The 71,202-nt window shown below is 49.1% G+C and overlaps 4 protein-coding genes across 15 annotated transcripts in view; 2 read left to right on the forward strand and 2 right to left on the reverse strand.

Annotated features, from left to right (window-relative positions):
* The first annotated feature begins 1,668 nt into the window (after positions 1-1,668).
* LOC125957204 (uncharacterized) lies at positions 1,669-5,851 on the forward strand. The gene is made up of 5 exons (XM_049689732.1): positions 1,669-1,891; positions 2,562-2,746; positions 2,821-4,143; positions 4,221-4,480; positions 4,551-5,851. Exons 2-5 carry the CDS (start codon positions 2,570-2,572, stop codon positions 5,698-5,700), a joined length of 2,910 nt encoding a protein of 969 aa, XP_049545689.1. The 5' UTR covers positions 1,669-1,891; positions 2,562-2,569; the 3' UTR covers positions 5,701-5,851.
* A 579-nt stretch (positions 5,852-6,430) lies between these two features.
* Positions 6,431-8,617, reverse strand: LOC125957232 (G-protein coupled receptor Mth2-like). Of its 2 annotated transcripts, XM_049689789.1 has the most exons (5): positions 8,041-8,617; positions 7,534-7,968; positions 7,296-7,470; positions 7,025-7,225; positions 6,431-6,948 (listed from the first exon to the last, which is right to left on the reverse strand). In XM_049689789.1, the coding sequence occupies exons 1-5, from the start codon at positions 8,126-8,128 to the stop codon at positions 6,915-6,917; spliced, it is 933 nt and encodes a 310-aa protein (XP_049545746.1). In that variant the 5' UTR covers positions 8,129-8,617; the 3' UTR covers positions 6,431-6,914. The 2 variants fall into 2 exon arrangements, with proteins under 2 accessions (XP_049545746.1, XP_049545747.1); XM_049689790.1 differs by lacking the exon at positions 8,041-8,617 and having other exon boundaries at positions 7,296-7,391; positions 7,534-7,642.
* A 4,108-nt stretch (positions 8,618-12,725) lies between these two features.
* On the reverse strand, positions 12,726-50,148 carry LOC125957212 (protein windpipe). Of its 8 annotated transcripts, none has more exons than XM_049689753.1 (3): positions 50,019-50,148; positions 27,422-28,889; positions 12,726-15,832 (listed from the first exon to the last, which is right to left on the reverse strand). In XM_049689753.1, exon 3 carries the CDS (start codon positions 15,793-15,795, stop codon positions 13,729-13,731), a length of 2,067 nt encoding a protein of 688 aa, XP_049545710.1. In that variant the 5' UTR covers positions 15,796-15,832; positions 27,422-28,889; positions 50,019-50,148; the 3' UTR covers positions 12,726-13,728. The 8 variants fall into 8 exon arrangements, with proteins under 8 accessions (XP_049545710.1, XP_049545707.1, XP_049545711.1 ...); XM_049689750.1 differs by having other exon boundaries at positions 27,422-28,901; XM_049689754.1 differs by lacking the exon at positions 50,019-50,148 and adding an exon at positions 31,239-31,325 and having other exon boundaries at positions 27,422-28,901.
* A 10,086-nt stretch (positions 50,149-60,234) lies between these two features.
* The window catches only part of LOC125957197 (uncharacterized), a 23,562-nt gene continuing 12,594 nt past the window's right edge, over positions 60,235-71,202 (forward strand). For 3 of the 4 annotated variants that reach the window (XM_049689726.1, XM_049689725.1, XM_049689727.1), the window contains exon 1: positions 60,414-60,625. The gene's annotated coding sequence lies outside the window, so the exon portion shown is untranslated. Of the gene's footprint in view, positions 60,258-60,413; positions 60,626-71,202 lie in introns of those variants that run through there. The other variant, XM_049689723.1, reaches the window with a different exon arrangement.

Raw genomic sequence — 71,202 nt, forward strand, 5'->3', positions numbered from 1 at the left:
GCGTGCTTAACTCATAAACGATTTGATGCTCAAGAGGAAGCGAGGGGGCGACGAAGGTCTATCGAAAGGCCGGGGCAAGGAACCGCAAAATTATCCATCGAAATTAGGACGACTATGGCGACCATTCCTCGGTTCGTTGCATGAACCGGCGGACGCCGATTTTCGGCTCATTAAAATCAATGAGAAAATACGTAAGCTCACTTAATTATCATCCGGCTCATTTGGTCGGGACGTTCCCCGGCGGTGGAGGGGGAAAACGGGGACTGCGGTTATAGTTTTCCACGTGGAAAAATCCCTCCTCACGCGTTACGGGTCCGGGAATAGGGGTTTTGCCCAATTCGGGAAGGAGGTTTTGTGATGAGGAGGAGGAGCTTCACGCTCATAGATGTCAAGGGATTTGTATCCCATGATTGAACCGTTCTGTGAGTGCGGTGCGCGTGTGTGTGTCGACCGACGCTAATAAATTTATGAGACGGGAATTTGTCAGATTCCGGACGATTTATGACCCTTTGCCTTAAGCCAAACGTGCCAAACCATGTCTTGGAATCCGTCGGAGTCGCCCATCTAATACCTGTTTAATGGCATATCACTGCAGCCCTCGCAAGAGGTCACTTTGCAATTTTGATGACGTTTGGACGTTTGTTACGTTTTGTTTTGCTACTAGCTTTTTGAAAGCGAAAGCGAAAGCGAAAAGCGTGAAAGTGAAAAGCGAAACAAAAATCTTTGAACTAGCTATGAAAACTCGATTTGAATGGAGGGAAACCCGTAAAATTCTTGAAGTCTTAAAACTCTATTCCATATTTAAAAGTTACTGAAGGACTCTTACGATGGATCTGGTAAAAAAAACGACTGGAAAAGTGTAACAAATGGAAGGTTCCATGTAAAAAACTAAGTCGAACCGTTTTCATCGATTCAGATATCTCTTAGCATCCTTATAGGTACCTCTTAGGTATCTTGATATCGCTACTAAAAAATAAAAAAAAACTCACGACACAATTAATAGCAAAATAAAAACGAAAATAGCCAAATAGGACTTCAGAACACAGCTTGTTGACTGAGTTCAAACCATGCATTTTAGTAATATGGGAAAGCAGCGTGAAGGTTGTCGTTGATTCACTTATCGAAGAGAAATTTAAGAAATTGCAACACTAAGGTATAAAAACCAGCTGAAATGAAGGTGATGTGCAACAAAAGGCATGAAGTGACCTGCAATACTTTGCAAAAACGTTGGGGTGGTGTTAAAGTAAAAACATAAAAATTCATATAAAAAACTGGCGGCTAATTTGTATCAATATTTTTCCTTAAAAGCAATAAAAAAAACCTTCAAAATGACACCTTTCTAATCTTTTAACGTCATTTCTTAGCGGAGGTATGATTTTTTCTATTCCTAGCCCTCGTTTCTACATCGAAATAGAATTCTGCCACAAAATTCCACGCGGATTTCGATTCCATAATACCGATATGCTGCTCCCCTTCCCGACTATGCGAATCTAGTGCAGAGCTTGAAGAGCTTTTTCGAAAATGGATAACCGAAACCGATGAGAAGTTGAGCAGTAGAACAGTGTCGTTATCTTATCACCTGCTGATAGTGTGGTACCTGTATGTTCCGGAGCTGTTGGCGCTTCGGACCACGAACCAATGGGCACGCCATTCGACTGCGTGCTGTGCTACCGCCATGGTACTACGGTCATCGTGTTAAAGAGGCCGATTGGATAGCGATAGTCTGGTGTTTTAATGGACAATCCTTTCCTCAAAACTGTTGTGCTCTACTGTGACAAGTGTGGTTCGTGCGTCTCCAAACCCCGTGTGTGTTTGGTGGGAAACTTCTGTTCATTGTTGAACACCTTCAATAGCGGAACCGTGGTGGGGGCAAGCCAGACCCCAACAATCAGTGAGTAATCGTTTCAAAAGTTGCTCGAAGATGAGTTCCAGTTCCAATGTTTGGTGTACTCGTAAGCAGAGTTGAAAGTTTTGCGTAACAACATAGTGTTGAGGGAATGTCTCGAAGTTGGATACCACAGTCCGATTCTATCGAACTCTTCGGTGGCCGATATGCAGAAGAAAAAGTCTTGGGCTGGCTCGCTCTGGTACCGAACGGGCTGCACGCAACCTGCCGCTACCACTAGATAATCGCTATCTTATCTCTGCTCTAGTACCATCGCCGGTGGTACTAGAGCCCTCCCTGCTGGCTTCTAAAGCACCGTGTGTTGGTGTGAGTGAATGAGCGCGTGTGTGTGTGTGTGTGCCGAGCGATGTTTTGACAGGGGAGAAGTAGGCATTGGTAATCGTACTGTACCCGGATCGAACACGCCGGATGACTCACGAGGCACGAGGGTTTTCTGGACTCTTGGCGAGCCACTCCTTTACAGTTCGGGGTGCCATTTGTGTGCTATTTTGCCACCTGATTTCTAGTTCGCTGCTACACGTTTTGACACATTTTGTAAATAGTTTTAATGTCGATTGTCATGCGAAGGTCAATTGAGTAATATTGGCGCAATATCTTTAGTTGACACTCCTCAAGTCACTCTTCTTCTCTCTCTCCTATCGTCCATAAACAACAGCGTGAAAAATGGCATCGAATAACTGGTTTGCGATAGGGGTAGTAGCATTGCTCGTGCTGGCCCACCTTGCCGTCGGGCAAGAGGTATGTCCCGAGCCGTGCAGCTGCGAATGCGAGGAAATAATGTCCTGCGTCGACTGTTCCGGTCGCGGTCTAACGCAGCTGCCCGTCTTTGCCGATCAAAACGTAAGTTTGCTTCTAAAGACATTCCCCTGTTAGCCGTTCTAATTTATGATTAACGCTCCACGTTTGCTTTTCAGATCCAAATACTTGACCTCTCCGACAATCACTTCAGCGAAATTCCGCGCGAATTGGCTCAGTTCCCGCTGCTTCACTACCTGGACATGTCGGCCAACAATATCAGCCAGTTGGCCGAGGATGCACTGGCCGGAATGAATTCCCTCTCCATTCTAATCCTTTCCAACAACTACATCTCCAACTGGGCGGATATACATCCGAACCAGTTACTACTGCATGCCACCAACCTTAGAGAGCTTCGTTTAGCGAGAAACCAATTCACGAGCTTCTCCAGCAACGACGGTAGTCTGGTGCTGGCGAGCACCTCGCTCCGTTACCTCGACCTCAGCAGCTGCCGAATAACGAAGGTATCCGGGGCCGAAGTGATCGGCGGATTGACCAACCTGGAGCAGCTCAAACTAAGCGACAATCCGATCGTCTCCATCTCCAGCATGGTCTCACGGAGTCTGAAGAAGCTCGAGCTAAACAACTGCAAACTGGCCGCCCTCCAATCGACCGTCTTCACCGGACTCGACGCACTGAAGGAGGTGAATCTGGCACACAATTATCGCCTTTCGCTCGGTTCGCTGGAGGAGCAAACGAACGTCCGATCGGGCAGCCTACGAAAGATCAATCTATCCCACTGCAACATGAACTCGCTCGATCTGCAAGGCTTCCCGCAGCTACTGACGGCTGTCGTAAGCGCGAACATGATCCAGCAGCTGGGCCGCGACTCCTTCACCGGCACCCCACTGCTGGAGCATCTCGATCTATCGTTCAACTCGATCCACAACATCCATAAGGAGGCATTCCTACCGTTGCACCACCTAAAGACGCTCGATCTGTCCTTCAACATGATCTCGCGCATCGACGGCAAGCTGTTCAAATCGAACGATCTGCTAACGGACGTCAACCTGAGTCGGAACTTTATCGGTCGACTTAGCCGCATCTCGGCCGAATCGCTCGCCTACCTCAACGTAAGCTGGTGCGAGATCATGACCATCGATCCGGATGCGCTCGCTTCGATGGCCCGGCTCGGTGAGCTCGATCTATCGCACAATCTCCTATCCGACATTCCCGACGCACTGTCGTCCGATTCGCTGCAAACGCTCGATCTCAGCATGTGCCGCCTGTCGACGATCCGGAATGGTACGTTCACGGGCTTCCCCGAGCTGGCGCGCCTAAATCTGGCCGGTAACCGCTTTACGACACCGTTTCGGGTTGACTTTTTCCGCGATAATCCGTACCTGCGCGAGATCCGACTCGGTGACAATCCGTGGCGGTGCGATTGCCGGAGCGATGACTTCTTTCAGTTCTTCCAGTTCCTGACCGATCCACCGGGACGCGTAAGTCGATGACGTCGATTGCTTTTTGGTTTGAATGGAGTAATGATTTTTGGGTTTTTTTTCTTCGCCGATAACAGATTGGCGATCGGAAGAGCCTGCTGTGCAACACACCGGAAGACTTTTTCGGCTCGAGCTGGGAAGCTTCGTGCCGTTCCGTTTGGTATCCGTACGAGACGATGGGTAATGCGGAGCGTATCTGGACCTGGCTCATGGTTGGCATACTGTCCTTCTTCGGAATCTTCTGTCTCATCTCGTCGGTTAAGAAGTTTGTCTCCGCACGCCAGAAGCTGGCCGCCGAACGGGAACGTGCCGAGAATCTGCAGGAGTTGCGTGAAATGTAAGAACCGACGACATTGTTTTGATTAATAGGATAAGAATTAATTTGACTCTCTTCTTTTGCTCCTTAGTGCCCGTGAGAACCGAGTTCGGCTGATGAACGATGCACCTCAGAATGCACCGGATGCACGAGAATCGCGGCCACCGTGTTACGAGGATGCAATTCTGCTACCGAAACTGGATGCGGCTTCATTCGCTTCACTTGACGAGCTAATGCTTCGTGGAAAGCGCAGAAAACGACGACGTAATCGACGTGCCTCCGGGGCTGATCTAAAGGACGATGAAGATGAGGATGACGTGCAGGAGCGTCTTCAGTTACGCCAACGTCAAAGGACGCGCAGTGAGGACGTACTATCGAGACGGTTCGAAGACACTACACCGAGATCGACCGCCAGTCCCGTGGTTTCGATCTACGAACGACCTACCTCAACGCGTGTCGTCACTCTTCCTCAAAATACAGCTGCTGCTCCTTCTTCTGCTGACGATTCTGCGGCGATACCTTCGACGAGTTCCGGAAGACAACCGGAATCTACTGGAGAGCTACACTACGTTTCGATCGATTTGCTGAGTCTCGATCATGGTTCGATGACAGGATCCTCCACCACGACCGGTGGTGGTGGTGGTGGTGCACCGTCATCGGGCCCAGTATCGCGTACCAGCAGCACACGACGGAACGAAACGGAACCGGGCTACACCGGCATTAGTCACAGTCCGTATGCCAAACGGAAGGTGAAACCATTGCAGCACATTAACCGCAATGGGAGTATCGATGAGATTACGGATTTTACCGACCGTCAGACGAGTCCGTACGCCAAACGGCGCAATCCGTTGATGTCCAGCTTCCGGCGTCCGGGAGGAGGAAAGGATCAAACGGAGAAACTGCCTCCAATTCCGACCGAAGCACCTCCACCACTACCGAGCAGTTCGAGGCCTGCGTCGGCCATTCAACTTGTGGAAAACTATTTCCAGCCACCGGATCAGATGATGCGGCTCGAGGATGAGCTGGATGATTATGCTGTGATCCCGCTGGCCGAAGGACGGCGGTTGGTGAGTCCGGACGAGTACGGTCCGGCGGAACCGCAACCATCGACTTCTGGTCGATCGCGACCGCCCGTGAACCTGGCGATCGATGACTTTCCGCCCAATTCGAGTGACTCCAGTGATGCCACCAGTGGGGTTAGCATCGAAATCATACCGGCGAGGGATCACCAGACGCGATGAGACACGTGACCATTAATCTATGCGCTCTATCTAGTTAGTTTCATGTAGTGGCAGCTCGATGGCGATGAGTCATTCGGTACACATTCGTTAGTACAAGAATTAATAAAAATAATTAATTATTATCGTAAAGTAAGGTAGTGATGATGAGTTTTACCGTTGATCGAGTCGGTTTTGTATGCTTCTTCTTAGGTCTAAAGCATTATATTATGGGGTTTACGAGATTCGATATTTTTTCGCTTTCAGCCCGAGCCCATCCGCAGTTCCTAATCGTTGAGATCTTTGAAATGGCAGTGGAATCGGTATCAGTTTCAGGCTTTGTCGCAACTAATCACTAACATCACTAACAGCTTGTGGAAAGACTTCATATAGAATGACCCGAAAGTGATTTTACGCGTGATGCAAAACAGTAAAAACAAAAAACAAATGCTGTATATGAAAATTGTATCATAAATGCAATATTATTATTGCTAAACATTTTAACAATCGTAAGCTGAGCTTCGGAACCCATGTAGTGCACGCCAGCAGCCAGTCACTGAAGGACCTCAACGCTCTTTTGGTAATTATGCGTAGAAAATATTTAAAACACTATTCGCAAATTTGCTTTTAATTACAATAGCTTTTTAAAAAAAATCCAATTATCAAATCATATGAAGAACAATAAAAGGATTTTCGTTATAAACGCCCATATTGAAGCCATTTAAGCAGTAACATAAAATAATTTGAGAAGATTTAGAAGAAGAAGAACGTTTGGCAGTAAATAATAGGTGCGGCTTTATCTACATGACAACTACATGACTTCATGGTCGTTAATACATTACTCTTCTATGAAGTTCCTAATTATATGTAATTCATACGTAATACAGTTCAATTTTGAATTTATAATTGCACGTTAAATTAATGAACCTAAATAACCTATAGAAGAACATGAGATACATGAGATGGACATTACAACGGTATTTTCTCGAATTGGAAGCCGTAAAATAATCGAGTGAAGAACTTTATCCAACTCAACATAAATCTGCGGCACTGGAACGAAACAGTATTCTTGCAAGGATTAATTGGGATTGCTGAATTGTAGTCGATTTAACAAATTTGTGGTTCAATATTAGAATCGTTTTTAAGTTATCCTCGAGTTTATCCGCGTCCTTCGAGTCCTTGCGATTTTTCGTCATCACTATGGTATTGATTGGTTTAAGATGCGTCGATTGGGTTGATTACGAAATGATTTCGCCTTTTGAGCAGCCAAATCTGTATCGGTAAATAATGGCGAGGTTACCATTGTGGGACATTCATCGATGCAACATTCACTATCACACATACATACCGCTGAAGTAACAGTTTCTTTACTCTTGGCTTCCAGATGAAAAGTAAAAAGAACAGTATGCTCAAAAGAAAGTACAAAGTTTCCAGAACGTCTTTAACCCAATGCAGAAAGAAAGATTGCGAATCAGTCACCAGCCAGTGAATAATTTCTAAGGAACATGTTGACCCCATGATGGTAAACAATCGCAAGTACAGACCGAATCTAACGATCACGTTAATAGAAAAGGATTTTTATTATCACCTTCATTTATGCTTTTTTCGCAAAGACAAACCTATTGCGATCGTGGTGAGCTTTCGTGTGGCGCCTCGAATTGCCTCTCATCATAATGACGTTTGCCTGTTCTGTTTTATGGAGGCATATGACGGTACTAGCGAAAAAGAACATATTCGCAATGATAAGAAGCATTAAGGGAAAGTAAAAGTACAGGAAGCTGGTCAGCTTTTGCTCTGTAAACGATAAACACTATATTGATTGAACAATTTTTTTTTCTATACCATAGCAATACTTACGCTTGAGAAAACATGATTCCTCACCAACATTGGGTCGTAGGTTCTTATCGCTTATAAGCGTTGTATGGTCGAAAAGGAGAATTAAAGATACGAACATCAGGGGTATGCCCCAAGCGTACAGACAGTAGTACAAAAACTTTTGTCGCTCAGTCATCCATCCGCGACTTCCAGTGAACGTCCAGTAGATGTCGAAGGACATGACATTGAGCCAAAAGAAGCTGGCCATCAACGTAAAGTATATTGTATAACCAGTAACCTGACACATAACGGATTGATGTTCGTAGACTTTCATTCGCTTCAAGGCAAGCAGTAGACAGGATACCGAGAGTGATGCCACGTAGCACATTAGTGACATGCCTGGTACGTTATGTAGCTCTGGTAGAATGGCGTACACCGCAAACGTGGCCACAAGAAATGGTAAAGACACTAGGAGGCCTTCGAGGTGAGCAGAATAAAATCAATTTTTAATTTTTACAATTTTTAAGCAAATCTTTCAATTGGGTTTACCTAAAATATATAATTTTTGCAGCAAACCGCTTGAGGTAGGTTGCATGTGACATGCGTCGAATTCCCCCGTCTTGTCATTAGGTACCATGCAGAATCGGTGATAATTTTGCGTAAATGTACCATTCACTTTAAGCTCTCCTTTCTGGAATTTTAATGTTCCGAAAATGAAATTAATGCAGAGAATTATTTTAATTCTATAAACCACGTAGGTACCGATGTTATGTTCACATCATAATGCGGAATCAGCGACCATTCTTCGGTACAGTTACGTTTTCCCAAAATCAAGTAGTACCGACGATCTGCAGCCAGGTCTACTCTACGACAGTTTTCACCACTAGCATCGGATACATTCACAAAGAGCTTTTTTGACTCATCATTTGCCCATCCTTCTGCATCGCATACGTATATGCATTGACGGACAAGACATACGCATCCTCGGAGTATATTTCCGTCATGAAAATACTGCGATGAGTTGTACCACAATCCTCTATGTTTAACGCGTCCAGCTTCGTCCACTTTACCGTTGGTGATGTCCACTGATTCTGGCTTGGGGCATAAGTCTACGTTCGTAGCTTTCACGCTCACACACAGCATCACCACACACCATTGCAACAGAGGCACTCTTGATTGTAATGTTCTCACCATTTTGAAAGTGATCAAGTTAAACATTTGGTTTATGAAGAGCGCAACCATGAAGACCAGTTTATGAAGAGCACATTACAATGTATCGAAGCTGAAGCACTTTACAGAATAACTTTTTCGACGACTGTTCAAGCCTAGGATCAAGTTCAAAGTGATCATTGCGCGACGTTCCTTTTTCTGAATTGCGTCAAACGATCGTTTCTTCGAATCCTCGATTATGTCGTTGTACCATTCCACGCAGTTTTCTTGCAAAAGTACTTGTTTGAACGACTGAATATCAATTCCAGTATCAGCGTTTTGCCACCATTCTTAGTACAAACTCAAGGATATCAATGCACTGCCAATTGAAGGAAAGTGAATCATTCGAATAGCGGCTTGGCATTGCATGCGCCCTACTCTACGCAGTGTGCATCGCCAGGAAACTGTATGTTTCATCACTTATCATAAATTAACAGATATTTAGTTCGTTCAGAAATAACATTTTAGAGTCTTGGTCGATCGACGTTTATGGTCGATCTTCTGGATCCTTTGGCGATTGATCCCGTGATTCCAGCACCACCAGCTTAAGAGCGCTCTTCATTAAATCATTTAGACGGCTTGTTGAAAATGAGAGACGAGGAAATTTTGGGAGACAAAAGATTCAACAATGATACTGAGGAAGAAACTTCATTTGCGCAATTGGCTGCAAACACGATCAGCATATTTCTACGAGGAATGCATTAAAAAGTTGCCAATCCGCGGAGAAAATGTATTTCGGAATCAGGAGATTATGTAGAAAAAATAACTTTTATGCGTTTAACCTAAAATCAAATTTGCTAAAAACAATGTTTCTTTTATATTTCATTCACCCTCGTATTATCAGTGCCAAGAAACTCGCCATATCTCGACTACACGAGAAAAAAAAACCTTTCCTACATATTGGCAATCCCTTCCTAGATCCTGTGATATTTTCTGACATCTCTTGTCGTGAAATCACAGGTCCGTATCGTAATCTTAAAGATAAGAGATCCTGTTCTGTTATTGGCATAAAAACGATTCAAGTCCTTATTAGTGTCCGGCGGGATAGTATTGATCGCCCGATCGACTTTATCTCGAATTTGGGTTGTTCCTGGGTCATTTTTAGGGGATCTTGTTGCAGCTCCTGAATCTCGGACTCCCGAGTGTGCAGTTCCAGCGTACAGCTATAAATTTAACAGAATAATTTGAAATCCAACTACCTAATAAAAGAAATTTGATTTTTGGAGAATAATTTGAAATCCAACTACCTAATAAAAGAAATGATTGGTTTTGTCGTATAAGAATCGTGAAAGAACATTGAATCACATGTCGAGACGAGGCAATGGACTAGCAACGGAGAGTCGTCTAATGGGGTTTTTGTTTCATTTAAGTTAATAAGTAATCCCAAGGGTTATACGCACCAAAAAGGCTTATTTTTGACGAGTTTTAGTGCAGAAACCATTCTACTTATTTTTTTCAAGTTAATGTCATATTAAACTACAACTTTTCAAGAATATTTGGTTCAATTTTGGGGAAGATTTGTTCAAAACTACGTTCATGGCATCCAATCTAGTTCAGTAAGTTCAATCCGTGTTCGTTAACGGTCGTTTCAAATTCAAAAAGCCGAAGACGCCCTGAACGCCGCGTATAAACGGTTCCAGGAGTCGCAAGATGCAAGAACGAAAACCGCATCCGCCGACTCCTTAAACCGTAATGATAAACGACGAAGAAATGCAGTTCATGCGTTGCACGGATAGATGGCGCTGATAAATTGCAGCATCATAGGCGGTTATGGGCTGTTCGAGCAGTTTTTCAGGCAGCTGTGCTCGAAAGTTTGAACGCGCGATCTGAATCACCGTTGCACGGAAATTTGTTTGTCGTCCTTAGGGATTTCCGTTTTTTTCTCGTTTTTTGCGGCATAAGTGAATGCAAAATGCAAAAAGAAAGCAATAACAATGCGGCGGTACGTTATCGGGGAGGCCTCTTCCGGTAAAATGAGCCACTGCGACCGGAGTTTAGCGACAACACGTTGTCGCCGGTGCATCGCCTTTTCTGCTTTTGGCCTTTTCTGATCCACAATTATCTGACCATGCCCGAGGACCTGCAGTAATGCACCTGCAGTTGAAGCAAAATTCTTTTGCTCCGAGTGGCCAAATCTACTACTAGGGAAACATGAGAGCATCCACAAAGCGGCCCACCGCTGGATAGCCCTCTGATCCCCCTGATCATAGAGAAGCCGATGGACGAGGAAAGCACAATGGGACAGAGAGTCAAGAGTCGCATAAAAGTGTACGGAAGTAGGGGCGTGGGGAAGTGCACGTTGTAAACAATTTCATGCACGCTTCGTAAATTCCACGATAAAAAGTATGAAAAAAGTAAAATAAAATTATTTTTTGTAACTCCCAACGTGGGTCTCGCTGAAAAAGTAACCCTGCCGGCCTAACAAAACCGTGCAACGCGTGAAAAACTGCAGCAAGATTCGCGATAAGGCCAGGCAGGAACAACGAAAAAAGATTCTAAGGAATCCTTTTGCAACGCTGTGGGAACCAATCAGCCGACTTGCAATCATCGATAGGTCCGACGGATTGAAGTTCGGAAGGACTGTCGCTCATGTCCAGATCGGCCCATCAGTTGATCGGATGCTGGGATGGCTATTCTTGAGATGCTGGTCAGAGGTTTTTATAGTTCGTCTTTGCGTTGAATTGTTTGTTAATCTAACTTAGATATACTCACGAAAGAACCAAGTTTAGGCTCTTTAAGTCAGGACAGATTTGTGCTAGACACTTGATTAGAAGGCCGTATGGAGTTGATTTGTGTGCATCAAGCGAGACTACCGCATCTCTTTGCGGGAGGAATCACCGTGGAGTACGAAATGATCATGGAACAAAAAAGCAGAAAACAAAAAGCCCAGGAATGGATTGCCAATACGAAAGGATTGTCTTGTTTCTGTGGTTTGTCTTGCGACAAACTTCTTGGCATGTACTTAAAATGCATTCATAACATCCAGCCGCACTCAATTATGCAATTAATTAGGTGCTGGTAATAGTCCGGATGCACTGTTGCGAAAACAAACTAATTAAAAATGTTAGAAAAATGTTTTATTAGGTTCCTCATTAACCGCGAAAAGGTACATTAAAAAAAGGATAGCCTTTCGCCAAATAAGACAATAATGTTCTGCATTTCATTATTAATACATACAATTAATTTGGATCGTTTGAAATACTGAGAGAGCTTCATATACTTTGTACCTTTTTATATTTCTACTTCCTTTTATTTTTCTTCTACCTACCTGGTTTATTTTTCTTCTACCTGGATCTCTCTACATGTAAATCGTTTTTTAAGCATGATTTTTATAACCAACAGCAAATACTTACTAAAAATACTTTTCAGCTTTACGTAAGCCTTCAATTCTAATCGTAATTCAGTGAAGGATCGCCGGAGAAAAAGAAATTAATGTTCTTTCGTTGTTGGCCAACGTTTGACGCACGATTTTTCTTTATTTAATTCTTTATTTAGTTAATCACTATTTTTCAATTAAAAAAGAAGAGAATCACGGCTACTAGAAAACCCCAAAAAACAGAAATGCTACAGAAATGTGTCACCCAAAATAAAAACAAAAAACTCACACTCAACGCTGGGCCAGTTATGCTTTTACTTCATTTTATTGTTCGCTCGAGAAAGAGAAAAGAAAAAAACAATTTTCCACAATAATCATTTTTTGTTCGATCGATTTTCCTTCCAACTTCCGCTTTTTGTTTGTTTTCCCTCCCCGTTTTCCCCCTCGTGCGAACTCGCGCTAGTGTTGTTGCTACATACAATTTAAATACAGCTAAATTATTCATAACTCTAAATTATATATAAAATTTAAATACACTTCACCTACACGGATGTGGTACAACAACAACGCGGCGCCTCCCTCTCTCTCTCCACTAGCCCCATCCTCGGACTGACTGACTCTGCGGGGGGTCTGATCGGATCGGAGTAAAACAGTAAAAACAGGTTATATTGGTAATAAGTATAAGAATCGCGCACCCCCATCGGATGTATTATCTACCCGGACAATGTGTTTTTCAAAAGGCGGATCCACATTGTCACCGATATGTGTGGTGGTGGTGGTAGTCGATAGCGAGATAGTTTAAAACTGCTTCCGGTCACCAACTCCATCGCAGCGCTTCTATCCCGGGGTGATGATGATAATAATATTATGATGATGATGCCACCGCCAAACCAAAAGCATAGCACCGCGACAATTAATGCGACTCGATTTCGATTACAATTAATTTGGGTTTCAATAGTTCTATCTAAAGGCGCTTATTGCCTCTGATGACTCACCGGTCTGGTCATGCTCTCATTTCTCAACCAGCACACAACATTGGCAATACATTACATTTAACTATCGTTCCTTACACGCTAACTCCTATGATGAACGACTGGTGATATGGAAGATAGGACTACTTCCCTGCTAGACGGTGCTTCTTCTCTCTACCCAATCCCATGCTTGCTGCTTGTTCCGTTGCACGATTTCCTGACTCCCCTACCTTCCCATTGCTCGATCGTTGTGTAACCTTTTTTCGCATTTTCGTTTATTGCCTCGATACGATCCCGATACCGCTCCCACTGCCTGACATGACTATTTACAATTTCATCGCCGCGAAGTTGCGATAGAACAACGGCGCGGGGAAGGCAGCAGACGAACGAGGCTCGATCGACGCTATTGCTAGTTTCTTCTTCTTCGTCGCTCGCGGTTCATCTTCCTTGAAGGACACACAACACAACAACATGATAGCAAACCTCTCTGGGTCTGATACTAGGCACAAAAAATTGCAGCGGCGGAACGGCGGAAGACCACGACGTTGTGACGATCTGCTCTGCGCTACTTCCCTCGCGAGTTCCTCAAAGTCGTCCTTCCTTTTTGTGCTTCATAAGCCTCGTCGCAACCGGAGAGCGAGAAGGAGAATGGAAGGGATGGCCATTACGATAGGATTGATAGGACTCTCTCTCGCTCTCTCGCTCTCTCTCTCTCTCTCTCTCTCTCTGGCGGTGGAGAGCTTAGAACTTTTGGTCATCGTTGGTCGTCATGATGATGTCACCGGCCCGGGAACGACTCCGGGTCACCAGGATCGGAGTCTTTGGTTTGGGCGTCTCGGTAAGCTTGATCTTGACGCGGCCCGTCTCGGGCGAGTACACCGGACTGTACCGGTCCGATTTGGGTGAGGTAGGCACATAGATCGGACTGTAACGCTTCGAGCGGGGTGACTCCGGACCCGCCGGTTCCGCCGCTAGCAGACGTCCCCCGTCATCCGGAGTGTCCGCCGATGGCACTTGCTGGTGGTGAGGATGATGGTTGTTTGCTGATGGCTGATGAACTCCGGCCACCGGTGCCGCCGTTCCGTTCGGTACCGCACCGTTCCCGTTTGGCAGTGCCGTACTGTTGTTGTTTTCACCGATCGGAGGTTGCTGATGCTGCTGTTGTTGCTGTTCCGGTTTAAACGATTCCAGAGGCCGCTCGAGTGATGCACGCTGAGGTTTAACCGGCGTAAAGCCCTTCTTCTGACCATCCTGACCACCAAACACCTTATCGTAATCCGGCGTCACGGGACTCATCAGTGGTGTCGCTTCGGGTGCACCATTCCGCCCATTCCGTTCACCCGGCGGTACCTTCTCCAGTAGGTTCTTGTTAATTTCCTTCATCTCACGACCCTTGTTAGCCTCCTCGACGTCGTACTTGCCACGACGGTTACGCTGCGAGTCCGGTTTACGCTTACAGATCACCGTAATGACCAACGACACCACAATGATGCCCAGTACGGCCAACAGGATGTACGTGTTCGTGTTGTCCTCGTTCTGTGCATCCGCCAGGTTCTGTTCGGCCACCGTCGATGGTGGTAACAGAGGTTTCTCCTCGTCCTTACTACCTCCTTCATCGGGCCGAACATCACCATCATGACTGATCCTTCGCGGTTTCTCACCGGCCACCACCGTCGTCGCTACCTCCGGTTCCGGTGTCGTATGCTGGAAGATACCCAACCCCGAAATGCTGAGCGGGATGTCGACCGGTAAACCTTCGCCACTTCCACCATCATCATCCTCCGGTGGATCTTCCGTCACGTCAAACAGTCGCGTCAGTGGCGTCGAGGGTGAAGACTGGTCACCATCCTCCACCTCAGACCCGCTACCTTCTACCGTCGCTTCATCGATCAGATTAGCGCGCACCTCCTTACTGATGGCATCCTCACCGGGTCCAGCTGGTCCTCCAGTGTCATCACCGGAACCCTCGAAATCGATCGCAACGTCCGCGGCCGGATGTTCGATCCGTCGTTTCACCCGCTCGCCACCGACCGGCAGGAACTCCCGGCCAAGATCATCCTCTTCCGCTTCGTCGCCCATCGGTAGCACCGCCTGATCGCCCAGCATCAGATCGTTCTCATCCCCATCCCCATCCTCATCCTCATGCTGCTGATGACCGGCACCACGGTTACGCTCTTCCACCACCGATGGATGGCAAACGTCAGACTGGCGTACCTGCAGCCACGGTCGTCCCTTAAATTCCTGCGGTGCACTACACTTGATGTGTTCGTCGGACCAAACGTGGCGCGACGTAAGCCAATTGCGCACGTGAAGCGTTTCGCAGGTACAGTTGATCGGATTGCTGGCCAGTTCGATGTAACGCAATCGCTTCAACTTCATCATCGACAGCGGTAGGTAGGTGATGGCATTGTGCGTCAGATTCAGGGACTCGACGAAGACCGGGATACGGGCAAGCTTCGCCGAACTGAGACGATTGTGGCTGAGGTTCAGCGTGCGGATCCGTCTGCTCAGATGGTTCACCTCCGCTAGCTGATTGCCGGATAGGTCCAGCTCGGTGATGTTACGCACGTTCTCTAGTAGGGCCGGGACTTTCGTAAGGTTAAGCCCGGACAGATCGAGCCGACCGATCGGTTGCGTTTTGTCGAGTGATCGTAAGCCGGTCACGGTCGTACACCGGATCGTCGCATTGACGGCACTACAATGGCATCCTGGAGGGCAGCTGGCGGTTACCGAACTGACGGTGAGTGTCACGGCAAGGAGCAGGAGTACTAGCAACCAACACCGGTTCCACACTCGGTTCGTAGACATCTTTGTTTTCCGTGGAGTTCAATTCGTCGTCGGCCAACTAAAAAGACACAAAAGAGGTTCCTATATTAGTACTTTGTTGGTGGTTTTTTCATCGATCACATCGATTCTACGAAGACTGGAGTCGTTGCTGGTGTGCCCTAGGGTGCCCTACGAGTGATAAGAACTGGCACGGTTTCCGGTCCGGGGTCCGGGACCAAAGCACAACGCGCATGAGTTCCTCGAAACCGCAACCGCAACAGCTGCTTATCGATGATAAGGAAAAGTTTGTCCACATGATAACGGAACTCTTACATCACGCTTGTACCAAAAACCGGAGGAATTTCCTCAGTTTGACGATTCTTCTGGACCCTCTTTTCTCGATTTTCCAGAGCACTCCTTCTCTTGGATCACTAATGACCATTCCGGGTCCACTAATGACCATTCTCCTAAAACAGAACATCCTCCCAAGGTCACGATCGAGCCGAGAATTTCCACCAGAAACAGTAAATAAAGTGTTTATTTGGATTGATTGCACAACGCACCGAGAAGTACCACCACGCGCCACACACTTCAAATACTCGATGTGCCAGAGGATGATTTATCGAAACCCCTTTAATGGCTTCCCACTCCCCGGAAGTAGGTGCCGACCGGCCTTCCAGGCAAGTACCCCTCTCCTGCTATTCCCAGTAGTCGAAGAGACAAGGCCACCACCTCAAGTGAACCGTTGCAGACGATCCGGTACGATGCGGTGTTCCACTTTGGTTTGATGGCACACCGCCGTTCCTAGACCTCCTCCTAGCGTCCCTTTCCCTGTGCACATTGCTGCTGCAGCTTTCATTTTCAATGCCAACAACTAACGGCGCACTCGACGGACAAAAAGAGAGAGAGAGAGAAAGTATCCGAATCGTGAACCAGAACAAGACACATGAAGGTAAGGGTGGGAGGGGGAGTGCTTCACCTGCCCCTCCCCCTCCCTTGCTTCGGTTTGCGCAATTCATTGACTGACAATTTATTTTTATCGCGGCCAAAAAACACCGAATGCGGTCGGTCCGCGGTCCGTAGTTCGATTTTCGTCGGTGTTTCGACTCTTCATGAGTGTGAGGCTATGGCGCCTGCCACGTTAGATAAGCGCGTCGATGGTGTCCCAAGTCCGTCGTCGCCGTCGCCGTCGCCGGCGATAACACACACCACACTCAGGGACATTCAGGGGCCAACCACACCTCGAAATGCACCGCGCACCAATCGATGCCACACGGAGGTTTTTGGTGCGCACACACAGAGAAGAGAACCAGAACGGTGCAACCACCACCGGCTAAGAATAGAGTGTAGCAGCAGCAGCAGTGGCAGAAGCAGCAGAAGCGGCAGGCACTGGCTGCTAGGCCCCAGGAAAGGTCACTGTCGCCACGGTATGCGCCGTGATTTGGCGTTGGTGAAAGTGAAGAAGGAGCCAAAAACCGAAGGAAAATCCGTCGGGCGGGCGGCCAAAAACCCGACACGGAAGCTGATGAGCAGCAGGAGAGGAGCAAGAGGTTCTCCCGTGAAACGTGACACCTCGGAGCCCCCGGTGGGGGTTTTCAAGGACACAACCACGTGACACAATGGCGCCGCCGCCGTCGTCGTCGCCATCGCCGGTGACAGCGCGATCGATCGATGATGGACAGAGACCGGAGTGACGAGACCGAAAGATTGCAGTTTTGTCAGCAACATGCCAGCAGCAACTGCAAGTCGGCGCCGTTGACCGATGAGTTGGTCATCGAACAGGAATGTCCCCGGTCAAACGATCTCGCGGTCGCAGATCGCGAACATTCGCTTCGCTCGATAATGGCCGCACTTCTTATCAAGGCGCACCGTTTATGCTTCAGTTCAGGGGCGGCGGCGCACAGTACCGGACGGACCTGATCCATTTGCTCTAAATGTCCTACCCCGCCCCCCTCCCTGGTCGCTGCCTGGTTGATTGCTTTCCGCTGGAGCGCGCCTACGCGCGGGGCGCGGACAATAAGTGAAGTCGAAGTCGAAGTGCTCCATCCAAGATGATGCGCCATCATCATCCTGCCTGCCGATGGTCAAGCGAGATTCGTTCCTCCCGCATCGTTCTAGCTTTCAAGCAGTCGTCACGCGCTACTTATGCTGCTGCTGCTGCTGCTGCTGGTGGTGCCGGGGCTGGGCTCTGCTTACGATTATTACCATACATAACGATCATCCACTATTTGCGCCAATCAAAACAACAATCAGCGAGTGCGCGCGATTGCGTCGTCGGTGTGTCGTCGTCGCCGCCAGACAAACATCATCGTGATGATGATCATCATCGTCAGCAGCAGTTCCAGTTCTGTGTCGTCCTCATCTCACGTGTGTGCACGGCCAGCGCACACGCCAGCCAGAATGCAGTGACCGTGACCCTTTGCACCGTTGTCGTAACAACAATTTCATTAGCGACAGAGTGGACCCCCGGAGTGTGTAGTGTTTGATGTGTAGTTACATATCGAGGTAGCTGTAAAACGTGAAATCAGAAAGGATGCAACTGGTTCAGACAGTTGTGGCCAGCATAAGTAAAAGTCTACTTGCAGTTTGTTTTGGATTTTCATCAGTAAATTCAAATTTAATCAATAAAATCATAACCGATTATGAAGCAGTCGTTTTATGCAAAAAAACAACTATTCTAAACATACCACTAAAACCACAAGTAGTATTTACGTTTCCGTCGCATTCCAGTTTTGATTTTTTGGGTAATTTTAGATAGTCATATCATTATGAATAATGTTACTATCATCGAAAATTCCTTTTTGATTGCATTGAACTTGATTGATCCTTATCCACAACAGATCTGAAATTTGGTAAACAGTATGCCAAAATGTCGAAAAATTGTGGCTGAGGGTAAAGTACATAAATTAATAAGAAAGTTTCATTGTAAGTGTGCTTTTACTTTTGTCAAACTAGTGATCAACCATTTCTTACTTAAACAATTATCAGAAATTTTATAACAAGCCAATCGTGCTGAACGTTAACGAAAATGAAAGAGGAATTTTAAACCCCTGAAAAAAAAACGCAACACTTGCTCTTTACGATCGAAAATGTCCAATTTACAAATGAATATCTAAAAGAAACAGATGTATTGCTATTATTACAGCCGTATTCCTACCAGACTTGTGCCGGTCACTGTATGCACTGTGATCAGCCTGCTGGACGCATAACGCGATCGTAATGATGCGAAACGATGGTTAATGGCGCGACGCGTGTAGACGATCAACGATCGATTGCACAGCAGCTGGCACCGACTTCGAATGGAGTTTAAACTCCATCCAGTTTTGTTACCCTGGGCCTGCGAAGGACCACTGGACAATCATTCATTTCGATGCGAGGTTAAAGGACATTCCATGACCGTTCCAGGATCGCAGTTGACCAAACCTGGCAGGAACGTAAACACGGAAGTCGTAAACGGGTTGACAAACGACACGCTTGACGGAATGGAAGACCTCTCCGCTGACCATAAATGGTTCTCTTGGGGTCCCCAAAAGAGGATCGAATCCGATCTGTCCAATCTGTCCACCTCACGGTAGGACAGTATTGTTCCATACAGGAGATCGATCATGAGGATCGGTCGGTGTCGGTGTTGGTTGCGTTGGTTGAGGTGATGATTGGCCGAACACTGACCAGACACGTTGAACGGCACGCCTCGGATGTAATTACGTTCCTCTCGAGGAACAGCGATTCGCGATCATTTCGCTCGAACTGAGACGAGAGGCCAGCGCCATCAATCAACCAAAGGCACACCAGCGTCACGTGTGTGTGTGCCTGTCTCATTTGTTGTTCCAGCCCATGTTTTGGTTCTCGCTCGCTATATAGCGCCCATTAAACGAAACGCCCGGTAGTCGCCGCTGATTGACTTCCGAGATTCCATCCGTGACGCAGCATCAACGGGGTCATCATGTTGTGTTCGCTGGAATGGCTTTTAGTTAATTACTGGCGTTGAACCAGTCAGGTCGCTTGACGTGTTTTATAGTGACCTTCACGGTCATCGGTAGTAAAGGTTCTCTTCTTCGAGCAGATTGGTCGATCATGCACCGAGTAGATCGCAAACAATGCCACTCCTCGGCTGCTCGTGAGCAAATAGAAGCTCGCTTGCTCGAGATCTCACGACCATTTGACGCACGTGACCGAGTGTCGATATTGCGTCAAGGCGCCACCGTACGCCGCAAAACAGTTACGCAAACAAATCTCACACTCCTTGGCGACCGTATTTTTGACTCTTTCGTGAGCGTGATTTGCAGCTTACAAAGTGCAGTGTCTCTTCCTTTCCCAGCACATCTTTACTGATGCAGCATCCTTGACCGAACTGTCACTATGGTGCACACTAAGCCGTTCTAAGTCATCCGCGGTGGTCTGTAAACAATTAGTCAAGCAACGTTCGTGGGAAACTCATCAGCCAACATGTGGTGTGGTACCGACTGCAGACGAGTCCAGATCATGCATCATGCACGAGACTGCAGACGCGCTTGATACGCTTGACTTGCTACACTTTGTGCGCGCATTTCGCTCCGTTCTCCGTCAATTAGTCGCGACAAGTTGCAAACTGCAATGATTCAATTTGGATTCCAGCACTTTCCGCAGATTTATTGCTTTAGAAAGCTCCGATGCGTCCATGTCCATGTTGCTCTACCTCTCCTATCAGCCTACCAGATGATCTGTCCGGAATACCACGGAAACTTCGTCGTCATCGTCGTCGTCGGAAGCAGCAGCAGCATCGTAGTCAAGGGCGATAAAATGTTAAAAGTCGTCGAGTGACCCTGTGACAGGAAGGAGCGAGAAGGAGGACAGGAAGCTCGCTTTTTATGGTGCCTGTTCCCGTCTGCAAAAATCCCCCCTCCTCCTTCCATCAATCCCGGATGGACGAGTGCGCACGAGCCCGTTTACGAGCCCTTTTTGCGTGGCTCCAAATCAGAAATCCTACGCGCCATTCCGGAAGGGTCCGTTTTATGGTCCTGCCACTCACCTGACCACCGGCACGGCACGCCCGGTACGACCCGATCCAATCCACCACTCGAGTGATCGAGAGCTCCGGCTCAGAACCTAACGAGTTCCGTTCACTTTCCCCGTGGCAAAGGCAAGGGCCGGTGGGCATGCCGGGCATGAAAAGCCAATCCACCAGTGCGCCAATGTTGGACAAGTCAATTACTTTATGCACCACCTACGATGGCAAAACGCGCAATGGAAGCGCATAAACACTCTCCAGCAGCAACAGCAACAAATCCTTTCCCCGCTAATGAACCAATAAACCATCTTCTGGAAAGCACACTCCGGACACGGACACACACTCCCATATGACCAAATATTACCGTTTTCATGTCGCTCGAACCACCAGCGAGCAGGCGACTTTCTCCCCGAAAAGCCCCGCGGATCGTCGTGGATTTATCGTTCAACACAACTCGGCGGCCGCCAACCGGTGCTACGGTTGATCATCCGGCCATTCCGGTACACTTTTGCTCGAGATTCGTTCGACTCCGTACGCGGTCCACCATGAAGGGACCATGATTTAGAAGCTGCCCCAGCAGCTGACCACCATGCACCAGGCTGTCGTCTGGCTGCACATGGACCGTGTGCAATAAATTTTATGCTGACCAGCAGTTGTGTGCAGCATGCATGCAACATGCAATTAGTTGCGCAGAGTTCGCGTCGAAAGCGAACCTTCTGCTGCAACACCTTTTTTCCCAGTGAGCGGTCAACAACAGCAACAACATGAATGGCCACGCGATCGTTTTGGCCATGATTGAATGACGATCGGAACGGCAAAAAAAAGGTAAATAAAAAACGGCCATTCTCGATTGCGGGCGCGCAAAACCACCTCATCTGAGCGGTGCCGCGATGACCTTCCGATTTGATCTTAAGCAAACGCCGCCGGCACCATTTGCGCCTGGATCATAATTAAACAATTAGCATAATTGAACATCGTCGATCGCCGGCGAAGCAACAATGCAAGCGCACACTGTGGTGGCCCCGCCATCTAGTAGAATCATGTTCTACTCCGGACACAAACCGGTAACACGAGCGGTGGTCTCGTCGTTGACGTTGGTAATTTGCTGTTGACAACGTGGTCCACGATGGGGGGGGCTCTGGCGTCTCTCTAATCAGCGGGATTGTTGTACAAAATTGTTAACGGACGCCACACCGCCACCCAGTGCAGTAGTAGTGATGCAACAACGGCTCGCTCTCTATCGCGCAAGGTTAAAGAGGCGCAACGACGCGAGAGGCGGACGATAGCCGTGAGCCCCTCAACGTGACCACCGATGACGCTTTGGGGCGCGCGCGCCCGCGAATTGAACAGGGATGAGGGATTAGCGAGCCGCAAGCCGTGCGCGCCGGCGCGCGGGATTTAATTTCATTTAGAAACCTCACCTAATGCTCGCTTTATCCGCTTTATCTTATCGCCCGGAATTGAGATTCCGAGAATTCTGACTACCTACGACGGTGACTAAAGGCTCACACCGCAGTGTTACAGCATTATGCCCGGGGGGGAGGTTTAACCGAGACGACAGATCCGAGATCAATATGGGCTCAGGGCGCTCCGATTGTTTACTATCTCTTAGACGTTTTTGGGGGCGCCTTTTTATCACGTGCACCTCGTGTCTGCACGTCGAAGTATTAGCCTCTACCACAATCAATCAAGAACATGTGACGTTCCCTCGCGGGGAAGTGCTGGGACTTACTGCATGACATCAATCTCGTACACCTTCGACACCACCTGAGGAAACCTGAGCTCCGAGTGCAGCTCAACGAGCGAACCAATTTCCGGTCCCCCTCTACCCCACTGGCGGAATTGCTAATGACCCTAATTAACCGTGGTGTACCGGGTGAGGTGTGTATACGGGAATGAATAGCACGTGGCCTTGGCCCCTCTCGCGGGCCTTGCTATCTGATCACCTGATCTCACATTTCTCAAAGTTGAATATGAATTACGGGGTCACTTCACTGGCACCGGCGCTGCTTTGGGTACTTCTACTGTTCGTCTTTCAGAGTTTGTGCCGCAAAGAAATCTATCCCTCTGAGGGGCATTGTAGTATGTTCGCGAACTCCAACGGGGCGCCACTATCTGACATCGAGACCAGGCTAGAAGCGTTGACCATCAAAACCACCGAAAACTTCCCAAGGTCTCTTCCGCACCGATAACCACACTGGACAGCTTTAGCGTGGTAAGCTTATCGCTTCTAAGACGCAGTCGCAATCGGAGCTGCTGCTATCACCATCGTCCAGAAGTCGTCCTTGAATGTGGTCACCGGGGTGTCTAGGTTCCGCAGTCGGGTTGTGTTCTCTATCGATACGCAACTCGACGAATAGTAGTATGCAGTAATTTGGGATACGCGGAAGTGGAACCTGTCATTACTTCGAAATTTGAAACCGCTTCACCGATTTATCTCTGTCAAGCTGAGAACTGCGATAATTCTCTCTTGCTCCCATGACCACTGCGTGGATGACCTCCGGGAATTTTGGGATTGAAACGATCAGTGATTTCTCAAAATATTTACTCGATTAGATCGCACCGTCATCGCGCGTTACATAAAGACCCGACACCGCACAATCTCGAGAGAGAGCTCAAGCACCAATTGAGCATAAAACAAACAAACACGGACGGAGGCGGCTTCCTCCTGGTCAACCGCTCAAGAACGTAATAAAAAACGGGGCAGGAAGATGATGTCCATCATGCTTCGTTTCCCGCGTGCCGGTGGATGATGGAGAACGTTCGAAACGTTGGTCCGGACGTTTTGCCGGCACGCACTCTCGAGAAAGAGAATGCAAAGCATAATGGAATGATTATGTTACCAGCGGACCCCCGTTCTTCTTATCAGGCCAAGGGTCTTGACGGCCGCCTGACTATCAATCGCCACCCTCGTGTGGTGTGTGCGCCACGGTTGCGTTTTCATTTTCATTCATCTTTTTCTCGGGTATTCTCCTCGGGTTCTGACATGATCTGTGGGGTGTGTTGGATGCGGTGGCGCTACTGCATACATAATTACATAGTCTCTCGTTTGCTGCAGTACAAATTATGATGATCGTTGCACCATATCAGCGCCATATCATCAACGCCAATCGAGCTTGTGCACGATTTCCCGGCACCTCAGGTGAGGATTAAGCCAAGAAGGAATTGCAACTACGGGACTGCCCAAGTCGTCTACTGTGTTGGGTTTTCGCTGACGGATAGATGGATCGATCGTACGATCGAGTCGATCGTGTAAAAAAAACGTGGTAAACAGGAAGCCGCGTACGTTGACGTAAACAGGCGGTTGACTTGGCGATCGCCGAAACGTGACGAATAGACCCCGGGCCGGTGGTCACAAGAAGAAGGAGCAGGAAATCAATTACCCTCCCAAAAAAGGCCCGAAGCATGCCAATTGGAGGTCTATTACCGCACCACAGGTGATGCTCACTTCTCACTCTATCCACTCCATAATACCCATAACAAATCCCTCTCTTTTGGGTTACTGTTTTGCTGTTTTTAAATAAAAGGCCCTGTCATTGTTTGAAATAGGCAGCTAAAGGGTGAGGCCTACGATCAAGAACGATCGTAGCTGTAAAATCGTGAAAGACACTCGACGGCTGTAGATTTCCATTCCGAGTTTCATTTGCAACATTGGCTCGCAACTAAAGAGAGCTCCAGAGTCGTAGTTTCTATTTTTCCAACAGACACAAAGAGAGAGAGAAAGAGATGCACAGGAAATGACTAAAGCACCATACAGCATACTTTCTATGTGACAAATCCCCATAGCGGTCAGCGGCAGCTGATTAATCGCCGACTTTCATCAGCAAGCACGACACTTTCCCAGGAATCAGTGTTGCGGATGGACGGAAACAGTATACTGCATTGCGGCATTCGGTCCAACATATGGTTGTTGGCGGTGCCATTGACCATTGTGACCGACGGACGCGAACCGATAAGCAGTGAGCATGTCCGCGCGATGACCAAAAGTCAACCGAGCCGACTGCCTGGCCGGCTACGACTCCGGGGACTCATGTAACGCATATTTTATCAAGGTCATTGATCGTTGTCGTCCGGGCCTGCTTGGCTGCCGATCTCTCGCCGAAGGATGTGTCCATCCATCATCACTTTGCCATCAGTCAGTGCGAACCGCGAAGCATCATCAACATCATCAACCAGTAGACCAAAGGGCCGCTTGATAGCAAGACGATGATGTGGTCAGAGAGCGGAAAGCGAGAGAGCAAATGAAATCCAGAATGCCCATAAAGGATTGCTAATTACTTCGCTTTGCGACCCTCGGGTTCAGGCTCGGGTCCAGCTTTTTCCTCCACCGGACCGGACCAAACCTTCCCGGCGTGGACGGTGACTACGACGACAGCTGATTCCATCGGCACTTAGCGACTGGCTGACCGGTTGGGTGAGTGAGTGGAACAAAAAAAAACTCTCTTATTGACAATGTCGCGTTTGCTTCAATACAGAGACATCAACATCAGCAGCTTGTTCAATCTCGTTGCTATCTGTGTTGCTCTCCTCCCGCGAGGCCTGTGAAGCCGTGACCAATACCTCGCGAACATCCCCAAACAACCAAAGTCCATTGCGCAGTAATTGCTACATTGTGCACCGGATAAGCAACATCCTCCGTACAGTCGGATTGGTTCCGATCGGTGTGAAGCAATGGCCGGCCGGTCGGGCGGTCGGAGTTTCTCCAATTCTCGCCAGTGCCGGTGCCACGATCAAGGGCGCTAACCTTGGCGCTGACAGACGGCGAGCCAGGCCTCAGCCCTCACCGACGCAACCAACAAAGGCAACATCAGGGAAAAAGGGTCATAACCCCGTGCGCACTACTGTTTATGGATCCGGGGCCCGACTACCCCGCCAGTGTTGAATCATATGCACGCGCTTCTCATTAAACACCTTAAACGCCACATACAGCATGATCGGCCACCGACGATCGCCCTACACGAGTAGAAAAGTCAAGGTTTGTTGGATTAAAAAAAAACGGAAGGGCCTCTAAAAGGCTGCTGCTGCTGCTGCTGTGGGCTGCTCTCGTACACCCGGCTGACCGTTTCGCCTTAACGGGTTCGACCAGATTTGAAGGTCCCGGCCCATAAGGCCCACACCATAAGGGATCGTGACCTGTTTGGTCGCAATAAGGTGACACGCTCGGGCTCGTTTGGATCCGCTTTTAGGGGTCATTCCCACCGGTTGCTCGCTTCCTGCTGTACCCTGTGTGCATTTGTTTCTAAAAACACCTGGGATCTCCCAGGCCCAGGGCCCAAAAGTTGACTAACTGTGGCTCTTGTTGTTATCTACTTGAGCACCAAGTTAGTGTCAGCACAACAGATAGCTACAGCCACGATGCGCGACCTTCGCGTTTTGGGGTGGTTTTTGCTGAGATCCAGTCGCCCTCAGTGAAGATAGCACCACGGACCAAGATATCGTCCGCCGTCCCATTCCATGCTACCTCCGTTGCTCAATGGTTGCCGGTACCCCCCCTTGGATGGCTTTCTCGACGATGTCATGTCCAAATTGGGCCCGGCTACTGCTCCTCCTAAGGGAAGTGTACCCTCGAAGGTAAAGCAATAAACTTAACGGAACAGTGACGGCTGACAGCATTATCAGCTCGCTAGGGCGCGCGCGCTCGCGCGTCATTCTTGGACTTTCGACATCATCACCAGGGGACGGGCAAAACGTACATATTTGCTCGACTTACGACACATCATCCGGCGTACATCATCATCATCATCATCTAAACATTAACCACAATGACTCACGACGATACGCGACGTTCCAAAGGTTTCGAATGCTGTCAGTGAGTTGAGGCACGTAATGGAAATTGATTAACGCAACAAATCGATTTCGCAAGAAGCGGTCGGTGGACGACGTGGCAAACGTTTGCGACAAAGTCCAATTGCCCCCCACCCGGGGCCAGTTCCTTGGAAACTGGTAGGCTCTCTGCACCCTTAGGGGGGGGCTAAAAAGGTAACGTCATCAGCACTACGATGAGCAGCAGCAGCAGATTGAGAGATTACAGAGCAGAGCAGAGAGCAAGTGCAGAACACAAAGAGGAACCGTCCACTGGATGACACCTCAATCGTCACCGCTATGGCAAATAGTGAGGGTGGTGGTGGTGATGGTGGTGCTAATGGGTTGCGTAGACTTTACAGACCGCCTCCTGAAGATCGTCGTCCCGCTAGTCACGCGCCAGTAATGGTGATTGGTCGATTGATGGATGGTTTTATTGAAGATGCTCCACAACACCAGTTGTCCACGTCATGCCATTCTAGACCTGACAGCGTGGATCGATGGGCCCCTGGTGAGGAGGAGCACCACACACATTCACTCTGCGGCTATGGCGGGCTAATTGATTGTTGATAAGCAGTTATCAGTTTGAAGTGTAACATTGCCAACGGAGTGGAATTGAGGTGGCCCCTCTGTGTGCGTGTGAGTGTGCGCGTGGCACAATATGTTTAAAAAATATCAAAAACTCCAAACGGAAAAAAACCGCCTGAGGTGGCGCATTTTGCCTTTCGGGTTTTTTGTTGCCAGGCAACCCCTAATGAGCAATGTTCGTGCAGTGCTCCTGGTGGTGGCATGGTGCCGTGCGTGCAGCTATTTCGAACTTGATCCCCCCTTCGACGTAATGTACAGTCCACCCCCCTCATCACCACCACGAATACTCACCTTGTAATGGCGATTGATGTTTCTTCAGCGATCTTTCTTCAGGGCGACGAGGATCTCCTATTTTTTCTTCTTCTTCTTCTTCTGCTTCGTCTACTGCAAGTCAGCAAATGCTCGTCTTTTGCGTAACGGAACGTAACGTACTGCACGCGATCGCCTTGAAATTCTTGAAGATTGTTAACGAGGTAACACGACACAGGCGGCAGCTACGATCAACGGTGGCGGCGGCGGCCACACTCTCGCTGGTCTGCTCCTCTGTTCCTAGTGCTAACCGGCGTCACCCCGGCAGACAGCGGCTGCTACGATTGATGTCTTCGGTTTCGCGTTCCGTCGCGTTCTTTCTTCTGTTCTGCTCCTCTGCTATCAGAAGCAGCCCAGAAGCACCCCAAAAAAACCCTCACCGTGCACACCGTGGGTCCCCGGTCCGATTGATGATTGAAGTAAGAAGAAGAAAATGAAATGGTGTGGCGCACACACACACAGACACGGACAGCACTGCACTGCACTGCACTGGCACTGGTCTTCGTCAGGGAAGAAACCGACGACCGGTGGCCATCATCTTCCAAGCGACAAGCGATCACCGGGACAAGATACACCCGGGCATCAGTGCACTGAAAGCGTGGTCGTCTTCTTCCTCTCCGGAAAATCTCTCACACCACCCACTGGCGCCCCGTATGCACTTGGATTGTCCTTGCACACTGCTGCTGCTGCTGCACCTTCGCTCTCGATTCAATGAACACACCTCGTCTCGTCGTTCGAACAACTCCACGTTTCTCGCGTTTTCCTCGTGCGGACTGGCACGCGCACACACAGAATGTCTCAGAATTGCGTAATGAAAATCGGATTGATTTTCCCGATCACTTTCCTCGGCGTTCGCGCGAACCAACCAACACGAAACCAACAGCTCAGCTGCAACTCAGAAAAGATGGCCTACTTTGCGTGCCTTCACGTCGTCCGATTCCGTTGCTGTCGTCGTTGCCGTCGTCGTCGGCTACTACAACACGCCACCAAGAGAGTCGGGCACACTTCACTTCGTTCACTTTGGCGGGCGACGGATTTTCCTTTTGCTTTCCCTCTTTGCCTTCGCTTCCACCTCCCAAAAACGGTATCTTTTGCTTCTCTTCGGCACTTGGGGTCTCGGTTCACTTGTTTCACACACTGGCACACTAGCGGGATGCTGCAGAAGTTGGACCAGGGGGTTGCTACCTTCTTTTCCTCGTGGTGTCGCTCTCTCTCTCTTTCTTTCTCTTTGGTTTCGCTTTGCCGCTTTGGCACCCGCGATCGTGTTAATATTTCCTTCTTTCGTTGTTACTTTCTGCGAGTTTTCTTTTTTCCCGGTGCTCTGCTGCTGCTGCTGCTGCTGCTGCTGCTGCTGCTGCTGCTACTTCTATATTGCACCGGCACCGGTGAATTTTCAATCACGTCAAAATCGCACTAACACTGCCGCTGGTGCGCTCTGTAACTGCTGTTGCTATTGCTGCTGCTGTGGGTTGAAAGTGGTTCAAAAAGAGTTAAGAAAAGGGGTTGTGGTTCGAAATAATCCAAAGTAAAACGCCCGAAAACCTCCCAGAAAATCCGAACCAAAGAAGGGAGCAACGAAATGGAGAGGAGCTTAGAAAGCCACAAAAAAAAAAGATAAATTAAGTGAAAAATAACGACAAAAACCGGTAAAGCACGAAGAGAATCCAGCGTGGTGGAGGATGTGATGGAGACATACATCACTCCCCGGCAGCAACACCACCACCACCACCACCAGACACCCCACGACAGATTGTTGACAATTAATCCGACGACTGGCAGGCGGATTTTCACTTCCACGCGTGGACGTTGATTTGTGTCCCGTTAAAACGAATAAACGCTCAATCAACATCAGCAGCAGTTTCTTATCACATCCGAGGAAAGTCCATACATAAAAACACAAACACACACTTGATGACAATCCTTTGGCCTAATGTCGCAGCTAATCGATCGATGATCGCCTCTTGGTGCATCTCCTCTGTCTGCTGTCAACACACGCGCGTCGATCATCTTTATCACGGAATCGATCAGAATCGGAGAGATTGTCGTCACAGTTTACGTTCCCCATACCTTCTATCTCATTAGCACACACACACACACACGCACACGTACAGACCGGCTGGAGCTCAGCAGAGACACCGTAGACGCAGGTTCGTTCTAAGTCGATTTTCGTTTCGTATTCGGCAGTACGGGACCGTACTGTTGGCCACACGGTTTCACGCCCTCCCTCCAGAAGTCGCGATCGCGAGAGGAAAAGTTGTGGTGGGAAAACCCTGGATCCCCTCACGTCCGCTCGTCTGCGGCTTTTGCGGGAGCGAAAACGGCACACACCACGGCGGCACGGGATCGAAAACCAAAGGCACGTCCACGTTGTGTCCGTCGCTCTGCGCCGATCGTCGAAAGTGTACTACTACCGACCATGAGTAGCCGTGCGACGACGACGTTCGTGCGTTCTTCCCCTCGCTGGCCAGGTTCACGTGCCGCGTCATCACCCCTACCCGCCCTTCTCACACTCTCTCTCTCTCGTTCACTCCCTTCGATTCAGTATCTCTGTCTCTGTCCCGCAATTTCCGCTTATCTCAACCAATACCACCACCAAGGCATTAACGGTGTGACAGCAGCCCCAACGGCAGCGGCAGCATGACTCGCGGTGCGATTAAATATACCAAACCCCTTTCCAACCCTCTCTTCCTGTGTTCCCTCCACGCCTCATCCATCGTCGCCACTCGCAGCGAATCGTAATGCTTTTTTTTCATTTTCGGTGGTTCGGCGCCCCATACGCACACACAACGCTCCGGCAACAACGACCGGCAATCGTGCTGATTGTTTTACCCATTCTCCTCGTGTGTCTGTGTGCTTATAGGTAAGGAGAGACCCGCCGGCATTCACTCGTCGTTTGGGGCTCATCATCCACACCAGACTGGGAAGCCACAATCAACATCACCACCGCCGCCGCCGCTTAGAGGAATTGAAGGTTCTCTGCACTGCTGGTCTGATGGCCTTGAAGGGGTCTCTGGAGAGGAAGGAAGGATCATCAAAAAAAAAACAGGCGCCACAGGTCAGGGTTTCTTCGTCGTAGGACTGTGTGCTACCGTGCTGTAGCACCGTTGACGCTGATAATGGACGCGCTTTGGAGACCTTTTGGCATCGAAACCTCCAGATTAGAGGAGGAGGACCCCTCTTCGGTAATAGAATAGCGTGAAGCGCCAGCTAATTTTTGATAATTTTTAGCGACCCGCTCCGTTGGCTACCGCAAGAAGCTACCGAAGACAGCGACGGTAGCGACGACGACGACGACGACCACGTCCGTTAACGCTGGCTACGCAACTTTGAAACATCCGATGTAACCGGATCCAAAACCGTTTCCGTAGCACACCGGCGCCCTTAGCGACCTTCTTCGTTGCCCTGTCCTGCCCTGTACGAAGCAGGCAACTGCTGTGTCGTCGTCCATTGGAGACCGATATCAGCTCATGCCCGTGCTGATGTACTTCGCACACCAGCCGTGTGCTGACACCTTACGCAGACGCAGAAGACGAAGGACGCTGTCGAGGTGCTACGATGTTGCTACCGTACATAACCATTTTAATTAGCCGAACCGCGCCAACAAGCATTGCTGCCTCTCTCTCGAGTAAGTGTCTTCCACCCGGCCACGATTCGCGAATTAGCGCCTCGGGAATGTGGCTTCATAGAGTCGCCGCTCTGGCTACGGTTTTAATGGTGGGCACGGTATCGCGATACCAGGATGTCGGTAGATCGCGCGATGCGATGCGATGCTCGGATAGGATCGGACCGATTATCATACCGCCAGCTCCGGGGAAGACCATGCTGGTGCTGGTGGGGTGGTCGTCAATATCTTTTGCGCGCGTGCAGATCCACCGACGGCACGAGGCTACAGGACAGGAAGAGAGAAAAAGAGATCGAGGTTTCGTTAGAACAAACGTTTGTTAGAGCGAAAAGGGAAATCAATTAGCAAATTGGATCCCGTACTGTACTACGCGTTGTATGTCTGTGTATAGCGTAGTAGGTCTAGCGCAGAAAGAGGAGCGGGAGGGGCTAGTCAGCTTATCTAATCAGTGACAGCAACAGCAACTGAGGGATCGACCACCGCTGGGCCCGCACCATATGTCGGTGCTTCCCACCCTCTAATTCGTTACCGGGACCTCTCGGATTTTGCTCTCCTCGGCGTGTGACGACGTTCTCTTTAGAATTAAATCAAACATTTCCAGCAATCGGTCGTGGTGGTGGTTTTTATCTTGATTGGCCTCGCCATTATGCCGTTGGAACTGAACGGAATTGCCAAACACACAACATTCTCCCGGCAACAACCGCGTCTAGTATCTATGCTAGAGCACAACCGTTCGTCTGGTTGTCGCATTCCCAAATACCAAGCATTTAGGGGTGGTATTTCAGCTGCTGCGAGATCGCCATTGCGCCAAAGGAATGTGCGCCCGTGATATCGCGACCAGCATCGGACACGTACACGTGTTTATCGCCATTCCGGCGGATGTTTGCCAAGCTTCTCGCAAGCGCAAGCATTCGATTTGGGTAATACCAGGTGGAACGCGAAACCTGCAGCAAATATTGATCGCGTGGCATGCGGTAGCAGCCTTTGATCGGCCAACCAACCGGCCAACCAAACAACCAGTTGCTTGGCCACGCTATCGCTCGAACCAATCGGTTGGTCCTCGGTGTACCTCGGTAACTGTACCGTGTGTTGTTGTCCCGAAACCGCACCTTCATTCTGGCTCACACACACACATGCTCCGAAAAGCTATTCCGTTTCGTGCTTCGATTACACACAGAAACCACCCTGGTGTCCACGGTGTAAACGTGCAAACGTGTTTACATAATCGTTTGCCCCAACGGTACTGATAATGGATGCCGTGCGTTGTCTCTCGCCCCTGCACTATTGACTGCTGACTTGTGCCTGTTGTGCTACTATCGGTGTTGAGGTGCTGCAGGGTGATTGTGTCGCTTGCTGAAAGCTGATAATGATTCTCCACCTCCCCTCTACACTACGGTGTAGAACTGCTGCACTGCACCAAATAATGGAACATTATTGCAGAGAGATAGTACATCCAGTGATGATGAGTTCACTGTCGAAAGAAGAAGAGAAATGTCTGAATTGGCGCCGATGTCATCGCGAGTGACGCATCGCAGTATGCCAATATGAAGCATTCATTAAACAATAACAAAAAAAAGTAAAGATTCTTCATTAATTAAGAACCCAAGAACCTAGCCTCTGCCTGGTATAAACAATCTGCAAGCAACAAGGTCCTCGGGCTGGAAGAACAAGAATTGTCGATCATCCTGCTTGACCGTGCGGCAATGGCCAGTAGTATATGTCCACCAAGGTTACACCGGATCACTTAAATCGGTCTTGCTCCGGCTCGATTTGCTCGATCATTCCAGACGACGACACGGCACGATGCAGATTATTGGATTCACTCGACGACATCTCAACGGACCGACCGAAAACCCCGTGTAGACTCTGCTGCGGTTGCCGCGTGAGCTCATGAATGCTCGGATTATCTCTTCCTCCTCCTCCTGAGCGAAGAGGCCACTAGCCATAAATATGTAAAACAACCACGACAACGTCGAGGACGGATGGACGTGGTCCCCGCCCCGAATCCGCCAATCTTGTGCTTGCCGCACATTGTTTCTGCTGCTGCTGCCCCGGAACCCCGGTCCCCGCGGCGCTGACAGCTAAATTGTTTAATAATACTTACGTACGATCTGGCGTAGGGTTTCGCGAGACAAATAAATTGACCAGCGAGCACCACCCGCCCACACGGTGCGCACGGTGCGGTTGCACTTTCGTTTGCGATTCCAACGACGACGACGACGACGATGGCCGATGGTAAGCGCGAGCTGGATTTGGCCACCGAGGTCACCTCCTCGAGCTAGATTGTGTGGAGCAGCAGTCGTTCATCATGGCGGATCCCACCAACCACGACGGTGGTGGTTGCCACTAGACTACTGTCCTTGCCATTTCGGTGCGGGGTTCGGGATGAGATTCGCGAGTGACAATTCGCGAACAACAACGCAGAGGATCTTCCTCGAGCGAATTGAAGATCAATGCAAATAGGAAAGTGAACGGGTTCGCAACAACAACACCACGACCGTCATTGTCATGGAGATGCTCTCCGTAGACCGCATCAGAAAGGACTGATGGATTCAATTTACCAATCCAACACCGTCGATCATCGTCTAGTTAGGATCGGCGGACGTTAAGAGCTAAGTAAATGCTGATTTCTGACTCCAAATCGTACAAAGCTTCCGTTCGTTGGTTCCAGCTGCACTTTACTCGAAGTGCTCCATGGAAACGGCTAATCCGTTGTGATGGAGTGTTGGAGCGTTCGAATCCGAGAAGGCCGAGAAGTGTTTGGTCCGATGGCCATCTAGTGATCTGTGAGTCACACGAATGGCCATAAGGACTCAATCGGTGCAACAGCATTTCTTTGTGGAATGCTTAACAATGGTTCAACAAAGAACTTACTCTGGCCGACAACTAAATGATTCATTTGTTAAGGCGCTCTACGTTCTTGGCGATTGATAACGCAATCAACGGGAATGTACCAAGGAGTTGATGGAAATATTAATTTAATTGTGGACAAGCCTTTGCCAGCTGCTTCAAGCCCAACCGTAGCTGTGATTCATTTCGGTTTTACCCAACAATCAAACCATATCCCCGGACCGGGACCGGACCGGAAAGCCCATTGATTGGACGTAAATGGTTCGATAACCACTTTGCCGCCAAACGGAGTGCCCGGAAATGGTACTTCGCCCAGACGGTACCAGCAACACTCTGTGATGGCGTCAATTGGATTAAACTTCAGTCTGTGGTATCGCCCAAGAATCGAATTTCAAGGCGACATACCTTCTGACCATCCAACAGGAACCGATCAAATTCCCGGCGGGCGGGCCCGATTTCAAACCTTCCCATTGTGTCGTCTTAAGCGTGTAGGGTGGAAAATTGTGATGTCGATCATCACCCTTAATTGGTGCAATTATTTACGCCAACCACTCTACGCCGGCAACTCGGGTCACAATCGTGCATGCATCGTGTTGCATAGGGGTGTGCCTATGTGTCCGCTCGAACGCGTGATTGAAGCGCCTCGATCGCCAATGCACCCCAATGCATACCAATCGCAAACGCATCTGCCCTGAAGTTTCGCTTACTGGGTCAGGTCTGGGTGTTTATGATGGTCGCGGAGGAGGAGGAGGAGAACCGATCGGTGCGATCTCGCTCTGCACTGATTACTGTTGCTGTCCAGGGCATAGTGCATGGAAGGTCATTGCAGTCATGGTGCAAGACGCATGACAAAGCGTCCCGTGCATGTCCCTCGGCATCAATTCTGGGTTAATGCGTCTCAAGCGATAAGATGCAGAAGGTCGCTCGCTCTGTCTCGGTAGAATAATAATCAATGGAAATGTGGCGCGTTTTTCTAGAATTCTGTGTTCCTCTGATCGTCTTGGAGAGGGATCATGGTAGGCAAAAAAGTTGAATAAACGATCGCTTAATGGATCTTCAAGTGCCTGGTTCGTAGCACTTCAGGCGCTCGCTCTAGTGGTTCTTTTCCGTGCAAATCCACCTGGCGGAAACGGCACCACGCACAGACACACACACACACACACACACGCACAAACGTTACTCACTCAACAGGTTATAACAGCCCAATCAGCGCATTACAGACTTACCTTCCCCAAAAAGTAAGCAGCTCAACATCCCCTCCTTTCAGTTCAGGCATCACGTGATCCGGTAAAAGTAGGCAACTGCAGGTGAGTAGAGAGGAAAAGAGGGAGGAAAAGAGGGGATTTCTTTTGTCCCTCTCTCTCTCTCTCTTCCTTTTCTGCAGCAAGGTGTGCCCGTGGTACCATTGTTTGCTTTCCTATTTATTTATATATTTTCGCAGTTTTGCGCGCTTCACTCATTCTTGGCCCGTTTGCCAACTTGCTGTTGTTGGACTCATCAATTTTCCAGCCAGTCCGTCGGCACACCGGCAGCTTCCCTCTGGCCGAAGAACCGAGCCAAGCCATGAAGGGGGTCTCTGACCGCGGACCGCATACTGCGGACCGCGCGCGCAAGTCTTCAGCAAAAAAAAAACGACGACGTTCATTCCCGATTGAGGCCAAAAATGGTGCGATTGCTCCGTCAGCACCACCGCCACCGCTACCAGCTCGTTACCCGAAGGGGCGGGGGGACCATTGCAGAAGGGGTCCGACACTTTTATGAGCTGGCAATGTTTTGGAAATTGTTGCGCTCTGCGCTGCGACCCCTTCTTTCTTCGCCTTTTTTCACGAGTTTCGAGTGTGCCGCGGCCACTCGGCAGAAACGATTTATTGGATTTCTGTGTTTCCCTCACGCACCACAGTCTTCAAGAAGGAGCAGAGAGAAAAATAAAATAACAGAAAAAGAAAGAAGAGTGAGCGCGAAATACGCCGGAGCCGACAAATCGGAGCACTTGCAACACATCTAGAGCAACGCCCGGGGGCCATTCTGTGTCCATTTTCCGTTTTCTTCTCGAATCTCGATGCCCGAAATGTCGAGTGGAAAATGTCGTTCCGGATTGCAACACACACGGACACGGACACGAATTCTGTACAAGTGGCACGAGACGCGAATGTCGCAAACCTCTGCAAGCGGCCAGCGCCAAGATTGGTCTCTTGAGTCACTTTCCTTCCTAATTGACCTCGTTTTTGGGGGACGGGAGTACCAACCAAACCAAACTAAACCAAACTAAACGTTGTTCATCTTCTTCCTCACCATCAGCTACAATAGAGCGCAGTTGACCTCGAGCACTCGGCCATCACGCCTTTGATCTTCGCTGCCGATCACCAGCAGCAGCAGCACGATGGAGACGCCAGGAGCAATTAGATAGGTTCTGAGCTGTTCGAACGAATAGATCGCATGTCAACGTGATGCGGCACGCGTGATGCAATGTAATTTGCACCTCCGTTCCCTTCACTTCCCCCTACCAACAAGGCACAGAATCCGGGAGTCCGGGGCCCGGGGTTGCATGTGGCACGCTTCACTGATCTTTGAGATTACGACGATGGCACCTCCTCTGGGGAAAACGCGAGTGACCAAAGTGGCGGTTCCGTTTTGCTGTACCCGTCAACCGGCTAATGGAATCCAACCGCCCAGCCCAGTGTTCCCATCGTAAATGGGGATTCCGTGTCTCTCGCTGTCTGTGGGGCTGGGAACCCCCTCCCCACTTTGGAGTTCACTTCCTCGAAGTCTCGTTGTCTTCACACAATCACACGCTGCGGTTTACAGCAACGCCTCTATCGGCTACATTAGCGCACAAGACAGCATGTTTGTGGTTGGAATTGGTTCCGTTCCGTAAACTAGATCCAGACCACCGTCCGAACCGTCTCGGTCTCGATGTCTGCCTTAAACGCTCCAAGATGTGAACATATTATCTTCTCAAGTATTTTATGATTCCTTTATGCCCGATGCGATGATTGTAAATGGTCTCCTGAGAAGTCTGTCGCCTAGACTTTTAGGGGGGGGGGGCATTTAAGATAACAAACACAATACATGTATATATATATAGAGATACAGTCAGGCCCATCGTCTTCTATGGGCTACCTCGCCTTTGAATGAATCCCAAGAATCTCGAGAACGTGCAGCGCCTGTTTGGCCGTTAATCGCTGCGCCTACTTGAACCATAATCGTCGGATTTGCATAAGTTTCCCATAGCGATAGAGCAAATCACTTGACGATCAACAAAACTCAGGCCCCCGTGGAGGGCTTCTTCGTCGCGGGCCACGAATTCAAGTAGGTGCCCCGCAGAACGCCATTATCAAACCGAACTGACGCGACGCAACGGGGTGACAAAGCGTTCGAATGCATTTCAATGCATCACGAACGAGTGTGTTTTCATCTGTTGCCGCGACGATGAGGCGGGAAAACACTCGGAAAGCGCTCCCCAGAGCATACAGCAACGAGAGAAGTAGCACCCCGTAGACTCGGGACCGGACTTGTTGATATGCGTTCCGAACTTTCTCAATATTTATTTCCATGTCCCTTTTGGGACGTCCGAAGAATGTGACGAAACGCTGTTCGAGAATTATAATCCAATCTCGGATTCGGATTCCCCCGCCGTTGGTGACTAATTTTAATCGTCTCGAAAGCATCGTCTGGAGGTCTCTGATCTACTGGGAACTGGGTGGCAACAAGTAGTGGACAAGTTTGTGGCTCACATGTAGCTCGACATCATGATAACGGGCGGCAGGGTTGTAACCGATCTCGTGGACGCGGACATTCAACCTTCCTTTCGCCGTAATGATGGTGTCTGTTTCATGTCGACTCCTCTGCCCATAATTAATTCAATCATTTGGCGGGTGCTGCCGCTACTTCAATATATTGACCGACATCGAACGTGAATCGAGATGATCATCGATCGATCGATCCAACACCGGGGGTAATTCCGAGAACATTGTACGCACAGAAAAGATGCCGACAGACCAGCAAGGGGTCTCGAATGGCTACATTCAACCATCATTCAAACGGTAGGCCCTTCCAATCACTACCCTAACAGAACATACGAAGATAGCGCACTCCTAAAGAGGCGAGAGGGAGAGCAACAGGAAAGGGTATCGCCAGGGTCTGGACGACGAAGATAAATGAATGCACGTTGCGAGGAAGGGAGGCGTGAAGTTGGGCTGCATATCAAGGAACAACGCCAGAGAGGAAATCGGTAGTCTCCGGGAGCGGCTTTACATCGACCGGAACGTCAACATGCAGCACGATAACCGAGACCGTGCAGCGATTGCCCACCCTTGAGGAACGGGACGCTTTGTGGTTGAAGGCAAAGGACTGCACCAACAGCAGCAGCAGCACTACACATGTTCCTACGTGCCAGGCGATACCACGAAATGGTTTCTAGCGGTAAAACCCTCAAGAAACTCTTCATCGCCCTGGCACATAAGTTGGCCACATGTTGCACACACCGCTGCTGCTGCGGTCCATTTGAAGCGTTTCGGTTTTCGCCGAAAGAGAGAACACCAAGAACGGCCGGAGTGCCGTACGGTCACCAGATTGCAGGTCATGGTCATTTGGGAAGAATTGGCCAGTGGCAGGGAGAATTTAGAGTGACAACTGATGCTGCTGCTGCTGCTGCTGCGTCTGTCGAGCGTTGATCGCGTTGCTAATGGTTGCCGGGGTTTAAATTAGGTGTTGCCAGTGTCAGTGCTGGCCAGAAATTTGCATCTTCCGGTTGGGCAGAGCTGGTTGAGGGCCCGAAGAGGCGTAAAATGATTTCCGGTGATGGTGAGAAGTAAGAGACGTAGAAGATGAGAGGCGACGCAGTCGTTCCAGATGAGATTTCAGCTGCCAATGAAACCAGCGACGAGTTTGGAATGATTTAGGAACGATTTTGGACCATTTGTCTTGCTAAGCAAATAAGGTTAAGTCGTTTAGCTCACGTAACATTCACCTTATTCGTAGTATTAGAAGAGCATCGTCGTTGGACTTCCTCGATAATCCTACGAGATGTTGTAACCACAGCCGCCTCGCTCTCCGATCTCCACGATCGCTCCATAAAAGGGGAGATCTTCCGCACTCCGATGCACGTTAACGTAAGACACACAAAACCCTCATGCCTTCGTCCAGGACGGGACCTGGTGCTTTCCTGGTGGTTTTTTGTTAATTATCCCGTAGGTAATAAAATTATCCACTCAAAACCGCCCGCCCCGTAATGATAGCGCTGGACAGAAGAAATTACACATTTGACCACTGGCTGCGTGGTGCTGGTGGTGGTTAAGACTCCTGCTTTAAGGTTTCAGCCTGGAAAGTTTTGCACAAAAAAAAACGGTTTCTGTTCTCCATTTTCTGCGCCACTTCCAACTGTTCCACCCAGCTTCATCTCTTCTTCTGGTCAGTAATGTTATTTTTTTCGATTTTTTTTTCTGTATTTACGCTGCTGCTGCTGCTGGCCAAATAGCCATTACACGTGGTTGCGGCAACCGGCTTTATGCAATCGCCGAAAGCAAATCCCTCCCCGCCTAGGCCATCACCGACCACAGCGACCACGATGACGAGACTCGCGGTGGTGCCGGTAACACGCCCCAAACCGCGCTAGTAATCGGCTCAGCATCATCATCATCATCATCATCATCAACGGCAGTGGCGGCGATGCAAGTGACGAGAAGGTTACCTTCGCCAGCCAGCGCGACTGCACTACTCAATCTGACGTGGCGCGACTGAACGGTTTGAGGCCATTTGTTTCGCTTCTGATTTCACGCAATTGACCCGTTGGCTCCTTCAGGGGATTCCCGTGACATTAGTGGCCACCGGCCAAGGAGCACCGAGGAGTGGGAAGTCCGATATGGTCACGAAAGCCAATGACATCAGTTGCAGGATCGTATGATCGCCTCGCTGCGCTATGTTGATGTACGGGAATGACATTTACGAACGTCATAATCACTGTCTTCCACAGTTGGAGTTACTGTCCGGAAACTTGGATCCGAAATTCCCCCCCACAAGAAATCGCCTCCGGGGTTTCGATTGATCATCAGTCGCCTCGCGAGAAGATCGCACGCATCGAAAGCATCATCGACGATGACTCATCATAATTTCATCGCAAGATGAGAAGAGAGAAAAAAACCTGACCAACACAGACCGGTTTGATCCGTCTCTTAGCGGTGCAGATGGAGAGTGAAGTGTATTTGTTCATCTCGTTCACAGCCGGACACACTCTTTTGCTCCTCTTCTTCCTTTGGGTTGCTTGCCGATCACCGACACCACGCTTCATTAGGATCCCGGCAGCACGATCGACAACGGTTTGCGTAATCATCCACCACACCAATCGACCTTGACCATGGCCTCACGCCGGTCCCACTCACTGTTGTTGTTGTTGCGGCCTGGCACACCTGGCACAAGATGAAGACTAAAAATAGCGTTTTCACTCCCATTTTTTCTTTTCAAATCATAAACCAAACTCAAACCACCCAATCTTGGATCTTGGCTGTGTGCAGTGCTCTGCGCTGTGTGCAGCATACAACGCTGAGATGCACAGCAGCAGCAGCAGCACCAGCGATAGCGTGCAGCTAACGAGGTGTCTCACTCTTCGAGGCCTTGCCTTGCTCACCTTGACTGCATCAGTGGCAGCAGCAGCATCAGCATCAGCACGCCAAGCAGTAGTCGTCGCAATTTCCTCTCGTGTTGCATAATCTCTCCGCGTTAGACGCAAGCAGGCAGGCGACGCAAGCACTGTAAAGGGTAGTCCGTCATGCAATATCCATTTGTTGCACCTTGGCGTGGCGTCTTTCCTCCCGCTTGGTACACCAAGCAAAGCAAAAGCCCCCTTTCACTATCTCATGCTCACGTGTCCGCGGTGCTTCGACGATCAGCAGCAGCAGCCAGGGGCCAGCCAGCCAGCCATCCACTCAACGACAGTCTATTACATCTACGTACAGTGTGTGTGTGTGTGTGCGAGCACGCGCCTGTGTTACAGTATCGCCCCAGACACTATAGGTGTCTCGTGTCATACTTATCGTCGTCAAACGCAAATTTGTACAAAACTTAGGAATTAGTTGGTGGCCGCGAGGCGTCCTCATTACCAGCGCTGGAAGCACACTCGAGTCACAGCCTGTTGTTCCGCATCGCGAGAATGAGTGTCACGTAAGCAGGGGCCTGCAGCTAGCAGGTGTACGGTAAGATGCAACATTTGACGGAATGGCTATAGAAGAGTGAAAGAACGGATCACTCGCTAGGAATGAGCGATCACTCGGTATCGAAAATACATTGTCATCGTAGTAGCCTTTGCCCTTTTGACGTTTTTTTCCGCCGTCCGCAGGAAGCAATATGAATGTTTAATGCAGGTCTCGAAAGGGGTTGTTCCGTCGTATGCTAAAGACAACACGGCACAACAGCATTAAACACACAATGGCCCGCTGGTTGCTGGTGGCTTGCAGACAACTCGAACTATTGAGAGTGATCTATTGTTTGCATGGAGGGTTTGGTGTTCGTTCCCACCCTAGCGACCGACATAGACGCCGACAACACACCATTTGAGGACCCAAACAACAACAACAGACAAGTTGGAAGACACTGACACAATTGGTTCCCACACCAGCACTAGTCACTTGTTGGTCAGGGTCTCTGCTGGCCAGGAGGAGGTCTTTACCCCCTCCCTTTTCTGTCTCTACCGTTTGCGGGGTCGTTTTTTTTTTCGTTGCTTTTCGGTAATTTATCTCTAATCTTTTCAACACTCCAAACGCGAGACATAGAAGCATGCGAGGAGGGGGAGGGCAGAAACCGCAGACGCCATCGCCGCGTCCACGCCTTGTCCTTCAGGCGCCCCTTTTTGGCCATCATTCTTTCGCTGAAGCATCCCAGAGCTGGGTTGCGCTGCAGTGAAACCGCAAACATATCGCTGTCACAGCATACAGCATAAGAGCTCCATAGAGCTTATCGAGGGGGGAGGGGAGCTGCATCGTTCGATCCAAGCGGTTCGAGGGTGCAGCATTTGTCCGCTGGTAGTGTTGTGTTTCATTCCACGCGCAGCATAATACCGCACCGAGGGTGAAGAGCGAAGAAGTCACAAAAGAGGGACAAGGGTCCTCCAAGGGGTACTTCCCAGGTGGTCCCAGGTGACACAGCACTCACACACACACCGCCTGAAACGGGGTCCTAATTGAGATGTTGTTGAGGTCTCGCTGCCATCACCATCTTCATTATGTCGTTGAGGTGCACCGATGGCCGATGCAAGAGTGGACACTCTCGGATTGAAGACGTTAGTTTCTCCTGAAGCTCTGGACCTCGCCGGCTGATAATCGCGGTCCTACCGATCCGATTAATGGTCTCCGAGGGAGCGACGCGTTATGATGAAGACCGCGACGACGACGACAACCGAAAACCGATTATCGCCTTCAAACATTTTTCTCTCGCCCCCCGGGATGAGGTGCGCCGTCATCTGAGTCTGAGTTCGTCTGAGGAGGAACTTAAAAATCCCCCGAAAACCCCTTGGGCGGCTTGGGATTGAGAGATGGTTTGCTGGAAGACCGACCGAAGATGAAAAATGGTTCGATCGTTACGGACCTCCACCTTCGCCTCTTAGGGCCTTCGCTTGCCAGCTTTATGCTCCATTTCCGTTGCTCCGTACTGCGTTGCGGTAGCTCTTCGGCATCGACCCGTCGTCGTCGTCATCCTCATCGTTGGTTCCAGTCTACGGCAGCAAGCAGACAGATAGATCTATTCGTCTGCAGCCAGCAAGAGGTGTGTGTTCGTTCAGCGTTTTATAGGTTTATGCTTCCAGAATGGTACGAAGAAGGGTAATGTGTATGTATGTTGAGTACTTTTCAGTGCTGGTGGCCGGGAGTACGCTGCTCGATCCGGTACACCAACCACCAAATGGAAAGCGAAACGGAACGACGGAAGGAAGGTGGCCAGCGGCACGCACGCATTGTTGTTGTGGGGAACTCAATTGGAAATTGTCTATCTATGGAACGACGACAACGACGACGACGACGATGAGACAACAAATGCGCGATAGCCTTACCGAGCGTTGGTCTGATCGAGGACCATACTCCCTCTAGTTTCCTCCCCTGATGGGGGGTTGACACATCTGCACCTACCGGGGGAGGGGTGCCTCAATGTTGACTCAATGCGCGCTGATGGTGGTAGCACTTCGTATAAGGGACGCGTTTCGACGAGTTGTCTTGTTCCACATCTTGCCCCACAACAACATAAACATCTACGCGGGACTTATCGATGCGATGCAGAGAATGTAATTCACATTCTTGAGTGACGGAGTGATGAAGTGGCCTGCTGCAGAGTGCGGCGCAGAGTGCGAAGAGCGGGTTTAACGTTTCATCAACAGGTATTGCTCGACTTCGCATAATGCAAGCGCTGCAATCGCCATGCGTTATTCATGTTTCGTGATGCATTTATGATCGATGCAATCGATGGTGGCACCATCTTATGATGCACTCACTGTTGCTGCTCGCGAAGCAGAGAGAGAGAGGGAGAGCGCTGAGACAATCTGGTGCGCTACTGGTCCCCCCACTCCCGGTTTTGGTCGCTATTTTTGGGATTTAAATCGGTGGCAGCCGCATTAATCATGCTTCATGGCGTCTCCCACCCTTTTTTTGGTCTCTCGTAAGCTGCCCTCGGTGTGGGTGCCCTCGGGTGTCGAAATCCAACCACCACCGTGGCGGATGCAAGAGATGAGATGAGGATTCCGAAAAACTATTTTCACCATTTCACCGTCCGTCCGTCCGGGGACTTTGCTCCGATTATGCACCGGAGCGAGCGAGATACCCTTTTCCAAAACCCCAAATCGGCAGCATCGAAGAAAGGTGTGTCTGGGGAGAAGGAAGGCTGGCCCCCGTAAGCTGGAGTAAGACGCTGCGCACGCTGTCAATCCATGGGGAAAATTTCAATTTCCAACGCTCTCTAATCCACGAATTGGAACCTTTTGGGGGGGGGGAAATGAATTGATTGGTTTCTTCTTCCCCGTCCCCGTCTTATACGGTCTCAGAATGCGTGTTTGTGACCAGAAGCAGTAGCTTCTAATCCTCGATGCTCCCTGATCCCCGGTCTGACCGAGTTTGCTTATTAGGTGCAGTCGCGCCCCCGGGGACCATTCCAATCTGATTCCACATCACTTGACATCACTTTCGCCGCCACTGCATCCAACATCAACAGAGGAACGATCCCGATGAGACGCAGGTTTCAGGTTTTCTTGGGGGCCCGTTGGCCGTTAGATCATAAATTAACGCGAGCGTGATCGCTCGATCTTCCCCCACAGATCGGGATCCGATCCGGAACATCTCCTCGCTGGTGTCAAGGTGTCGAGATGAGAAACATACTGCGTCGCCGCGGAACACGTCACGTCACGAATCGTGTTTGGGCTGATACTGGTTCGTAATCGTTGGCAGCAGCAGCAGCAGCAGCGATCACCGTGAAGCAGATCTTTATGTCAGCACCATAAAGTCCTAACGACTCTGGCTCCGGTCTTCGACGAACAACTCTCGCAGAGAACCATGAATGGGAAGGACGACTGTAGCGAGTGGCGTTTAATTGCAGCCACGGTGAGTCGTTACGGGGAGAGCATCGCATTTGTACCGCTCATCGTGGCCACAACCTGCCGCTACAGTAAGCGGATCGAATAGCTTCCCTCGCATTTGTCGACGATCACTTCGCTTCGATTCCAGTGATCACCACGTCGAGAAAGAGAGAGAATAAGAAGGATCGTATGTGAATTGGAGTTCCCCTCGTCAATGTCTAGATACCTTCCACTATACACAGCATGTATGAGATCACCTCGAGCAGCGTTCGGTGCAGCAATCTAATCATCCACTTCCGCCAACTTCTCGGACACGCACACACACACACAGATGGGAGTCGTCGCCCTGAGCTTAGGGCACACCTCGAAGCAAGCAGCTCTTGACAAACTGCTGAGTAAGTGTCTGGGCAATCGGCAACGCCACTCGAAATTCTGACGAAATACGATCACTTCCATCGTGCGATCGTAGAACCTAGCGGTGGTGAGGTCCGCCTGAGATCGTCAGACCACCTGACGGTTCTATTCGACACGCTAATCAATGTCTGCTGCTACTGCTACAACGTTCTCGTGTGCAGAATAGAGCAGCAAAAGGGAACCGTTAAATCTCAGCAGGAGGTTGGGTTCGGGAGTTTTGCAAAGATGTTAGATTTGGCAAATCCTGCTACGAAAGATGCCAGAGTACAGCTCCGAACTGAAGAAGCCATTCCGTTTACCGGACCGATTCCGCGAAAGACAATCAGTTTTAAGGAAATTCAATGTTCTGCTCCGATTGCTCAGCGGGACTTCGCCCACTACGAAATCCGAACTGGCGAATAAACAACACAGATTACAAAATTCGCACTCCTCTTCGGTTGGTCCGGCTGCAGCACCAGCAGCAGCCCAAAATAGACCCCCGGGCCAGCCGGTGGTGCCGGCCGGGTCCAGCAGCAAGCCAGTCGTCTGGCGGTGCCCGTTAGTTCGGTTGTTCGGTTGATTGGCTGATTTATGTTTATTTGTCCGCAATTTACTTTCGCAATTCGCTGTACCGCTGTACCGCTTGTTTCGACTTTCGCCAGTTGACCATCACCTGACACGTAGAGATGATGACGAACTCGAACCCGGAGCAGCAGGTTGGTTGGCATTTTTCACGCCAAGCTGAGAGAACGCCTTGGCATCGAAACTCTCTCAACTAGCACCTAACGAAGTGACAGAACCAAAGGTTTGTGGCGTTGAGAAATTAACATCCACCAACAAGAAGCAAACGCGAGAGATGGTGGAACTCCGGAACGCCACAAAACAATTCCCGGAATAAATCTCCCGACGGAATGAAAATTGCACCCCGCGAATGCTAATTGGTGTGGCCAGGCTTTAATGGTTGGTGATCAGTCGTCGTCGTGGTCGTCGTCGTTGGGTATTTGCTGCAAAGTGCCTCGTGGTAGCACCTCTGATCGCAGCACGATGACGTCGGCATGTCGTCGAATACGTCAAACGCCACCACCACCAGAGGCTGACAGTCAACACAGAGTGGGAAGGGGGACTGATGGACAAACCGTGACGCATGACGATGACGAAGCTACTAACTTCCAAGGGGGATGCTGCGACATTAAGCGCGTAGGTTGGCGCGAGTACTTAGAGTCTGTTTCATCTGCTACGTCTAACCGAACTAACGAAGGACTTGGGTGGGAAAATCCAGAGTGAAAGGCACCGATTACGTCACATCGGTGTCTTAGAGGATCACCTCCCAAGTGGGCGCCAACAACTGGAAAATCCGATGTTCTTGTTTGTCATCAAGGTTATCTGCTTTAATCATAGACACCTCGCGAATGATTCATCGACTTCTTATCTCAAGTTTCATTAGAATCTTTCAACAGAAAAGATCCATAGCAACATCATCTGCAAAGATCTCTTCGGTCAACTGTTACTTCCGTGTACGTGAATCCGTCTGTCCGTCGAAAGTGCCCACCGGCGACCGTGTCCCGAACGAATCTCGCAAAGCAACCCTCGTCTTCGAATGACACGCGATCATCGCGCGGTTTCGCGAAGACGATAGGCCCACCGGGCAAAGGCTTCGCGCCACACGCAAACCTGTAACCTTTCCCGGGGACCACCCCAGGTGTGTGGTATCCCGCGTGCCAAACACTTTACCGCGGAACTCAGCACGATGCTGAGGGCAACAACCAACTTGTTGGACGACGACGACGACGAAGATCCCGACCGGCTGGCCGGCCGGCAGGTCATCTAATTACCGTACCGTATGCCGGTCGGCCGTTCGATCGTGTCTTCGATTGGCCTCGATATTTCGATAGTCACGCTATAATTGGATGCTACTCTCGCCAAATCGGCGCTTCAATCAGCGCCACGAAGACAAATCGACCGCGGAGGCCCCCAAAAGCACACAAATCATCCCCGAATGCTGCCGCCAGAAACTCGAATCTCGAATCTCTGTCACGGCACGCCCCCGGGGGTGGAGAGATCTAATTGAACTACCGCCGTTTGTGATGTTCCTTCGGCGCGATTTCTGTCTGTAATTTTGCACCTTTGCCGCGGACGAAATTCGGCGGCACACGAGATGACAGGATAAAGGGGGGATGCCCGGATTCGCGAATTCGCGAACCGTTTCCCGGAAGACCACACCACGAGACTTGGACCCCCGGGTCCGGGCACCGGGTGTATCCGACAGGTTGTTTCCGGCCTGGCTTTGGCTAATGAATATTTTCGCAAACACCGACCGACCCGTTCCGCTTATCAGAGGTCTCCCCGGGGGGTGACCTAGAGCCGAGTAGCGGCCATGTCGATGACGCAAATCGCAAGTAGTCGAGCCAGGAACAAACAAGTAGACAAACACACACAAAAATGTCCGTCCACGATGTAGATCAAACATTAGAAATTTAAGCAAAAAACAAAGCAAAACCCTCCTCCGGTGCTGGTGCACTCTGCCCGTGTGTGTATGTTAGTGCCGCAGGCGAAAGGTGACATCATGTCGCGTCATTCGTTGATATTTGAGGCCGTTGATATTGCTACCAAACATTCACTTAACCGAGCAAACACCGGCACTGCACGGAATTTGCTTTTCGTGTGCAGCAAGCGGAGACCTTAAAACATCAACAAAGACCCCATAAACGAATCATAAACACAGACAGGCAGCCAGCCGGCTAGCCGCAGCAGCAGCTGCTGCACTACCGAAGTGAGATCGTAGTAGTCCTGCTACTACTGCTGCTGTTTACATTAACCGCTGCAATTCTTCGACCACTTTTCGCTTTGTACTACTGAATGTTAGGAGGTTCTAGACGGGCTCAAAAGGAAAAGCGTTTTGCATTTTTTGGCCGTTTCTTTGGGATTTTTTTTTTTTTGAGGGAAAAACGAAAACAACGTGCTGTGTCTCAAGGTCAGGCGAAGGAATTTCCTGTTTCCTTTGCTATCGCGTCGTCACGACACATGCTGACGCCTTCTCGCACATGCCGCCGTCGATATTAAATCCTCAGGGGAGCTATTGCCATTTGGCCGCATGACAAGTGCGGCAAGGAAGGGGAGGGAGGGAGGCAGGCGCCACCCTCGTAGCTAGTGATACCCGTGTTTCGACAATGTGAGCAGCCGGTAAAAATAAACAAACTATAATTAAATATTCACCTTTTGTACATGCATGCGACCGCCGCTTGTGCCCGTGCCTCCGCGTGTGTGTGTGTTTGAGCCGTCGTCTGGCGCTTCGCTACATTTTTTCCGGTGATCCAGTGCTTCCGTTGTCTTCGTCACCTTTCTTGGGGTGCCACATACGGTTGTGGTTGACCTCCTCGCGGTCTCTCTCTCTCGAACGAGTCACGCACCGTGTCACGCACCTCGACCTCGAGACACCTTTCCTTTCAACCACACACGCACGCTGGATGAAATTGAGAAATGATGCCCACACACCACAACTCCTCGTGGGCTGATTGTGGGGTGGATTTTTCCTTCAATTTCCTCCGAATCCGCCACTTGCCTCTTCGTGGTCAATATTTCAACGCAGCACCAGCACACAGTCACACACAGACGCACACTGGTCGAGAGATGCTCGACTGCTAGACATCACACAACCATAATTCACACGTTGGGATGAAGAAGAGGAAGGTGCAACGGAAGGTGGCCACTATTTTTACTCCGACATTCTCGCCACCGGCTTTTCCCGGTATTTTTCACCGGATTCCACACCCCATCGGTGGCCCGGTCGTCGTCGTCGTCGTCGCAGCGGTGCAGCAGCGAAATGTGAATCCGCCTCAACCCACTCCCGCGTTGAGCCACCATTTTTTTCCCCCGTGGAACCCCCGAAAATCCTACATTTTGTTTGTTTATTGGCGAGTGCGAGGGAAACTCTCGCCGGTTTTTTTTCCTCCCTTTTTTGATTAACCGTTCTGTGAGGCTTTTCCCTTTGCCTTTTCCGTCCCCTGCACCGGCTGGCGAGCGAGACTTGAGGTCTACCAGAAGCACCTCTGGGCAGCAGTAGTGCGCGATTGGTGATCAGGCGGGAAATGCCATCGCGTTCGCGCACTTGGCGATTTGTTTATCAAATTAATCCACACCGCGCACCGCACATTGGGCTGAGAATGAGGATTAGAGGTTTGTGTGGCATGCGGTATGCGAAAATGGAAAATGAACCTGAACCTCGTGGCCACCCACTGCACTAGGGGTGAACGATTTTCCACACTCAGATCGTCAAGGAAGTTTGTGGTTTTGTAGCTGCATCAACCGGATGGAATTCAATTGAAAGGAAATAAGAAAACATTACAAACTGAGGTAGGTCGAAGAACTCCGCATTACATTGCTCCGTGTGCACCGGAGGGGAGGGTAGGTAAACCGACCAGCTGCCAACCAAGGGATCCAAGTAATCCATTTCGAAGAGGAGAGCGCGAACGCAAAATGACCCTCGATTTAAATAAAACAGACAACGAAATAAAAACCAACCAGACTGACCACACGAACACGCACTCGTCGGTGCGCCAAGTGAAAAGAAAAGTGATTACCGCTCCTCCTCATGCTCCTCTTCTTCACCGCGACAGTTGAGGTCAGTGGTTGTGTGTCGCGGAGATGGGATTCCGATTGAGGTTCAGAGCAGGCGCAGAAGGACGCAGGAACAGGGCCATTCGAATGAAAAAGAGACAGAGAGACACCTCTTCGAGGTACACGTTTAATGTTGCTGCTGCTGCTGCTGCTGCTTCCTGAACGTTCGAATGAAGGTCATGATGTCGGCATGGCAACGACCGGCATGCTCTCTCGGGCTCGTCTCCGGCCTGCCACACCGCGCAAAATGGGCGAAAGATTGATTATCCACGGTCCGGTCGGATTCACACTGATCTGCGTCTGCGAATTTGCGTCTATCCGACCGACCAACCGTCCCGACGATCGTACATCCGTTTCGCGGCGTCAACGGCTACACGCGATCGTCATTTCGATTGTTGGCGCAAATTGTTTCACACGCACTTTTCAGTTCACTTCAGAGTTCGAGAGCTCGAGAACTTTTCTGGAACCCTCACCGGAACGGTATCGACGGTGACCTTTGACACGTGATCGTCACTGAGCTACCATAACAAAACACCTTTGACCACCCGCGAAGTTACCATTGAATGCTGGCCGTTTGTCGTCGTCGTATAACTGTCACACAAAACACTTTTTTTAATCGGAAGGGAACCGGAACGACACCGAGGCACCGCGGACACTACTCACAACTCGGACACCGGCACTACTCGCAACGACGTCTCGACGAAAAATGGCCCCGGTGGAGGCACAAACCAAGATGAAACATGCATTCGAATCGCGCACCGAACGACACCCGAACGTGCGTGGTCGAGACCCGAGCGAGCGATCGCGCCACGGCCAACGAGGAGCTTTTTCTATCGCGTTGTCCGATGTTGTTACCGGGTGTATAACCTTAAGTTCGCTGTTTTTTGTCAAAGAAAACATGTTTTTTTAAATAGAAAGCCAAAAAACAATTTATTCAAAGTATTTTAATTCGTTAGCTATACATTTTTCCCATATTTCAAGTAGTTTGGATTATTGCAAAATAATTCTTCATTTTGTCAGGCAAACCACGCGTCAAGCCATTTTCAGGCATTTTCATACGAATCTAAGAGCCAAGCGCGTGATCCATCGGCGAAAACAGGTGATATTCTAAAGAAAGCAGGTCTGGAGAATTAGCGGGGCGAGATAAAACCTCCCCCTTGAATTTATCAAAGTAATTTTGAAACAACAAGAACGGTAGAAATTTGCAAAGAACGGTAGAAATTGATTAGTTGGTAATGCTAGCTTTCTTCACTTCCCATTTTCCAATTTTTAAACCATTCCCATGGCCCGTAAACGTTTGGAAACGGCTAGTTTAGTAACTCGTTACTGCTGTTCAAGTTTTTTCCGCAATTGAACACCATTCTTATCGAAAAGCGCCTGCAATTCATGGTCCCCAACTTTCCTGGGTGGATTTACGTGACGCTTCTAGTCACTCAAATCAAAATGGCTATTTTTGAACCGACGAAAATAATCTCAGCAAGTAATTACCGATAGTGTTCTTTCTACAATCATTTTATGGAATTCGGCAGCCGATTTATTCAAGTTTTAGCAAAAAAAAAGATGAGCTTCCCTCATATGCTCTTTTTCTAGTACAGAACTAGGCATCATTATGGAATGAAAAATGTATGGTTTTACATGGAATGACTTATAATAGGCATTGATTTACGTAAACAGGTGTCAAACTCATGCAAAAGTGGTATGACATGTCGATGAAAGCTCAATTTGCTCGATACGCCCATCTATAAGCAAACAGCGGATTTAAGGTTATACACCTGGTTATGTTTTATGCTCCGTATAGTGTTCGTGTTTTCCACTTGCCTTCGGTCGTTTTGTGCTTTCGTTTTCCGTTTTGCTGGTCGGTCGGTGGGCATTCGGTTCAGGTCCGGGCCCTATCACCCCTTTCCCCCGTTTGCTATAAGCACTGGAGGTAGAGAACAAGTTGTGGAGCCAACAACCTGCTGCTGCAGCGTTTGCTGGTTCGTTCCATTTGGAATCGGAAAGCGAGACGCAGGTGGCTGGAATTCATTCTAGCGCTTTTCGGGTGGTAAAAGTGAAAATGTTCATATCTTTGATTGAGACTGGACAGGAAACCATCTTTATTAGAAAACATCCGCTACTCTCCAGACCTGAGCAATATGATCTTCTAATACAGGATTTGTCATTTGAAATGCTGTAAATTTTCCATTTGTTTCTTAATTAAGATTAAGAAAGCTAAAATTTATAGCAAAATTATATTAATTTTAATAAGTTATTTTATAAGTTTTAAATATTTTTCTAAAATGTTACCTTTTCGGCGAATTATGGCTCTGAGACCACAGATGAAACCGATCGAGTATTATTGCCCAAAATGATTTCAATTCGTTTCATACCTTTCGTTCCATTTCTTTTGATATCCGGATTTTTTTGTGATCCTCTCTCTGGTCGTCTGTAAACGCTACCAGTATCACAGTAGGAAAATATAATCAAACAAAGATTAATTAAAGACTAAAAGAGATTAAACATTTACGTGTTTGAGGGCATGAACAATGGCTGCAAATGCTTGTAGAGCCAAATTTAAAGCAATCAATTTAACACATTGTGCTTCTAATGCGTTCAACTTTTTTTAACGGAAAATAAAGCGCTTTTGTACGCTTGTGAACATTAATATGAACACATTTTTATTTATTATTGTACACATCATTCATGTTTTGCCAAAAAAACAAGCGTGTAAAGTTGGTTGCATTTTTATGTCCAAGCATTAAGTTAGTCAGGTTGAACTGGATGTCAATCCAGAATTTAGCGATTCTACCGGGTCAGGCACAGCAGTAAAGACATTCTAACCATACTTTCCTCAGTTGGGCTGATGTAGAACAACAGCGCATTTCGTTGATGCAGGTAACAATCAACAAACCCCGGTAAACAATGTTCAAAACCCCTCGACACGAAGCGTCTGCATCGTTCTATGCCCAATCGTTGCCCATTGGCCTACCGTTGTCTGGAGCATAAATCGACAAAAGAACTCCAACGAAAGACCAACAACCGTCACGACCCAAAAACAGCACACATACAGCCGTATAAGCCTACCACCTGGAGGATGAACTTTTCGACAAATGTTTTTCCATTTATTTTTTGTTTTAGAAAAAGAACCATTCCAGACTTGCTGCTCGATTCTTTGGGTGACGTTACCGCAGTCACTTCTTCGTTGCTGTGTTCATAGTTGTAGGCCAGCCAGGAAAGGGCTGCCATGCCGTCGGTGGCCCCATTTTGCGCCGGATTGCAACAGTCATTGCACCGGTTCGGCATTGGCAGGATGTTTTGGAGACAAACCAGAGGGTGGCTAAGGTGCACAGGAAGTGAGCGTTACGTAATGAATGAAGCAACAAAACACGTTCTGTGCACCCTTTCGATGCACTCTAGGTCACAGAGACCAGTAAAAGAGAATAGAAACGTAAACGCAATCCTTGAACCCCTTGGGAACCGAGCTTGTGATGTTTTGTCGAGTAAAACAGGGAGATAGGAACCTCTGTCCAGTGGTAGCATCGGGTTCTTATCACGATAGATTGCGTTGGATCGATTTGCATACGACCAGCTGATAATAACAGCTCTTATCTGTCACCAAGTACCAGACGCAGCTGGTGACGAGGCTTCCAAGAACAAATACCCCGCACGAAAATAATGCGTTCTTCGAAAGACCTACGATGGCCACAGTACGGAGCAGATTGTGCTGTTTGCAGCCATCCACCGGCGGTTACTGGTGGCAACGAAGATCCAGACCAGACCAGACCATACCAGAGGACAGAGGGTTGGTTGGTATCATCAACATAGTTTTCCCCCCACATCATTCTTCAGCATGTCACATCATGCATCACTTTGCCACCTCGGACGCGGACTGGTTTTGTGTCGCCTCCTGTCTTATGCTCATGTTTTCAACTCGGTTGACTGATGTCCGCTTTCGTCTTTCTTTTGTTTTACCCCCTTTGTAACCGCACTCGATGCCCTCGATGCCCTGATACGTTGCTGCTACAACTGCGAGGTATAGATGCGGTTTTTGTGCAAAAAGGGCAAGCTTGAAAACTGGGCACCGGACAGCAGAAGAAACATAAAAAACCACTCCAACATACCTTCTCGTCCGGCAAGTGTCCAGTGGTGATAAACCGGCCAGCAAGTCTCGACAACTGCGACCTCGTCTTTCCAAGACTCCGTTGACTTCCAACCTGTTTCCGGAGTCTGACACCGGAGTCTGTGGCGTAAATGAGCCAGGCCAGACTTTAGTTCGGCCAAGGTTGGCATGTCACCGTGTCGTGTTCTGTACGTTCTGTCTGTGTGTGTCTGTGTGTGTCTGCGAAACCACATGGCCCACACAGAACTTTCAATTTCAGTCCAACCTTCAACGACTGCAACTAGCGGCAACTGCACGGAGCTGCTCCCAGAACCAGAATGCAGCGTTCTATCTTCTCTCTAGACGTTGGCTGATGATCTGGCACACTGGCTGGCATGGTGTGTCATGCCAGTTACCGACAGTTCTACGTACTCGAACGCTACCTTTTTTGTTCTACCAAAAAATTGTTTGCTTCATTCTTATGCTAAATCGAAATTCCATTAAAGCGCTGCATAGGACGTCCCCTTCCAAAAACGAACGAGTGCAACGATCGGCCACCGTGCGTCAATGGACGCACAGGATAAGAGATCTTTCAATGGAACGCGTCCACCTTGGGCTCTATCCAGCCAGCCAGCTGTGTCGGACGTTCAAATCGTCACGGCTAGCAATGATCCGGTTATCTCGTCTCATAAATCTTTCGCGGGAATAGCATAGAATTTATGCTTTCCTGAAGTGAGGACCCCAAAAAGTGCCACGTTAGTGGAATGTGTAATTAGGTTTAGCGCCGTCATGTCCCCCCACATGTTACGGACGAGTGTACAGAGTTGGTCAGTAACGAGCGGACGGATGGCTGCCAAGTTACCTATTCCATTGTCCACCAAACTGATCTTATATACATTGCTGTTGCATGATTTTCAAGTCTATCTAAAGCTTGGAACTTTGCATTCGCCTTATACCATAACTACTTTCAAATTAAAGCACTGACTGTATGGATGCTAAGTTAACCTAAACCACATTTCATCTCAGTAATATTATCAACAGCATCTTAGTAATATTATCCCTTTTAAAATATTTGCATTAGTACCATTTCAGATGCTGTTAAGGTTATTCCTTTATTCTTTTAAATCCGTTAGACAAGGTTAGCGTCTGCAATATTTTTCACTATTTATCACAATTACTGGTATACTAGCATCACAGCGCAATATTAGATGAAGTATTATTAAGAAAAGAATTTTAATATTTATGAAAACAATACAGTCACGGCATCAATTCTGGTGAAGCTATCGGAGCAATGTTCTTTAGATAATCTTCCGATAGCGCCAAGATGGTTGTTTCCATAATTTCTATTTTTCATTTCAAATTTTTGATATAAAAGATCAGCCCAATTGCTTAAAGCTCTGCAAAGTTCGATCATAAATTGTATAGTAATGAAATGCTTATAATTTCAAAAGAATAAGTGAAGCAGTTTTGAAATTAAAAACCGAAAGGACTTATTAAATGCTAGACTTAGAAATATCGTCTTTGAGAACATTGGAAGGCAAAGTCGTCCAACAGTAAGTCATTTAGTCGCTGTATCTTTTCTCGCTGTAGTTTTACTTCAATGGATCTTAAAATCTGTCCCAAATATTCTTGAAAGGAGCATCGTTCATAAAATACGATTGAAAAAAAACATTGCAAAACCATTTTAAAACATAAACCCTATCTGAAATGAGCAGCATTAACCTTTTTGCCGGGGAGGTTAACAATCCTTTCATTCGCACCTTCACACACACGCACACACAAATTAACGCAATCGAAATGGAATGTGAAGCGCACGTCGTCCAACACGGAAAGTGAAAAGTTGAACAATAAAGGAAATGAAAGGATCCGAAATAAAAAAGATCCCAAAAGCAAATCCGCGCGTACTCGCTCGCCATGGCCTGACCGTGGCGACGGGTTGCACCGTGCTGCAGCAGCAGTACTCAATTCCGCAGTTCCTTTGCACCGACACCGGCGCTTACGAAGGCGGATAAATATATATTTAATAACGACCCTGAAACGCTCCGCTAGCCGAAAACGGTGCAGAAAACGGAAACGTTGAACGCCCGCTCCGGAATGGTGTCCTCCGGTGATGGTGGTCCGCGACCTGCATCCATACGGAGGGAGAGGTATGTAGGAGGTGTCTGCACCACCGTCTCTAGCGGAGTGACGTAAGGAGGGCAAGTATGTGCGCGAGGAGGTGATGTCTCGCGCGGACGCGCCAGAATAACAATCGTTCTCGGAATGGTCTGACACCCACCCACCAGGACCGGGCTTAGTCAGCTGCTCCCCTGCCCTCCCGCATGTTATTTAGGAATGGATACCCTCTTGCGCCACCTTCAACGGCGCCGTCATCGCCGAAAAGAGAGAGAATTTGAATTGTATCCGAAGCGGGAAAACGTGAAAGTGTTACACAATGTCGCGTCGGGTGTCGCGTCGTCGTTTCCGATCGCGATCGTGATCTTCTTCGCGTTTTGGCGCCATTCTGAGGGAGGCAGCCAAACCATTCGGTGATTTATTTTTAATCAATCCATCGTCCATCCATTGCGTCTTGCGCCACTTGACCGTTTAATCCGACCGTAAGCGAACCTCAGATACACAGCGCGCCGAAGAACGAGGGCGACCTTGAGCCACCGGCAGTCCAACAGTCCGGAGCTGTGGCTGCTGCTGCTACTGGCGGGCATTCTTAAATGCAATTAGCACGTGAACATGCCAGCACCACCAAGGTACCGAGCCCCTCGCCAGCGCCAAAGCAATAGTCCAAAGCACTAGAACGCCATCGTCACCGAGGTTTTTCCTTCGTTTCCGTTTTCGTTTTGTTTGAGCGATGATTTAGCACCCCCACCCTCTCATCGAAAAGGGGGTGCAATCCTGCCCTAGACAAGCAGCACGAGCAACCGTCGTAGTAGCAGCCAGTGACCACCTGGCTTCGGCTCCGATTCCTACTTCAGCTCCGGCTTGGAACTTTCATAATCGAATTGCGCGGATCGGATTTCCGAAACGAAACCGAACCGACGGCCGAGGGGGCGGGTGGCCACCCTCAACAACATATGCACAGAAGGCGCACGAGGACGGAATGCTCGGACCCAGCAGGTCTCGTAGCGGGCCTTTGGCGAATTGCATAAGACCACTCCACTTGCCGGATGCCATCGATTCGGAATCGGAAGCGGAACCGGCGGAATCCGTGTTGTGTCCGTGAAGGTGCCACATCACCACCACAAAGCAGCACATGACCATGGCACAAAGAGGGGACCCGACGAGCGTTGGTGAATGACGAGAGGGCATTCTATTGATTTGTGCTGCACGCGAAAGCGAATAGTCCGCTTGCAGGATGGAGGATAATCGGTCCGCGCGAAAAAAAATAAATCGCGAATGTGGGGCGATGCGATGCAGGTTATGCTCGCGGATCGCGCAACCAGCTGGTGGTCTCGTGTGCTGGCCTGAAAGTGGAACTCTTTCCTCACAATCGAGTTTGTTTTTCTTGTCGCCCAGAAGGTATGGTAGCGGATGCAGTTAGTGAGGTTAGGTTGCCGGTCGATGATGACGAAACGACGCTGTGGAATCCGTTTGCCTTCCCGGGGATCCAAGTAAGCCTTTTGTGGACGAATCAAAACCATTTAAATGGCTTGGGGGAAATTTGCACTTCTCCGGTTTGTATTATCCGCTCCGGAGCTAATCCTATTATTGCGACCGAGCTTTATTGTGCCTTTTGGGGTGGTGGTCTTCCGTGGTCTTCATTCCGTGTGTGCGGGGGACATTAAAGGTCAATGATGATTCAACGACACCCACGTCCATTAGTCGTGTTGACGTGTCTAGGAATGCCGCTTCATTTAAATCCAATTGATCTGTCCGCGACGATCGAAGTCAATTTTCAAATTTGCCTCCATCTTGCGTCATCGTCGATTTGGGCGGTCAAATTCAAATTGTTCTGCATCATGCAGGGCAGAGACAAATATACAAAGTATGGGCAACTAGTTCTTGGTCTGCTGTACTGCCCGCAATTGTAGAGTCCGCATGCACTCAGAACCCACTGTGGCCGGACGGCGGATTCCGGTTGGACATTGTTTAACCATAAAAGGATGTTGTCGCGGTTCCTCTCGTTGGCCATCGGTCGATCTGAAGTGGCTGGCCGGTTGCGTTGCAGTAAAATCCGTGTTCTAACCGGGCAGAGGTTCTTCTGAGCGGAGGGGGAGGGCTTCTGGAGTTGGCCGAGTGTAGGCCAAAAATGGTAATCGAAACGAAGCGGTTATTCGTGAGTAAGGGCTTCTTTTGGCGCGGGGTGAACCATTTTGTCGATCTGCCTCGTGTCGTGGTGTCTCGTGGCGAAGAAGAGCTAGCAGGGGGGGCCTTCTGGTGGTCTGCTTAGTTGATATGCATTTATTCGGTGACACTAACGACACGTCCCGCTTCTCGGTAAGAGACATTCGACAACGTGGTGGAGAGCCCCTCTCCGTTGGTTGCAAAAATGGTTGGAAAATAAACTGAAAACGACGAATTGATGCCACTTAACGATGTTGAATAGGGTGTAAGGTGAAAGTTATCGTCGTGATACAATTAAGAGAAAAATCTCAGATCTCTTTTCATTACTTGAATCATGGGTCATGTTTATGGTTTATCTAAGAAGCTTTTTGTTCTAGTATTGAGTTACTGATGGTGACAAACTACTCGGTTGTAGGAAGGACTTTTGAAGCCATTTGAAGCTTCTCGCCACCAGCGCAAAATACCAACAGAATTCGACAACAGAATTCAGCATGTACCCTTCTTACCACTAGTTTGTATCTCAATGTGTCAGCTTCATTCAATTTACTTACAAATTTAGCAACTTTCTAGACATGGAACTCAAAGTAAAATGAATAGCAAAAAAACAATGTGTAATTTTGTAGAAAACGGTTGTCAGTCGTGGTCAGTGGTTTTGTGGCCCAAAGTTTTGAAATTATTCCAGTTCTTGGTTCTTTCTGGTGGTGATCCTTTTGTATTTCACACATGTTAATCCACAATTCGCTGCTTATTGAACCGCTGTTTGAGGGAAATAAGTTCAGTTCGGAGTAAGTTGGGCCAAGTTCTGTTCTAAATTTGTAGCAAGATATCAATTGTAGATGTTACTACTAGAAAAACTATCTAAATTACATTAACTCGGCACTTTTTTCTGGAAGGCCCGAATTTTGAACAAAACACGTGGCCTAACCAACCCCATTCATAGTGAGAAAAATTGTAGAAATAGTGAGTAAAATTGAAAAGCCAGGGCGTGAGAAAAAAGAGTGCGCGACAGTAGCGTCATCTAGACGACCAAACTTTGAACGCCTGAAGCTAGGTAAAGTCTCTACAGTGAGAATCGATAGAATAAGTGCAGGTGGCCCAATAAAATCAAAATATTATACGAAAAATGGACCGCATGGCACTGTACCGCGAAAATCGCTGAAAAAGTTGGGATTTTTGAACATGTTTTCGTGATTAACAAATCATTTTTTGATAAAAAATGTGATAAAAGCAAAATAAAGTCATTTATAACTCCTGCCGTCGTTTCCGTTGGAGCAACGTAAGCAATTTGGAAAATCGCAGCGAGAAAGATCCTCAAAACGACAAACGGGAAAAGATGATTCTATTTCCAAAAGTCTTAATTAGTTTTAGCAACGACTTCAAAACCATAATATCACGACAACATATTTCCTTTTTAAAAATTCCTCCGCACCGTTTTCTCGTTGGAATCGCATCTCCTAAACCTATAAGTAATTTAATTTTCAAACATAAAAATAAACTTTTACTACACGCAAACCGCATATTCTACATAAAGAACCTGGTGGTGCTGCATGTCCCACAGATTGAATAGATTAGGTAAAAAACCTAAATTTTCTTGATTTAAATATTAACACAGAATATTGACCAAGAGGTAAGTTTTTTTTCTACAATTGTACAATTTTCTACATTTTTTTCTACAATGGTGACAAACACCATTTTTTACCAAAAAAATTAAAACATTTTTAATCTAACGTAAACCATACTGAATGTTAAACTGATGTTATGGATCAGATCAGGATACTTATAATGTGATTTATCTAAAGTAAAAAAATCAGCTTCATTGAAACAGAACTTACCAAACTATCCTTATAACTAAAACTTACACAAACATTTAAAACAAACTGATTCCAACGTCATGTCACACTGGATGCGTTAAACCTTTCTGCGCTTGCGTTGCACCTTCCACGGGGCAAAATTAGTTTGCGTTACGATTGAACGATGTTCGGTAACCATTCAAAAATTATAGATAAATCGATGCCCGGAGTGGACTTTGAAATGCTATCATTTTATGGCGATATTGTTGAGGAACAAATAGTAAAAATCAAAACCAAAATTCATTTATTTCCCAAAATGTTTCAGGTGATCTGACTGGTTGTTTGTTCGTCCCTGTAGTGGTGGTGAGCGACTGAGTTTCAAACTTGACTTTACAACTTTACCATTTTTTTTCTCAATTTCCTCTCAACCGTCGAGTAATGCGCATCGTCGTATGCGCGTTCAGTTAAACCAATTCATTTGTGATTTCCAGCGAGAGCTGGACGTAGGAAAAGGCAAGTGAGGGAAAGGGGCATATTTATGTTTCGGAAGGCGCAGTGGCAAAACGTTCATACCGTTCTCCAATCCCTGGTGATCACTCTGGACCCCTGGAAGAAGGTCGTCCGTGATCTTCGAGAATAATTACACATAAGTGCGTGCGCCGCTGGAGCAAACTCATCGTCGGTTGTGTGCATGTGCATGTGTGTGTACGTGTGTGACTTAAGTTCTCATTGCCGATTTCATTGATCATTTTCTTCTCCCTTCCCCTTCCCCTTCCCCTGCTCCTCCTGGTTCATTCGATCTACAGAAAAATCAAACAAGTGGAGTCCATCTGCAGCAGCTGCCGTTGCTGATTGAGATAAAAGTTTCGTGATCAAGCAATTTCCGGAGTGTGTGTGTGTGTGTGGAATCAGGTGTGCATGGCAGTGTGTTTGTGAGCGTGCGTGTGTGTGTCTGGCAGTAAAGGGTTACCTTCGAGAAAGCCGTTCCGCTGCCGTGTGTTCCATTCAGCAAAGGAAGGTGAGTTCACAGTAGCACGATATGTCATCATTTGAATATAAGTACTCTTGACGATCGACGCACTCACCGCACCACCCAGTGGGCGACACCACCTCACGTCATCTACGTGCTGGAGAAGGAGGAGGTGGAGGTGGAGAAGGTGGAGCCGCCAGGTATCTTAACGTGCGCGTGGTGGTATTCCATGAGCCTACACGCGCACAGACGCACACACGTGCGCGCGTTTCGAGGTTTAAGTGGAATTGCGAGAGGTGAGGCTGCTGCCCGCGATATCGCGCTTACGCATCGCCTCGAGATCGCCTATACTACCTATGTGTTTCCGTTACTCCTGCTTGTTGGAGGCCTTGAAGGGGTGTGCGGAGTTGTAGAAGCAACTACCGGCTACCAGTATCGGCGCCAAGGCGTTAAGCCATTCAACGGTGCCACTGATAGAAACTTCTAGCTTCGATAAGACAAAGTGCTCACCGTTCTTAAGCAACAACAACGACAAGCGTCTTATCAACCCCCCACCCGGGACAGCCTTCGATCATCGAATGCACGAAAACTGCTGCCGGATTCAACTGGTTGATACTTAGCCCTAGCTAGCTACAAAAAAGCTGATATTTCCACGCTCCTAATCTCCAGAGGAGCCACGAAACCGGCTTTTACACCATTCCAATTTGCATCTTTAACGAGTCCTCTTCTTCAACAAGTTGTCGTCGTTGTCGCTGTCGTGGTCGTCATGGTCGCCTGCTAAGTCATTGAAAACACCCAGAACCACCAGAACATGACACTGGCAACAAAAACAATGCAGTGTCGGGGTGTTGGCTGGACTGGATGTGCAATAATTACACACACACACACTTCCGGGAACAACAAGGGGTGAAAATTTGAACATTTGTTTGTGAAAACGCCAGACGAAGGCCGAGCAGAGGCTGCTGCTTTCTTGGAGCAAACACCACGATACACAGAACGCCTCAAGCCTTTCAAGAACATCAGGAACGGCTGCAAGAAGTTTGCGATCGCGCGTCGTCTTGTGCGTTCTGCGGTCGCGTTCTTGGCCCTTTTTGCGGTTTGTGTCTTTGCGGTTCTTCTTCCATTCCTTCCTTCCTTCCACCACACAGACAACGAACGTCGATCGCGCCCGTGGGACGACACTCTGCCTGCGATCTGCCCTCGTCTGCCTATCTATATGCACCACACATGTTGCAACTGCAATTGGCTCCCCTTCTCGAGCCGCCATGTTGCTTGGCGTATTTTATGCTCTAGAGAAGAAGGAAGGAAGGTTCTTCTCTCGATCTTTTCCCATTCTCACTTCTGCTGCTTCTTCCGTCGTGACTTGGTTCGCTTTTGCCAAGACGAAACCAAGACAAGGTGTAGGTCGCAGGCCCAACGAACCACGATCGATCCGGATCCGGACACAAGGCGTTCGGAGCCACAACTCTTCATCATCTGCCCTGGGAGATCTTACAACCCCGCACACACAGACAGACACACGATGTCAAAAGCATCAAAGGCCCTTTTTGCCTTTATGCTTTTCCTCTGGCTCACGGTTTATGCTGCACAGCAGCGCGCTGGTGTTGGTGTTGTTGCTGCCTGCAGCTTCATTTCGATGCTTCGATGGCTCGATCTTCGGGCGTTCGCAAAGTCCCCGGGCCCCGGGGTTGTCGCTTTGCCAAGAGGGATGTTAGGGCTGCCGTTTGGCTGTTTGGAGGACGATGAAATGGAAGGAAGGGAAAAAAAGGAAAAACTTTCCACTCAGCATCGACGGAACGACGTACCTTTTTTTGGTTGTTGCTGTGCCTTCTGCTGCTGCTCGGTGGTCCTGCGGTCCTTTTCGTTTCGTCCTTCTTTCCTTCCATTCGCTGGAGGCGGAACGGGGCAACAGAAACGGCAGGTACGGCAGATGATGACAGTTGGATGGTTATGATGATAACCTGCCGATGGGACATCCTCTGCAACGGAATGGATGATGATCAGCAGCACACCCAAACACACCTTGTGCGGACGGTGACCTCATTTCTGTGATTATGCGCTTGCTGACCACGGCGTCGGCGTCCACTCGATATCAACATTCAATGGCGCAACGATGAGTCACAAAACGGATGAGCCATCATCATCGAGAGCACAGCAGCGGAACTCAAACTTTCAGGTGAGGAAATTCGAGAGTCGCCTCTGGACGTTCTCACCAACATAAACTTCCTCGATTTATGACCTGGCAATGTCCTCAAAAACGGAAGGCGTGGTGCGTGGTACCTGTATATCTGCAGAAGAAAAGGGACATTTACGTTTGATCCTCGTTTCGCTATGCGACCTTTGCCAGCACAGAACAGCAAACGCATTCGAAACCACCCAACGGATACCATTACCAGATGCGTTGATCTTGGCGTTGGCACGAAGAAGATCCCGTCACCAGCAACACCAACAGCAACTCTTTCTCATCTACGAGACGCTCACGAGAAGAAGCGTCTTGCGATGCGAAACACATCATCAACATTCCTCTGCCAGAGGCCAAAACCCACATAAATCGCGGCGTTCTCAAGCAATGAACAGCAGCACTCGTCCTCTCGTCATGCACAACAACAGCCGCAACCACAATCACGACGCACGATGATGATGATGACGATTGCCGTTTGTTTGATGTTTGACTTCTCCTATCAGCCCCCGGGAATGAAGCCACTTGAGACGCTGGGTAGCCCGCAAAATGTCGAGATCATCCGGCGTGTGAATGGTCGCTGGAAGCTCGCTCCTCAACTGCCGGCGAGTAGAACGCGCGTTCAAGCGCGCATCGATCAAGGGAATGTGATTCTGCTGCATTCAACCTCCACCTACCATGGAACCATTTTTCAATTGGAAAGTACTTGAAGAATGTGAATGCGTTCGGTGTTCGGCGTCAAAGCCGCGTCCCGAATGATGTCGTTTAACACCGTGAGGCGTGCACCCTGCCTACCATGGCACACTGTGTCGATCACACACACACACACAAGTTGCTAACGGGATCGTGAGCGGTATGGCATCGGTTGCGAAAGGAAAAGGATTCATCAAATGTCGTCTTAGTGCGCCTCAGGTTGTCTCGAGACGCGCGAAGACGGTCGGTTAGACCATCACCATCATTCCGGTTCAGGGTGGCGCTTTCAAATGTTCGCCATCGTCGTTGTCGTCGCCATAGGCAGCAGCAGCTGCTGCTGTTCCTGCCGCATGGCCTTCCTCGATCCATATGAAGAATCAATATTTGTCACACCACGAGCGAGTGAACGCGAGAGAGCGCGATTTGTGTTGACGCTGCCGATGACTTCACGCCACTGTCGTCGTCGTCGTCGGCGGCGGCCACCACCGTTCTGCTATACTTCAAGGTGAACCAGGTATCAGCGTAGAGAGCCAGCCAGCCAGCAAGATCATCATCCCAGGCGCTCAACATCCGCTCGGTCGCTCGATGGCTAACACAAAAACGCGACATAGAACTGTGGCGCCTTCATTGCCACAAGACCGGGAGCGCTAACGGAGCCGGAGCCCAGCAAGCCTTAGAAAAGAAGTGATCCGATCCGACAAAGTCCAGCATCCACGCCGGCACCCAGCAAACCGACTCTGGACCCGCGGTGATCGCACTATAAATCAAACTTTCTCTCCGTCCAACGACGGTTCCGTGCTTGCTGACAAGATGGACATCAGATCAGAAGCCGACGTTCGACGTGTTTCCTGTCCCGCATCTTGGCCAGGTTTTATCGTGCATTTACCTCAACCGTCAACGAAGCGAGAGAGAGGCCAGTTGAGATTGAGATTGTGATCGTATGCTGGTGGTGGGCGCGCTGTGTATGGAAGAAGTACAGAGCAGTTGCGATTCAGTTGGTCACATCCCCCTTGGGAGCCCACAGTTATAATTGAAGTCGTCTGTTCCGCTAATCGGCAAAAGGGAGGAGACATTGGTGGGCTTGAGATGGTGGCCACACCATCTGTTGCGGGGTTTTTGTGTTTGTTGTTTTCGGGAAAACCTACGAGACCATTCTGGCAGCTGTTTCTCAAGCAACACGACATTTCGTTTTCCAAGAAGCACTTCTTCCTCACTTGAAAGATGCGTCGTGTCATCGTAACCGGACATTTGGGCGGAGGAGCCAAACCTTGCTTTTAATTCAATTTAGTTTCTTGCTAAACGATCCATTATTAGAAGTCTGACTTTTGACACTGACTTTTGACGTATCGAACGTTCGTTCGTTTTGGCAAATATCGGAGCTGGATGTGGATTGCAACACAAATTGGCAAACTCCCCCCCATTCCCTTTTCTCTGTCGCAAACTGGTCGCGATGAGTGCCAAATGATTTCACTTATCATGTCCGACGATGACACACACACACACAAACACGTACGTATCAACGCGATCGTCTTTTGTGGCGTTCTTTGTTCTTCAGAAGCACTTTGCGATCGTCGTCCCGTACCGCGGTGCTTTGGATTGATTCTGCCACTTGATATGGACGCCGTGTCCAGAGTATCATCATCACCATCATTAGGAGTGCTACGTTGTACGCGTCACTTGGTAACCGCCATGGTTGGCCATGGTTTCTGCGGCGGCCGAGCAGCAGCAAAACCATTATTCGTGGCAGAAACCATCCAGCGACCCTCGCGCGCGTTGTCTACGCGCGCTGATAAGACGAACCGCACCGGACGGGCACCGGACGGTACGGTGGCGATGAGAAAGTTAATCAAAATGGCCGCGATAAACATGTCAACCGCAAGTCAACACGCAGGCACACGACCACGACGTGGTGTCTGTGTGACAAAGAACCTCCATCCACCCCGGGTGACTGAGATTGAAACGATACACCACCTTCCGCGAGGTGAACTCATTTTTCACCTCGAACGTAATTTATCAAAGGACGTGCATCGACGCAGCAAACCATGCAGCGAGAGTGATTGCATCGACCATCAACACACACACACGCACACGGCTAACAGGGTGACCTATAGATTGGGAATACAAATCTATATTTGAACGAACTAATTGATTTAAATGCGAACTCAAAATGTCCCCCGGGCCGAGGATCCATCATCAGTCAGTAGTCGCATTTGTCGCCGTGTGGAAGGAGGTTAAGGGCTTACTTCTAATGACCACTGCCACCCCGGGTGTATTATTACCACGGGGAAGACTGTGATGATAAACGCCTTTCATTACCCCCGGGGGTATCTAATTGTGTGGCATTGTGGCTTCTCGAATGCATGTTTGCTGCACTTGCACCGCCTGATAAAGCACAAACAGAGCCAGCTAGAGGCGCATGCATCGAGGACGGGCCGTCCGGGAGGATAGGGATTAAATGGAACTGTATAAACACCTGCCAGTAAGTCGTCTAAGGCACGGAAAGAAAGCATTACATTCCTATAGATAAGACCGAAGCCTCGACAAGCGGCTGACAGTGGATTTTACCTTCTACTGCTGCTGCTGCTGCTACTACTATTGCTCCTTAAGCGCTAAGCTCGGGACGTGACAAGGAAGCAGAGTTTTAATGGCGCCACAGAAACGTGCGATCTTGCAGTGGTGGCCAGTGGCTGTAGAGAGATGCAACAAAGGGCCTGGAGAGACCTCCACACCACGTGGCATCCGATTGCTCAATCGAATGGCGCTCCCCCCCATGAGAAAAAAAGGTCCGCGGTATATTGATCTCAATTGACAAAAGTCATCCTAATGCTAACCCTTCTTCGTATACTCTGCAAAGAGCAAAGTTAGGAGGAGAGAAAGAGAGAGATAGAGAGAGAGACAGAGAGAGAGAGAGAGAGCGAGACAGAGAGCGAGAGATGCTTTGTTTGTGGTACGTTACCCAACAGCATAAGTCACAGGCGGGAGGCGGAGTGTCACAGATTGATTTCTGCCGAGAGGAGTCTCTTTCAGTCCCAGAGACAGCGCCCGTGTGGCCGCTGTGCGTGGGGGCGGCTGGCAACACTGGGAACCGGTTTTGGGGTTGGGGATACCACCTTCTACCCTCCTCCCCCTTAAAAGCCTTACTTGGTGGCGGCAACACTGTTCCCTCGGTTGAGTTCGCGCCGAACGCCGAAGATAAAAGCACCTCCGGCGCGCATGCTGCCTGAGTCTGGTGGTGGGGAAAAGGTGGCGGGTCATGAATATCGTGAAACCATCATCTCCACCGTGAAAGAGAGCGACACCAACACCCCTAATAGTGGCCGCGAAGACGACGATGGGTGGCGGGGAGCATGACACAAAGCGATAGAAAAGACAACCCACAACAACCATCAGAGCCGGAGACGACGGAGAGCGCTTCGAACGATTCTCGGATGCGTGGGTTGTAGTCTGTGCTCACAGCTACAACAACAACAACAACAACGGGGAGGCCGGGGTCTGGTCTGAAGTCACGCCGCAATCTGTGCGCGAAACGGAGTTGGAGTCTCCAGTCCAGAAGACAGACGAAGCAGAAGGAGTGGCGCTGTCCCTCCGGTGGTGTGAAATTGGTGGAGAAGAGTCCGCTGGAACGTAGAAGAGACGCAAGGGATATGGTCGCATATGCATATTGGTATTCCAGACATTTCCGAGCCAGCCAGCCAGCTAGCCAGCCCGTTGGAACAGCGAGTCGAAGTTCGAACTTTACGGGAAGACCAGCTGGCAACACTGCTGGCATCGAGTAGCCCATGATTTGCTGCTTGCGTTGCTGCGCCCTTTCTTTTAGTTCAATGTGTCTGTATGTGTCCTCTGGGAGTGGGGAAGGAAGCAACATATGCGTGGAACGAACCATAAATTGACTTCTTCACGGCAAAAGACATTACGGACGCCAGCAACTGCTGCTGCTGCTGCTGCTGCTGCAACCGCAACCGCAACGGACATGACAATGCAATGAGAAGTTAGCTACTGCCAGAGGCGCAGTGCCCGAGTAACGACTTCGGTCGAACCCGACCGATCGTTCGCTATCCCGTAGGAACATGATGAGAACAACAAAGCATGACCAGCCCTGCCCAGTGGAGAAGTCCGCGAACAAAGACAGCCCTCCCTCCCCTGGTTATATGACCTGAATTCAGATGCTCCAAGAGTGCATGCGTTACCTCCCTTATGTTGATCGTGTCTGGATCGTGGCTGGAGAACGGGGATGACTGGCTGGTGTGTCTTCATTGATGTTCCTGCCATTCTTCCCGGAGGCTCTTGCAAGATGTTCTTCAAAACTTGATTCCCCAATTTTGGATGTCGTAGCTTTTTTAGTCTCTCTCTCTCTGTCCAGACTCTTCCAGAAGTTCGGTTCGGTTTCATCCATATTCATGCGTGATGGTGACATTTCGTTGTCGATTCAAACACAAGCCAAAGTCCCATCCACGTGCCTGGTTTGACTCTTTCACCGGGTTTCGCTTGAATGGTTCTCTTGTGGTTCGAATTTGAATGTAGCTTGATATGCATTACTCATAGCTCCGTTCCTCAATCGTGCATTCATCAATCGCGCACCACAAAGTATAACTTGATTCTGATCTCTTACTATGCTGTGCGCTGGCGATTCGAGACAGCGGATGTCGCGAAGCTTCATTTAAATACCCAAAATGTTAATCCGAAAGGAAATTCGATACGCCGAGTGATACGCAGCATTGGAAAACTGTTGTTCGGTAGGGGAATAGCCGATGATGCAAACGATGGTAGTACCAACGTCGAGCAGCAAACTGCTAATACGTTTTAACCTTTGGCGAACTTTGGTGCAACTTAACGATGTAGCGAGGAATGAATTTTGTACCCCTTGTTGAAAGTCATAAATCGTCACCAGCAGAGTGGCGAAAATCGACGATTGTTGACGTCGTTGATCCCGAACCCTGGACTGTGTGACTCGGCGGCGGCAGCTGCTGCCCCCAAGTATGGTCTGCACACACTCCACAGAGAGAGAAAGAGAAAGAGAGTGCACTGCAACTAACAACTGCATAACGGCAGACAATACATCATCTCCAATTTCCATCCGTCCGCTCCGGACACGGGGACTGGCACGACGCCACAAGTCTTTGCCGCGATTCTCGTAAAGTATCTGGCAGCGCATAAATATGTCAAAGATCACATAAAACCCAGCGATGTGGTGATCGTTTCGCTCCGCGTCTCGCACGTTTCATCTCATGGTCTCTACCCCATTCCCTATATAATGTGTCTGGAGCACATCAACTGCTTGTGTTTCTTTCCAGCTTTCTTACAATAACACTCAACGGAGAGTAGAAATGAGAGAGAGAGAGCAAAAGATCACCAGATTGATTGGTGGTGGAGGGGAAAGCAAATGAAAATGCAAATAGTGCATCCAAAAACGGGGACCAGCCGGATGGTGGTGTGAAGGCGAAGCAGCAGCAGCTCAAACCACAACCACCAGATCATGCGGAGAGAAAGGTGAAACGCCAACCCGATGGCGAATGGTGGAGGAATGCGCATGCGTCAAGAGTGCAGCATCAGCACCGCTGACTTGCATCTCAAATACCGGAATGTGTTTTTGTTTTTCTACGCGTGTCAGGGGGCAATACTGTGTGGATCCACTTCACTCGCAGTGTATATCATCGGGCGGAACAGAACCACGAACGATGACGTGCGAATACATTGGCCTTCGGTGTTACTCTCGACGTACCGGGACCGGAAGTAAAGCAAATACCGAGCAGTACCGCCAGTACCAGTAATCCTTTCGTACCTCCTGTACTCCTTCCGCGGCGACTTTGAAGGCTGGACATTCACACGATCGCCTCCTTGCCTTGGCCACAGTGGCCGCGCCAATTTCCGGCATTTAACGGCACAGTCAGAGCGCACAGGATTAGCGCTCCGTGGTCCCCGTTACCCGGTACCACAGAGAGGTTAATTAGCATAACGCTTGGATTGGCCCAGAACAAAGCTGAACGTACGAAGGAATCGAATTAAGCCCCCTCCGAGGATCACATTACGATGCAGCGAGCAGCGGTTCGATTGATCCTCGATCTCCTTTTTCCCTGATAGTCTGACGCGCTCGGCCAAGCCTTTTCTTATACCAAATGGCGTCAATTTACTTGCAAGATGCTAATGACTCACGGGGCAGTTACAGCTGGTGTCCGTGCAGGTTCTGTATTTACTTGCTTGCCTCAGTGTGTCGTGGTGTGAGGTCGCTTCTTGCTGCTGCTGCTGCTGCTGCTGCGGCTGCTTACTTTGCATACGCGATGTACACTCCTTCGATTGGCTATCTGCCGCTCGTACTCGCTGTTGAATCTAACGTACGGCTGCCGTTGTGTACTTTCCTTCTTTACATTCCAACCAAAGTCTGGTGCTTAGGCCGAGGATCGGGTTTTTTTTTGGGTAAATAGCTGGTGATGCGGTTGCCAGATATGGTTACCGTACGTGTTATCACTTGGCTGACGCACGCAGGTTCGCATCTACTGCATCTGGGCGTGGAGTCCTCTCCATCGGCGGCACAAACATCCCTTCGATTAGCTCATTATGGGGTTGCGCTGCCCCATAATCATCTTGTATTGAAGACGAGCTACTAGTGGAGAATTAACTATAGAATGAATCGCCGTTACTACAGCCGCAGGGTCTGACTTCAAGGCGCGTCACAAACGAGTAACCGAGCGCGGTCTGTTTGTATGAATTTGATTTACATAAAAATGCGACACTTGATTGCAAGCCGCTCTCGCTCTCGCTCTACCCTTGGCAAGAACTTGGTCGTGTGTCTGGCATCGTCTTGTACCTTTAGCGTCGCAGACAAATCGCTGGCGTGTGCCATCGCTCCCGCCGGAACGCAACTCAACACACTTGAGATCTTCAATTTTGAGGGTCACGACGACGATCTCGGATCTCGACAAGACAAGCGGTTGGCGACTAGGAATGCTAATCCCCTTCTAGATGTATGGTCTTACCGCACACGCTAAGCCCACTCGTGATGGAATTCGCGACTTGGCGAGTTGTCTTGGCCCACACACGAACCTCCACGAGATCATCCCGGTGATCTCGACCCGAGAAGGTTGTAGCTGAGAATCCACGATCCGTTTGCCCGTGTCTGTGTGTGCATGGCATGGCGCGCGATCGCGCGAAACAAACCGCAAACATGCTCTCTACTTAATGGCATGTTCTACTACACCGCTACTGGTGATTCCGCTGTAGAAACATCGGACGATCCGGGTCGGAATTTCCAAAGAAGTTTGTTTCCCCCCTCCGTGCACTGCTCTCTCTCTGTCTCGCGTGATGGGAACATCGCGCCGATGAACAATCCCGAATCCGGAGCAAGTCGTAATGGAGATGGGAAAGGTGCGAACATTTCGCGTCTGGGATTATCTCCCCCGGCGAGGGGGGAACATAACACATTTTAGCAAATGACCCTCGTGTGCTCGGTGTAAGGTTGGGATTTTCCAAATTGTCAAACCCCGGATCATCGGATCATCGTTGAGCGCCATAATGAAGCGACAATAAGCAAGCAAATGGATGTATGGCACGCAATTGATCTGCTGTTGCAAGGAAAGCAGCTAATGAAGGAGCATTTGCTCTTGACAGCAGTCAGCATTTTGTTAACAAATCGATCATTTTAGGGAACGACTAGTCCAACACGCAACACGGCGCAGGTCTTTGTCTCTAACACTCTTTCACTCTCCTCTGAGTCACTCGCCTAGTGGCCTCTCCTCCGAGCGATGTGCCGTATTTCACC

Source organism: Anopheles darlingi, chromosome 3 (genome assembly GCF_943734745.1).
Source record: "Anopheles darlingi chromosome 3, idAnoDarlMG_H_01, whole genome shotgun sequence".
Taxonomy (NCBI): domain Eukaryota; kingdom Metazoa; phylum Arthropoda; class Insecta; order Diptera; family Culicidae; genus Anopheles; species Anopheles darlingi.

Excerpts from the sequence above, each read along its gene's own strand:
- LOC125957204 (XM_049689732.1), top strand. The coding sequence starts at position 2,570 with ATGGCATCGAATAACTGGTTTGCGATAGGGGTAGTAGCATTGCTCGTG. Across the intron at positions 2,747-2,820 it reads CCGTCTTTGCCGATCAAAAC|ATCCAAATACTTGACCTCTC; the intron begins GTAAGTTTGCTT and ends TTTGCTTTTCAG. Across the intron at positions 4,481-4,550 it reads CTGCAGGAGTTGCGTGAAAT|TGCCCGTGAGAACCGAGTTC; the intron begins GTAAGAACCGAC and ends TTTGCTCCTTAG.
- LOC125957232 (XM_049689789.1), bottom strand. The coding sequence starts at position 8,128 with ATGGTACCTAATGACAAGACGGGGGAATTCGACGCATGTCACATGCAA. Across the intron at positions 7,471-7,533 it reads GGAATCATGTTTTCTCAAGC|AGCAAAAGCTGACCAGCTTC; the intron begins GTAAGTATTGCT and ends TATCGTTTACAG. Across the intron at positions 7,226-7,295 it reads GCTCACCACGATCGCAATAG|ATTCGGTCTGTACTTGCGAT; the intron begins GTTTGTCTTTGC and ends CGTGATCGTTAG.
- LOC125957212 (XM_049689753.1), bottom strand. The coding sequence starts at position 15,795 with ATGTCTACGAACCGAGTGTGGAACCGGTGTTGGTTGCTAGTACTCCTG.